Raw genomic sequence first — 72,089 nt, forward strand, 5'->3', positions numbered from 1 at the left:
AGAATTTTGGCTGTCGCCACTACAGATACCGCTGTGCTTGATTACTCTGATAATGAAAGTTGCTGATCCCACTTGCATAACTGCTCGTACCTGCTCAGGAAGTGTCTAAGTATGTTTTAGACAAAATTTGCCAAAGGGGGAGATTGTTAGTGCTTAGCTCTACTGAGCTTTAAAAGATTGGCTAAAATTTTGTTAAAACATAAGCACTTAGACATTGAAGGAAAGCTGGAGTTGCTGCACATGATGTCTAACATTATGTCAAGGAATCAGATCGGGCTGCACAATGCACAAGGCAAGATAAAATGTCAAATGAAGAATTGAAGCTGCAGGATCCACGATGTCGGATACAATGTCCAGGACATCCTGCCCGAAAATACTGGACACATAAATCTGTTATATCTTTAACAGATTGTGCAGGATCCACGATGTCGGATACAATGTCCAGGACATCCTGCCCGAAAATACTGGACACATAAATCTGTTATATCTTTAACAGATTATTGTGCAGTTAGCAACAGATTAGACGATCTATCTTTAGGAACGAATTAAAAGATAATTAAAGTTCGAATTACAAACTTGAATAGTTCGTTCAGGGATTAGAGATAAAAACTAAAAGATCAAATATTATCTTAGTGCAGATTTTTCAGAAGAATGATAGATCTTATCCAGCGCAAGTTGTTGCAGCCCAGATACGTACACTGCTATATAAACATGAAGGCTGCACGAGTTTTGTACCAAGTCCGGGATTGAAGAGTTATTTTGTGAGTTTTGGGACTTGAGTGTTTTGTGAGCCACCTTGATGTCACCCTAACATCAAGTGTTGGACCTGAGTGTGTAGAGTTGATCTCTATTGTTCAGAGAGCAATCTATGGTGTGTATTTGATTTAATTGTAAACACGGGAGAGTGTTTGAGAGGGAGTGAGAGGGGTTCTCATATCTAAGAGTGGCTCTTAGGTAGAGGTTGCACGGGTAGTGGTTAGGTGAGAAGGGTGTAAACAGTGGCTGTTTGATCTTCGAACTAACACTATTTTAGTGGATTTCCTCCCTGGCTTGGTAGCCCCCAGATGTAGGTGACGTTGCACCGAACTGGGTTAACAATTCTCGTGTGTTATTTACTTGTTTAATCTATTCATACTGTCAAATATAATCTGCATGTTCTGAAGCATGATGTCGTGACATCTGGTACGACATCTGTCATCGATATCAGAATTTCAGGTTTCTTTCCAATGATCCATTCCTGGATTGCTTAAATATCTGCCTAATACCCCAACTATGTATGCTATATCCGAACGCATACATACTTGGGCATACATCAAACTCCCTACAACTAATGCATAAGGAATCTTCTGCATTTCCTAAATTTCCAATTTTCCTTTTGGGCACTGTTTGAGACTGAACTTGTCTCCCTTAGAAACTAGAGTATCCCTGGATTTACATTCATGCATGTCAAACCTTTTAAGTACCTTTTCGATATAGCTCTTTTGTGATAATCCTAGAATACCTCGAGATCAATCTTGGTGTATCTGAATTCCTAATACAAAGGAGGCGTCACCAAGATCTTTCATTTAGAAGTTTCTTGATAGAAACTCTTGGTTTTGTGCAACAAACCTATATCATTAGTGGCAAGCAGTATGTCGTCAACATATAAAACCAGAAAAATGTACTTGCTCCCACTGAATTTGTGATACACACAATCATCAACAAGATTCATCTCAAAACCAAATGAGAGGATTACTTGATGAAATTTGTGGTACCATTGATGAGATGCCTATTTTAGCCCGTAAATGGATTTTTCCAGTTTGCAAACCATATTCTTTGGGTCTCCTGATACAAAGTTTTCTGGTTGCACCATATAAATTGTCTCATCAATGTTGCCATTGAGAAATGTCGTCTTGACATCCATTTGATGAAACTCCAAATCATAATGTGCAACAAGGGCCATGAAGCTCCAAATCATAATGTCCTAAAAGAGTCTTTCGATGAAACTGGAGAGAAAGTCTCTTTAAAGTCAATCTCTTCCTTTTGGGTATAGCCCTTCGCCACAAGACGAGCCTTATACCTCTCCACATTACCTTTGGAATCTTGTTTGGTCTTAAATATCCATTTGCAACCAATGGGTTTCACACCTTCTGGTAATGGGACAAGTTCCCAAACCCTGTTGTCTTGCATGGACTTATACTCCTCATTCATTGCTTCAATCCACTTTTCTGAGTTGGAATCTTGCATGGCTTAATGAAAGTTGACTGGGTCATCTTCCATCATACCATTATTTTCCTCATGTTCCTAGAGAAATACCACATAATCATCTGGAATAGCACTTCTCCTTTCTCTTGTAGATCTCTGCAAAGGTACCGACTCATGAAGCATAAGTTCTTAAGGATCTTGAGTTTGTTCTTCATGAACAACCAAATTATCTTGAGTGGGAGATTCAATAACAATATCTTGTAGAGATTCTGAATTTGCTTTACTGTATGAATCGATTCTGGAATTGTTATTGATTCTTCCTCTAAGACAAAGTCTCTGACCTTATTCTTCCCCCCCAAACTCAATATCCTCAAAGAATGTGGCAATTCCCGTCTCAAAAATTGTCTTTAATTTGGGATCATAAAATTTATAGCCCTTAGATCTTTCAGAATAACCAATAAAGTAGTTGCTCACTGTTTGGGAGTCCAATTTCCTTTCATTTGGCTTATAAGGCCTTGCCTTAGTTGGACATCCCCATGCATGAAAATGTTTCAGACTAGGCTTGGGCCCAACCCAGAGCTCATAAGGTGTTTTGGTAGCTGCCTTGGTTGGCACTCTATTTAGAATGTAAGCTGCAGTCTTTAGTGCCTCTCCCCAGAGTGACTCTGGTAAGTTAGAATGACAAATCATGTTTCTTACCATATCCTTAAGAGTTATGTTTCATCTTTCAACCACACCATTCATGCTAGGTGACCTCGACATCGTGTACTGTGGGACGATTCCACATTCCTCTAGGTACCTGGCAAAAGGCCCAGGACGTTGTTCACTTGAACCGTCATATCTGCCATAGTATTCACCACCACGGTCAGATCTGACTCTCTTGATTCTTTTGTTGAGTTGATTTTCAACTACAACTTTAAATGTTTTGAACACATCCAGGGATTGTGACTTTTCATGTATAAGATACAGGTGTGCATATCTGGAGTAATCATCTATGAATGATATAAAATATTGTTAACCATTCCATGAAGGTATATGAAATGACCCACAAATGTCTGTATGTATCAATTCCAAGACGTCTGTAGCTCTATATGCACATAATTTCTTACTTTTGGTCTGTTTACCTTTAATGCATTCAACACAAACATCAAAGCTTGTGAAATCAATGGAATCCAAGATTCCATTTGACACAAGTTGTTCAATTCTGTTTTTAGAAATGTGACTTAAGCGCTTATGCCATAATGCTCCTGAGTTTTTATTATCAATTTTACCCTTAGTACCACACAATTCCGCATTAAAGGATTCACCATAGGAAACTACAGTATCAAGTAAATATAGATTATCATAAACCCAGAGTGAACCAGTACCAACAATATCTGAATTAAAAGACAACCTAAACACATTGTTTCCAAATGAACACAAATAACCCAATTTGTCCAAATAAGAAATTGAAACGAAATTTTGTCTAAATGATGGTACAACAAAAGTGTCTTTCAAATCCAAATAAAAACTAATACATAATAATAATCTAAAATGCGCTATAGCTGATGCAAGCTCCATTGGAGCTTGTAGGCCTAGGATCTTCTTCATCAATGGATTCCTTTGCTTCTTGGAAGATGAATGGCAGCGGAATGGAGAAAGGGAGAGAGAGAGGAGACGCCACTTCAAGGAGAAGATGAGTCTAGAAGAAGCTCACCACCATAGGAGGCCATGGATAAGAGCTTGGAGGAAGAATGAGATGAATGAAGGGAGAGGGAGAGAAGAGCACGAAATTTTGTGCTCTAAATGAGCTTTGAAATCTGAAGTTTAATATTCAAATCATCAAAGTTCAAAAAAATGCACACACATGACCTCTATTTATAGCCTAAGTGTCACACAAAATTGGAGGGAAATTCAAATTTCACTTGAATTTGAAATTGAATTTGTGGAGCCAAACTTTGGAGCCAAAATTTCACTAATTATGATTAGTGAATTTTAGTTATGGTTCAGCCCACTAATCCAAGATCAATTCCAAGATTCTCCACTAAGTGTGCTTAGGTGTCATGAGGCATGAAAAGCATGAAGGACATGCACAAAGTGTGACTATATGATGTGGCAATGGGGTGTAGTAAGCAAATGCTCACCTCCCCCTCTAAAATTTAATTGGATTGGGCTTCTACCAATTCAATTAAATTTATTTCCAACCACACACATCAAATATCCACTTAGTGCATGTGAAATTACAAAACTACCCCTAATACAAAAACTAGTCTAGGTGCCCTAAAATACAAGGGCTGAAAAATCCTATATTTCTAGGGTACCCTACCTACATTATGGAGCCCTAAATACAAGGCCCAAAAATAATGAAACCTTAATCTAATATTTACAAAGATAAGCGGGCTCGTACTTAGCCCATGGGCCCGAAATCTACCCTAAGGCTCATAAGAACCCTAGGGCCTTCTCTTGCATCTCTGGCCCAATCTACTTGGAGTTTTTCTATCCAATGCCCTTGCGGAGTAGGATTGCATCACCTTTCTTGCTTCAGCCTTTCCTCTTCTTGCACACGATATGAAATGAGCTCATAAAGAGACTATTTCTCCTTCTGACAGTTATAAGAGATCTTAAACTGACTAAACTGTGAAGGTAGAGAAATTAGCACTAAATGAATAAGCAATTCTTTTGATAGCTCAAGTTTTAGTGCCCTTAATTTTGAAGCAATATTTGACATTCCCATAATGTATTCCCTAACATTTCCTTTGTCTTGATACTTCATGGAAATCAAGTTTTGAATAAGAGTACTTGTTTTCGCCTTATCGCTTTTTGCGAAGCGCATTTTAATTTCAACAAGGAATTCTTTGGCACTAGTATCATCTGAAACAATGCCCCTAAAGACATCAGGAATGCCGCACTTAATGATCATAAGACTCATGCGATTTGAGTGATCCCACTTCTCATGAAGTTTCCTCTGTTCAGAGGTACTGAAATCCGTAGGAGAAGAGGGTTTTTCAATCCTTAAAGCAAGGTCTAGATCCATGCAGCCAAGAACAATTTGTATGTTCTCTTTCCGGTCCTTAAAATTTGTATCATTAAGAACGGAACCAAATTTAGATTAGCAGATATAGAATCAACAGCTGAAAAGATCAAATTAAATAATACAATAAGCTCACATAACAGTCATCAATACATCTAAATAATGGTATATCCCATCTCAATATATCTAGTGTACCATTAATATCAAGTATTCTCTGGACAGTGGTATTAATTGCTGGTGATATCCTTGTTGTAATGTTCAAACATTGATAATAAAAACATACTAAATAACAAACTCATCTTTTGATGTGATTTATCATTCTCATGCAAAACCTCATAACTATCACACGCTTAACATCACAGGTGTGTATGTAAATTAGTTAAATGGTAACTTTCCTTTGGGTCAATCACCATTATTCATATAAATAGTCACACGTTAATATTTCTCATGAACAATCTACACAAGAGAGGTCACCTTGGTGATATTTTGATTCAATTAGCTCGTTTAAATGCTAAAAATTAAAATGATATACCATAGCTAAATTTTAAGCATTGATGCACCAAATCCAAAATTAAAACATTTCTAGAGTAAATTATTTTAACTTTATTTATTTATTTATTTCAAATTTTAGAAGCCCGTGATTGTTATTTTAATTTACTGCATGTGACCTCTAAAAGTAAGAACGAGCACAAAGTTATATATATATATATATATATATATATATTAATGTTGCACTGTAACCTTTAAATGAGTATGGCATTTGCATGTTGTAGGTAAGATCAAACAAAAATATGTAAAATATCTAAATTCATTTAAAATTTAGAATGTCTCAGCCGCCTGAATAAATAAAATTTCCAAAATCATAGATAAATCAAGTATGGGTGACTTTGATACCAAATTATAGGGATTCAATTTAATCAACAACAACAACAACAACAACGCCTTATCCCACTAGGTGGGGTCGGCTACATGGATCAACTTCCGCCATAATGTTCTATCAAGTACCATACTTCTATCCAAACCATTAATTTCGAGATCCTTTTTTATAACCTCTCTTATAGTCTTTTTGGGTCTTCCTCTGCCTCGAATTGTTTGTCTTCTCTCCATCTGGTCTACTCTCCTCACTACAGAGTCTACCGGTCTTCTCTCTACATGCCCAAACCACCTAAGTCTATTTTCCACCATCTTCTCTACAATAGGCGCTACTCCAACCCTCTCTCTAATAGCTTCGTTTCTAATTTTATCCTGTCGAGTCTTACCACACATCCACCGCAACATCCTCATCTCCGCTACACCGACTCTATTCTCATGTTGGCTCTTGACCGCCCAACATTCTGTTCCGTACAAAATCGCCGGTCTTACCGCAGTCCGATAAAACTTTCCCTTTAGCTTGATCGGTACCTTTGCATCACATAACACCCCCGATGCTTTTCTCCATTTCATCCATCCTGCTTGAATGCGATGATTCACATCCCCTTCAATTTCCCCATCATCCTGTATTACAGACCCAAGATATTTAAACCGTGTGACTTGAGGGGTAATATGGTCTCCTATTTTCACCTCTGAGTTAGAAACCCTCATTCTTTTGTTGAACTTACATTCCATATACTCCGATTTGCTTCTGCTTAGGCGAAAGCCATGTGTTTCTAGAGCTCGTCTCCAAGTTTCCAACCTCTCATTCAATTCCTCCCTCGACTCTCCAAGGAGGACTATGTCATCTGCAAAAAGCATGCATCTCGGCGCTATCTCTTGGATTTGTTCTGTGAGGACATCCAGAATTAAGGTAATTTTATTCTAACAGACAATCATCAATCCTAATCACATGCTTTCTATCCATGTAGAGAGAAATCAATGCATAAAGATGAATAAAACTCCATTGTGTTCCCATACTCAAACTCATGATGAATACTAAATGCGGAAGCTTAACCATAATGAAATGATGAAAGGTTGATGAGGATCAAGATTGGTTTTATGATCATTCAAATGTAGAGAGCCCTTTTTCTTATCTGAATTTTTTCTCCATGATGGGATAAAGAGAAATGAAAAAGCAAAATTGTACGTCTATCGATCCTCTCTACAAATGGAAACCATAACCTCTTATATTAGCCACTGACATCTGATTACCCCAAATTTGATAATTATACTTTGGCCCTCATCAAATTATAATATCACTAATGATATCTACACAGTTAGCTTTTCATGACATATATGCTCTTAGTCATAATTTTATATTGATTAGAGCACTTTAATATTTTGGCTAATAAAATAATGGTCCCAACTCATTCAATTATGTGATATATATGTACATGTATGACCCAAAATTGCTAACAGGCATCAAAAACAAAAATACTTCGGTCAGAAAATCTTGTTACCAGGAGTATAAACACTGCACGTGACCAAAATAAGGCAAAACCCATTAGCAACTCAACTAATCAAATCAGAAGTTAATAATCACATAAGTGTAGGAACTAACTCTATTTCATGTTCATTGAGTCTCATGGAGTGTCTAGGAATACTATGATTTTCACATTCATCTTCAGAAATGTTCCATAACAGTGTTGTTGTCTCATTCCTTGTGGTTCTCTCTTCTCTAGCGTTATTTTGATCATCTTCGTTGTTTTTTACATGAATATTTTTCACACTTACTACTCTTTCTTGAAAAAAAAATGTTCAGCAGGCATACCATAGATTGAGTCAACTACACATAGTGAACACTCCTAGGTGGAGGAATTAGGGTTGGCTCAATGACAAGTGAGTGAGATCTAAAGTAAATTTTAAGAAAATTTTTTGAATTTTAAATGAGAGAACTATATATTGGATTTTTTTGCTAATTTTTTTTAAGAAAAATAGATTTTTTATTCTTAATAAAAATTGAAGACAAATATTTTTTTTATTGGTGGCCTAAAACTTGAACTTCAATTGTTTTATGCTTAGATCGACCCTTCAAGGAATTAAGCATAAGATTTCTGGAAGTAAACCCTGGTCAAAACATGTAACACATCTAAACTCGGAGATCCAAATGGCTCATAATAGCAAAATTGCTACTATTAAAGCTCCTGGGATGTGGGGTAGAGACATCAGGTGGTGATATTGTGTATTAAATGGTAAAGAAGTCAGCAAGCCGTGTATCATGCAGAGAAAAGGAAAATGTAAATAATGGATCATCAGTTGACGTTTTAAGAGAAGAGAAAAAAATAGGTGAAATGTCAAATGCAAAGAGCTTAACCGGTGGAAGAGGAAAAACGAAGTGCTGGCAGTTTGAAAGGTCACCACTCAAAAAAAAATAAAAAAATAACAGACAGTCAGAATAGTGTTTTGCACTCTCTTTTATTCTATGCACACTTACTTGCAGTTTGATTTGAAAGGCTTTGTTTGTTTTTGCGAACAGAACCGACATCGAGTGCATGTTTGATTAAAGTTGATGAACTTGTGTTTGTAAAAAAAGTATGTTAGAAACTTAAGTTTAATAAAAAAAATGAGTTTAAACAACATGATTTATGTTTGAATTTTTCTTTGCTCAAAAGTATGTTTGGTGAAATTAAATTTTTTTTGGATAATACTAATTAAAAGTTATTCCAGGATAAATAAGGTGAGGATGTGTAAAACACAACTTAGCACATCTCGACCGACTTAATGATAATAGACGGGCAATAAATTCAAAGACAAACTCATGATAATTTTATGAGGGTCCTTAGAGTGGGAATAGAAAAAAAAAAAACAGCCGGATAAAATGAAAGATAAATTGATCCCATGTTTGGCGGTAATAAAAAAAATGAGTTAATGGAGTAAAACTTATGTTTGATGGTTTGGATATATTTAGATGGAATGGAATGAAATTCGTATTTATTATCTATTTAATATATAAAGTGGAATAATTTATTTTTTTCATTGGTACGTTTAGGTGTGAAAATAGATTAGGTCGTCTCACACAATTTGTGCCTAGTTTACATCAGCTAGTCTATTTAAATTAATATAAATATTAATATTTTTCTAGTATTATTATTGTATTTTAAAATATATAAAATTATATATTTATTTTCCTTTAATTTAAATATGTTTTTAATCGTATAAAATTAGAGATTTTTTATTTTACTCCTTATAAATATTTCTTTGGTTTCCATCCTGGATAAGTTAAAATTGTTTTTTTAATTATGTGACAATTGTCAACATCCACCAGCGCCTATGGTACAATGACAACGTTTAATACCTTAAAAAATCTAGATTTCTAAAATAAAGAGTATTTGTATACCTTAAAATGAATGAACTGTAAGGACCGGTAGGGACCAACAAAAATAGTGATTCTAGATTTTGGAAGACTAATTTACACATCAAAATTAAAATTTACTCATTTAACAAAAGACTATAATAATAAAGTTTAAATATATTTTTTATCCTTGTAATTTAATGTTTTATTCATTTATATTCTTATAATTTTTTTTATTCTAATTCTTATAAAATATGTTTGTTTTGTCTTCTATCATTAAAGTGTTTTAGATAACACTTTGAACAGTAATAAAATTGTTTTGAACAATGAAAAATATAATATCTAAATTATTTTAAGGATAAAAAATAAAATAGGCACATTTCCTAAGAACTAAAACAAAAAATAAAAATTGAGAGGGACGAGAATGAAAAAGTACTAAATTACGGAGATCAAAATTATATTTAAGTCAAATAATAATTTTAAAATTTAGAGTATGAAAAATAAAAAAGAAAATCGTATAGATCTTAATGTCCTTCTTGTAGAGAGTAAAAATAAAGTTAAGCTTTTTATCTTTTAAATCATTAAACATGTTAGCACCCATAAAAAGTTTATAAGCTTATTAGATTTTAATCCCATGTGATACACGGGTTTGATTAAATTATATAATTTTATATTTGTATTTAGTAATTATAATATATATATATATATATATATTAATATTAATAGCAGTCTATTTAATATAAATTATATTAAAATTAAAAAATATAATTAATTATACTTTCAGTGTTATATGTATTATTTATCTCTAAGAAATATTATTGATATGTTACTATTTTCTAATATCGTTACATTTTACTTTTCATATATTACTATTTTTTATTGAATTAAAAAAATATATTATTATATAATAAAAAATATTATTTTTTATGAAATATATCTTAGAATAGAAAAAAAAACATGATACATCAAAAGTGTAAGAGAATTTTATAATTTCTTACTATCACAAACTATCATGTTTAATTAATTTGTCGACTTTTATGAAAAATACTTTAAAAGTCATGACAAGGTCTATTTTGCTGTCACTTCATCATAATTAAACTCTTTAGAGCAACTCATGTATAAAATGTACATAACTAATAATATAATATTTAACGTTATCACTTAATATATCAAAATTATCCAAATTAACATTTAATTATCAAAATTATATAATAAATAACATGTTATTATTTAATATCAAAATTATCAAATTATTTTTTAATTATCAATTTTTTTATTAAATAGAATTAATGTAAGCAACTTAATTCTTCATTAAATATAATTGTTAAAAAAATAAATATGATCAACAACTATTATAAAGTTGAGGTTTCAATCAATGACAAACGTTTATTGAAGTCTTATTTCCTATAAATCTTTGTTACACTTATTTGGTTAGCAATTCGCACGCTGGTTCGGGTCGGTATCAGTATTCAAAGACCAACTCAACTAATTTAGATTGGTTTGGTTTGGTTTGATTTTTACAGTTTTTTTAACTCAAACTAACACAACTCATTCATGAACGGTTTGGTTTGTGTTGAGACCAATGGGTTATTCATTTAAATTTGATCTTTTTTTCTTCTTAGAACTATTATTTTATATTATGATTCATCCAAATAATTAATACAATTAACCCAATATTATCAAATGTCTAAAAATAGTAAAATTGGTTCATTTAGTACCATCAACATAATATTCTAAAATAAACTACTACAAACTAAAACAAAATGTTTTTTAACGCGATTTACTATAATAATCTAAATCACAAATATTTCCTACTTACTAATTTCTTGCAATAATTTTTGCTGCAACCAGATTTGCTACAAACAATCAAATTTGGTGGAACAAATTAACAAAATATAATCCATTAATATTATAAGCATGACAAAAAAAAATATGAAAAAAGATGAAATAAATAACAATGTATCTAAAAGTGATACCTTAAGAAGTTTCAACATAGTCTCAACACTTAATTTAATTTGTAACACTTAACCTTCCAATATTAACAGTATTTAAAGTTAAATCAAACAATTCTACAAATTTTGATATGTTCGGTGCGGTTATAATCGGCTCTGTAAATCTACACTCGTGATCCAACTTTTACATGAACGATTTTAATCGATTCGATTCAACTTTAATCCGAATACATAAATTGATCAAACTCAAACAATTCAAATTAGTTTGGGTCAAGTTGGGCTTGTGAGAGACCCTTACACGTGAATGCAGGCTATGTGTAATTATATTTTGTTGCTGATAATTAGGTTAGCTAAACTTGATTAGATTAGATGAATGATTATTGTGAAATTTTATTTATTAACTACTCATGTTATTAATTATTATTGTTCACACGTATATTTTAATAACTAAATCTAATATAAATTGTATTGATATAAAAAATTATTGTAATTTACTTATTATTTAATACCCTTAATTATAACATATTATGGATTATTTTAGATTTGAATACGTATTTTAAAAATTATTACTTTAAATTATTATTTTTGATGAAATATATCTTAAAGTGACTAATTTAAAAATGTGCATAGGTGGCAATATGATTTTAATTTTACTGTGTAACATCAAAATTATTAAAATTAATATTTAATTACTAAAATTATATAAGAAATAACATGTATCAAAATTAATTTTTATTTATCAAAATTATTTATTTAATAGAATTAATGTTTGAATACAATTGTCACAACCCAAAGAATAATAATCTAATAGCCATCATGAAATTGAATCTTTGATTAATGGCCAATATTTGTTCGAGTGAAATTTACTTTAAAAAAATTAAATAATTTAACCGTTGTTATAAAATTGAATATTGGATTATTGGTTACTCTTTGTTCAAGTGAACTTTACTTTCATACTAAATTTATAAACCTGCACGAGTTTGATTAAGTTATTATTTTTTTATATTTGTATTTAGTATTATTTAAAAAATTATAAATAAATAAACTTATCATTTTTAAAATATTTAGTATTATATTAAATATAATTACATTAAAATTTTGTAAAGTGATTAATTAATTTTTAATTGAATATATGTTATCTTTAAAAATATTAAGTCTATTGGAATTTATCCTGATTTTTTTTCTCAAATTAACTAGAGTGATAATATATAAATTTAAAATAAAAATAGTAAATATAAATTTATAATTATTTACTTTAAAATTTAACAAACATTTGTTTTACACGAGTTTATTTAACTATAAGCAGATAATTTGACTACATGAATATTTTTTTTAAAAAATTATCATTCTAAATGAAGTTTTTCAATACTGTGTGATTTTTTAAAAATTAAACATATTGATTGTAAATTTTTTTTTTGAGATTATCATTATAAAATAAAATATATCAAATATTATAGTTTATTAAAGTAACTTATCAATTATTTCCTTATAAACTATATATTCCATATTTATTAAAATTTAAATAAAGAAAAAAAATATAAAAATACAAAACAATTAGCTTAACCCTAAGATCCTTAAAGATATGAGTCTAACTTTATATCACATAATCACAATAATAATAGTGTGAGTAATTTCACACTTATATAATTTCTCACTCTCATAATTAATATGAAGTAAGGGAGAGAAAAGTATGATAAAAAAAATATTTTTAATTTTCAAGTCTATTTTTTCTATATGAAAATAGGAATTAAAAAAGAATCTAAAAATAATAAATATTAATATTTAATACAATAACAATTAAATTTTTCTATTTTTTATTTATTGTTGATATAATGTTAATATGTATAAATTTTTTAATGCATTTATTATCAAAATAAAAATTTATTAAAATAGTATATTTTTATTAAATAGACATAGTTGTTAATTATTTTAAAATAATAATTTTAAAGACATTAATTTTAATTATGTGATATTGCTAAAGATTTGAATTGACTAGTCTCGTTACATAACAGTCTCATTTAGTACAATTAAAATTGTATAACATTATTATCATCATAGTTGTTATTCATATAAGTGATTAGCAACAAAGTAATACCAATGAATAAGTGAGAACCAATACTACTATTTTGTAGTTGTTACATTATCTTTTATTTTATTAATTTTCTCTATTTCTATTTAATAAATATATGTCTTTTACTAAATCAATTATCCAAATTATTTTTTGCAATACACCTACTTATATCTTATATAGAAAAGACACTTAATACATTTATGTTTATAACGATCTTGTTTTTTCTCATTTTAAAAAATAATTAATGATATATTATTATTAAATTGGATATAGATAATAATAATAATAATAATAATAGATATTATAAATATGTGCATAAATTATATAAATAGATTTTTCTAAAAATAAATAGATATTTTAGCATGTTATATTTATTAGTTGTATAAAAAAATGTGTGTAAATTGTATAATAAATATCATTAATATTAGCTATTTAATCCTGCAATAATGTTATATGGAATTGTTAAATCAACTGTTATTATAGAGTTTAAGTTTTAATCATAAGGTCAAGTTTTAAGTGGAATTTACTTTATATATATATATATATATATATATATATATATATATATATATATATATATATATATATATATATAGATTCAAGGATAAAATTAGGTCTTAATTTGAGAAGTTATTGCAAAATAGATATTTGAATAAGTTATTTCAACTTACCTATTGGGGTTATAGTTTTCATTATAGAAATAGTTGCATTTTTTCTTTTCAAAACAAAATATTTGAGGGTTACTTATTTTATTTTTAAATATTTTTCGTATTTATAATATATTTTAAATATTATAAATTATTATAGGTTAAATTACTCATTTGGTCTTTATAGTTTCATGGTTCTTACCTTTTTAGTTCTTTTAGTTTGAAAATGATATTTTTAGTCTCTATAGTTTATATTTTAATTCTCTTTTAGTCCTTGTAATTTGAAAGCTATAAGGACTAAAAAAGTAAGAATCATGAAACTATAGGGACTAAAAAATTCACTTTCAAAACTACATGGGCTAAAAGAGAATTAAAATATAAACTATAGGGACTAAAAAGACAACTTTTAAACTATTGGGACTAAAAAAGTAAGAATTATGAAACTATAGGGATCAAATGAATAATTTAACCATTATTATATTTGTAATCAAATAACTTTATTATCCTTTCTTTTATATTAATTTAATATTAATTGATTTGAGGAATTAGATGGTACTACTAGTTATTATTAATCTTTGTCTATTATGAGTTTAAACACCATTGTATAGACTTTGAAAAAGAAAATTAAATATTAAGTTGTACTTGACATTTTTGGAAATTTACTTTAATAAGGTTTTGAAACACAATTAATTGGATTTTTTATAAATAAAAAAATAATCTATGTAGATATTTTAGTATAAATTTATCTAAGTTATTTGATCCCCCTAACTTTTTATTATGGGTTCGCCCTTGAATAGTGTAATTGTATTTTTCATTTTAGTAGTTGTTTTAGATAGAGATTTTTTTCATTAACCTCTTAGACTCTTAGTTAATTAGCCTGGGCTTAAATTAGTTTTAGTCCCTCAAATTTGAAACACTTTTGATTTTGGTCCACCAACTAAAAATATTATTTTTTTAGTCCCAAACATCCATGGAATGATGGGGGACCAAAATAAAAGTACTCTATCAACTCTCACAGCGGTGTGACAAAAGTCTCATGGCACTTGAATCTAATTTGTGACTTTCAGCAAATCTCATGGCACGTGATGTCATATCTCACAACATTATAAACAAATCTCGAAGCAATCACATGACTCCCAGAACGCGTCACAACAATGAGACATGTAACATTTTGGGCATTGACAAGGGCAGAGATTGGTCGTCGATGCAAAAAAGATGAAGCATAGACAAGGAGCAACTTTTGGCAAGCTTCCACTGGGAGAGATACATGAATGAATCATATACACATTGAAATGAGAATGCTTTAGAGGTTGTGTAGGTATGAGACTTCACAATTAAGGATGAATTAAATGAACAAATTAGTATTACCTATACCCACAAGATGTATTTGTTTTTGGTAGTATATCATTTAAGAACTCCGCATTTAAGTGTTCTTCGAGCAATTTTGGATGAGTGATCTATTGGAAAAGTATTGTGTTGGTTTATGGGGACAACCAATGATCTTGAAAGTTGTCAGGCGTTACAAATGATATCAGAGTTGGTTGTCAATATTTCCGAAAATACTACCTATGAAGGGTTTTGACTTATGGAAGGTTCTAACTAACAAGATAAATGAGTGAAGTGTCACCTAGTGAAATGTTGTAGAGTTTGAGTCGCCAAGATGTTGGTTCAAAGGAGTTACAATCTCCAAATCCTTAGGGTAGAGTAGGAGCAATCCACTTTTTAAGGGAAACGAGAACCTCAACTAGAAAAGGTAGGGGCAATAAGAAAAAGTATGCAAAACACTTGGAGAAAAAAGTTTCTAATTTTAGCATCCTTGGAAAAGAAGGGTTTTGGAGGTTTTAGAACTCTCTTTTAATAAGGGATAACAACGGGACAAGACGGGTAGACATAGTTGTCACTCGCTACCCACCCCGTTACCCGCGTGAGTATTTGTTAAGCGGATACTCACATACTGATAAATATATGCATATATCTGTGGATACTTTTTAAAAATAAAAATATTTAAAAAATACTTTTATTATAATTTTATTTATTTTAATATTTTCTTAATATTTTCAACAAAAATTATTCAAATATTCTACACAATAAAAAACATCCATGGATAATTTTTTTAAAAAGAATAAATAAGAAATTTATTTTGTGATCTCCAAACAAAATTATCTAATAATTACTCTATAAGATATAAACTCAAATTAAATTACACTAAAATATATGTCCAAATAATATTATATTCTACAACATAAGTAAAATAATAAAATATATAAAAAATATCTAACTATTTTAATATTAAGTGAGATAAAACACACTTGTAACTAGGGGTGGGTAAACGGGCCCAGGTCCATGGACTGGCCCGCGGGGCCCGTGGTCCGTGCGGGTTATGGATCAACTTTTTTTAAACGGTCCATGGTTATGTCATATTTTTGGATCCGCCCCGCTTAACCTGTGGACTTTGCGGGTTTGGCCTGCGGGGTCTGCGGGTTACCCGCAGCCCGCATTATATTTGATTTATGTGACCCTGACCTAATTATATTAGGTTTGATTTTCTCTTTTTCACTTTAAACTTTTCTTTTAAAATAACAGATAAAGAAATATATTATATAAGATAAAGATTTAAAGATAAAAATAAAAGATTTAAATTAAAAGATGATAAAGATAAAAAAGGATAAGATAAGAAAAATAAAAAATAACAAAAATAAAAGATTAAGATAAAAAAAGAAAAGTGATAACATGCTAAAAATCTTCCTTTTTGATATTTTCTCGATCTTTTTTTTCTTTTAATCTATCATTTTCATATCTGTAAGTCATAAATAATAAAAATATTAATTCTTATCATTTAAGCTAAAAATAATTATTAAATAAATATTTTTAAAGATATTTCAATATATTTTTATTATAAAAAATAGCTCACATCATATTTAGCATTTATCATTGTAGCAGGCTAAGAATATTTTTTCTCCTCACGATTTTCCTCCACCACGTAATCACGCATGCGCACAAGTCATACGACTTTTTCCCTTACAAGGAAAATAAAACGCGACTCACATGGAGAAGGCTCAAGCTACTTCAAATATGGAATCATTTGTTGTTGGAGATGTTTAAATTTCATATTTTAGATTTATTACTTGGATTTTCTTTTGTTAAAACATTATTTATTTTATTGATGTAATTGACTAATTATTGATATTTTATTTACATCTGTATTGAACTTAATTTGATTATATTGTATCTTTATTAAAATTAAAATTCTTTTAAAACTAGGCCCGCGGACCGGCCCGTTTGACCAGCGGGGTCCGCGGGGCGGGGCAGACCAATTTATTTGGTCCGTGTAAGAAGCGGGGCGGACTGGCCCGGTCCACTGCCAATGCGGGCTTATGCGGGACGGGCCAGCCCGCTTACCCACCCCTACTTGTAACACTTCAAATACTTTTTCTGAAATATTGCTTTAAAATTGTTTAAATGATATATTTTGTGGAATACACATTATTAAATTAAGTTTCTATTTTTAAATTGATAAAATATCTCAAGCTTTTTTTTTTCTTTGTGAAAAGAAGGAACACATATACATATATATTGCACTTGATTAAGACATGTACATATAATTAAAATGCACATGAATAAATGGTATTATCAAAATATGTTTTCTATTAAAAAATCATTTTAAAAGTTGTTGTCATTTTTCTTCCACCCTCACACAACCCTATAATAAAGTACAACTTATAAAGAATTTACTTGCACAAAATTAAATGATGATAAACTAAAAGAAATACGTAATCATACATACTAAGCCTCATTGACCCTTAAGATATAAACATAGATGTACTAAAATAATTACAACTGTTTGAAAGAAAGAAAAAATATTCACCACCCCTCAAAATATTACATAGTATCACCAAAAGGATTAATACAAAAGAATATTATGACATTGAGTATAGAAATCTTCCCACCCCACATATACATAAAAAAGGAAAAACAGTCCTACACTTAGAGCAGTCACTACCCAAGACCCACAAAATACCTCGAGCGAAGTCATATTCTTAGAATGGTTACTCTCGTCTCCCGAGGAATCCTATTCCTTATCGGATGAAACCATCTGTCCCCAGGGTATCTCTTCATTGCAAACACCCCGGTAGAAAGCAATCTTGAATGGTGTGAAATCCTCTTCATCGATAAAATCTCTCATATCCTCGAAGACTTCAACAACCGTATCCTAATAGAAGGTAGATCTAGTGGCTCTACCATTAGCATCATGCCCAAAGAAGTGTCGTACAAATCGTAGTGGGTTGTTTGGCTACTCAAATCCGAAGTAGGTGTTGTAGGTGATAACATGGTTAATGTCACGCCGAGGAGTATGCTCGAAAGGAACGTGATATGTATTGTGTGCCTTTACAGTGATCAGTGGTATTTGGGGCTCATCTAACAACAAAAAGTGGCATCAGATGTAACCAAAGTGCGCGTGGAGGTGCGCCTCTTCCTCCATCTTATAATTGTAATGGTATGTATTGATCCACGTGAACATCCTTCACGGATGCTCCATGGCTTGCTCCTGAAAGTTGTTGGTTATTGGGGTGAGTCCTTCACTCCTCAAATGCCACAAACAACAAACAAAACCATAGTATACAATCTACTTAACCATTACATGTGGTTGTTTAAGCAAACAACACTTTTGCGTCCTAAGCACATAACTATCCCACTTATTTCACAATAAGGCCCAACCACTACCACTAAGCCTCTCAGGTCATGATGGTCTTATATTTTTATATGGATGACAATCAGGAGTGATTACCACATATAGATATATTGTACATTGATCCCTAACTCCTAACACAAAGTATAGTCTCAGAGCCAACCAGGAATAACAAAGTGAGGCATGTGAACTTCCTTGCGCCAAATAAGTGCACTAAATGCCAGGTAATCACCATTTGCTAATTCCCTTAGGTCCCGTGAACCTCTCTGCCCACTACACCCAGTGTATCTCTGTTTATCATTCATTTTCTCAATGCAACCTCACCATTCACAAATGGCATAGACCTTCAATTCCTTACTCTTCCTTTTGTCCTCTCGTTCTTGTCGCTACGAATTGTGCGTAGCCCTCATGTTGCGTACGACAAACATAATCAAACATTCACACAACAAGAAATTGAGGCAAGGATCAAACATACATACTACTCTCAGGAAATCAATTTCAATCTTTCAAGTAATAAAAAGAACATGTTTGTTCACGCACAACATAACGGCAAAAATAGAATCATCCATAAATTATAGCAAAAAAATTTCTGAGGTTCAGACACCACAATACCCAACCCAAAGCGTGTACAAAAAGATAATAAATAATATAGATTTCACACACCGTAGATATAATTTTCCGGAATTCACGCTCTCACGGTCTTACTCATATCCAGTTGCTATCGTAGGGTTCCAGACCAGAATAAAATTCACATGCCACAGATAAATAGTGTTGGAGTTCACACTCCCACGGTCTTATTCATTCAAAACAATAGTAATTTAGGAATAAATGTTCAGCATGCTCAATCATGTTATTTAGAAATACAAATACAACACACTCAATTCTAGCGATTTTATCGGTCTAAATCTATTGTCCTGTAATTTTGCCAGAAATCAATTTCAACACTTCTTACTACTTCCCCAAGGTTTTTCCATGTTCTAAATTCATTTTTAAGCTTAAAATAACTGAATTACATCATCTAATACTCAAAATTCCCCTGCTGTCCAGGTTCACCAAATTTCATTACTAAACTTTAGTTAGATTTTCTAGGTGCTCTGGAAGTCAGTTTTTCCTAAACCTTATGTGTTACCGTATATTTTCATTCCTAAAAAACTCATTTTTGAGGTTAAAAACTCAAGAAAAACAGCCCACACAACAACACTAACCCGTTCAATTTCATGCTAAAATTATGGCTTCCTAAAAATCTCCTTGACTTGTTTTGCTCATAACTTTCTCTAGAAAATTCCATTTTAGACGCACCTTAAGTCTAACCCTAGATTTTAACAACTAAAGAAATCATTTTTGGCATAAAAACTCAAGGAAAACAGCTCATCACAGAGATTCAGAACATGGAAGCAAGCACGAAATTTCAAGACAACATGTTTAAAGAAGTTTAACAACAAAAATAGGGGTCAAGAGTTGGAGAGACCCCCCTTACCTTGATGATGCTCTACCAAATTTAGAAGGAAGGATGAGGGAGTTTAGATTCTAGTTTCCAACCTTCAAGAGTGCAAAAATAAGATTTTGAAACTACAAGTGAGAATAGAGCAAAACATGAAGAAAAAAAAAATCAAGCTTATAATTGAAAATGGAGGTCAGTTATCTAAGCTTGATGGAAGAAGAGCTCAAGAACACTTGGTAAAACTTGGAAGAAGAAGAAAAATATGGTCTCCTCTCTCTCTAATAGCTTCGAGCAAAATGGGAGAAATGACCTAGACTTTGGCTTTTAAAAACAACACTTATTGTAGGTGAAATGCTTGGACCAATGGAATTGCAAGACCTAATCCTTATCCTCTTAATCTAAGCACTTTGAATGGCAATTAATATAACTAATTGGCAGCTTGGACAACCCTTGATGTGCTCTCCACAAGCTCAGACACGCCTTATATGACTTCTTTCACTTTTCCAAAACTAAGTATAAAAGGCTAAAGTAGAGTTTTGCCCAAAATGGATATTCTCGCTTTATACCAAAACTAGTAAATTCTATCATAAACACCATCATTAATGTTGTAATATCCCATTTTTGGTAAACTAATTTAAAAAGGATTGTTATTTGTAAATAAATAGAGTTTTAGAAAATGATGAGATTTTTATAATTAAATAAATAAGAAAAAATAAATGTATTAAAATGATGGTTTGAGAGAAAATAAAAAGGATATTTTATTCATTCTTTTGATAGGAAAGAAAATAGAGTTTCTTTTTATAAAATAATAAAAATAAATAAATAGAGTAAATAATAGGCTTTGAGTACCGCTAGCTATAAATAGAGCCATCTTTGGTCAGTTTTTAGACTGATGATACTCTCTACGCCTCCTTTTTCTCTCAATTTCGTTTTCCCCTTTTCTCCTCCCAAAACTCTCTCTTTTTCCCGCATACCACCAAACCTATCTCAGAAAAATGACGATTTCGGACTCATCCACCGTTGGATCATCATGGAATTTGAGCACCAGGTTTGGAACTCATTTTTTAACATTCTCACCGTTCGGAATTACGAAAAATGTCGGAGCTGAGAGAAATACCCTTTGCATCATAGCTTTTTCCTTTCCCGTAGAAACCAAAAACTGTCTCAGTAAAACTATGATCTTGGACTTGTTAACCGTTGGATTGTCGTGAAATTTCGATATGTGGTTCACGATTCATTTCCGGACATCTTAACCATTGGGCTTTGTAAAATAATGTCTGTGGAGGGAGAAATACTCATCACACATAAACAGTGGAATGAAGGCTTAAATCCTATTAGAGCAATCAGAGAAAAAAACTTGAGGAATCTCAGGAAACCGCGAGAGATTCTGCTATTGCTGTCACAATACACATGCGAGCCCGCTTAGAGGTAAGAGATGAGTTATTCACAATTGGAGATTACTGAGAACATGTGTAAGGATCCTTAGAGTATCAATTTGAATGAGTTTTGGGGTGTTTCGGCAAATTTTGATTCTATCCTTACAATTATAACTGTAAATTATATATGTTTGACGAACCAATTGATGTCCCAATGAGAAATTACTATGAAATTGATGTGTTCTTGTGTTGAGTGTGAACCCTTAAAAAGATTGAGTTCTTTTTATTCACGTGAATTATACTCTAAATAATATTTTTAATGACTTATTTTATACAAATTATTATCTTGTTCTAATTTTCCCATGATTATGATCAACATGTTATGTGTATATGAGTTATGAGGCGTGATAAATTATTATAATGAGATTATAATATTGTTATGGAGATTGAGTAGTACAAAGTGGAATGTGTCAATTTGCGAGATACATGTAAACATGAGATGATTGATTGTGACATAATGAGATGTGAAATTGTGAACATGAGTTTTAGTTTTGAGTAAGTGTGTGGTTAACACCTGATGTGACATTACTTGTATTGTGAACTGTGAATTATACAATAACCCAACCAGTGTTTATCTTGAGAAAAGTGTTGATGCACGGTGTTAAAGGGAAAGTGTAGGTTTCCTATTTAGGAACCAGTGTTAAATTGTAGTGCAATGTGTTAAACGTGTTTGAAACACGAGTGTGAGGTCGTAGGTATTGTATAATTCATGAGCAGTGTCTATAAATAGAATATGCGATGAATTGTGGAATAACATGTTGATTTGAGATTATAATATTGTTATTGAGATTAAGTATAAGTGCAAAGTTGAACATGCGTTAATTTGTGAGATACCTGTAAACATGTGATGATGGATTGCGACATTATAAGATGTGAAATTGTGAACATGAGTTTTAGTTGTGATAAGGGTGAGGTTAACACTTGATGTGACATTACTTGTATTGTGAGCTGTGAATTATACAATAACCCGACTAGTGTTTATCTTGAGAAAAGTGTTGATGCGCAGTGTTAAAGGAAAAATGTAGGTTTCCTATTTAGGAACCAATGTTAAATTGTAACGCAGTGTGTTAAAAGTGTTTAAAACACGAGTGTGAGGTCATGGGTATTGTATAATTCATGAGCAGTGTCTGTATGCAAAAATTGTTTTAGGGGTTGTACCTGAATCAAGAGGGAAAGACCCTGACAGACTCTTCGGAGTGTAGGCCTTGGCGATGGCGGAAAACGCTGTCGAAAATCGCTGGGAGCTTTACGGATCACTTGATCCGTAAAATATTCAACATACTTTACGGATCACCTGATCCGTAAAACTCACAGTTTGATTTTAATTCAAAAATTGCCAAATATTATTTGATACCTCTGAATGTATGCTAAATATTTGATAAATAGTGTCATGAATATCTACTGTTTCATACAAATTGCCATGAATGTATGCTAATGATTGATATCCCTATAAGCTAACTTCCATGTGCTTCCATATAAGCCAACTTCCATGTACTTCCTTTAACTAAGTTATGACCAATATGATTGATGCAAATACTTGTGAGTAACAATCTGCAGCTTCTTGTACCTAAATTCATACCTTAGATAACAATCTGCAGCTTCTTGTACCTAAATTAGAGGAGAACAACAATGAATAACAATGTGCAGCTTCTTGTACCTAAATCCAAATTAGAGGAGAACAATAATGAATAACAATGTGCAGCTTCTTGTACCTAAATCCAAATTAGAGGAGAACAACAATGAATAAAAATCTGCAGCTTCTTGTACCTAAATTCATACCTTAGATAGATGCAAATACTTGCAATTAATGGATTAAACTAGGAAATAGGAATTTGACATGATAGAACTGGGAATTTGGCATGATGGTAGTTTTCTTAGAACCTCTGAGCCTGTATGTGAAGAAATGCATTTGGAATCATGAACCAACTATCCCAAAACCTTAAGTTATTTAGAACTCTAAGCCACATGGTCGACTATAATATAATATCACAAATGATGAACCAACTATTCCATACAAATGGTTTTATATCAAACTTTAGAGCAATAAGCATTTTGGTTATCAATTAAGCAGCCATTCTATCACCTAATGCTAATACTAATTCAATTCCCAAAACCCTATCATAATCATCAATTAAATTTCAAAAACTGAAAACATAAAAGGTAGAGAAACAAAACACAAATTCTCAATTAATAAAAGGGACTTTAAATTTAATCTCAACCTCGAGATCCTTGAATTGACTTTGGGCTACATTAAACATTCTTAGCAACAAATGAAAACTTGTTTTAATTTCTCATGACTTTTTTGGTAACATAAGGAATTCCTTGTTCAACAGTGAGCTTGCCGAGAGCTTCAATTATATGGTCATGAAGTGATCTGTCAGGGGACTCAATCTGAGAGAATATGGATACCATTTCAGCTTCATAACCTGAACCATTCCTGCTTCCCATGTGTGAATTCATTCAACACCTATGGAATAAATCATTCTACATGTCAATTCTCTCTTCCTGATTGGCTCAACATTGGCCAATCAAAGTCTTGATACACAAATATAATTAATCTTATAGACGAAAAGGAAAATTTAATGAAGAGATAAACAATCCATTTAATCCTCATAATCTCAAGTTATTTTAGAACTAATTGCTGCTACTTTTTTTTTTGGCTTCTTGTGACATTTATAAAACCATGCATGGAGACATTTATAAAACAATCCATTTAATCCTCATAAGGAAAATTTTACCCTTAATTCTCGCAACAAAGTCCTAAATTATTTGATCCATTGAATTCTGTGCCTTCTCTGGCCTGAATTAAATTGTCCATACTCTACTGATGTTAGTATCAATGAGACAAACACAACCAAAACCATGCATGGAGTTAAGGTATACTATACTGATGTTAACAGGAATGATCTGTTTCTCAGATTCCTGAATCAAGGTTAATACCACTAAGCATTTGAGATATTGTTGACTATTGTTTCTCAGATTCATAAAGCTGAGCAAGTTTCTCTCTAATAACTAAAACATATGATAAAACAACAAGTTGGCATTTAGAGTAATTGAATTGAGTCAACCAACTGCTTGAACAACCATTGGGTGATGGTGCTTTGCTGTCCCAAATCAATGTCCTATATGCGTTAGATGCATGAAATTTGAGAAAATGAAATGAGTGATGAATTTTGCGGTACTCATTTGCAGATCATGGTTAGGACCAGAGGATTAGGTCGTGCCTTAGGTCAGGTCACTCGCAGAGGTGTGGGCAGAGAAAAACATGATGATTCCGATGATGCTCCACAGCGTCGACGACCTACTGCATCCGCACGGAGGCAGCGAGTCGCTGTGACTGCGGATCACGTCGATGAGCTAGTCATCCCTGACCCAGATGTTCAGGATGACCCGATGGAGGCACCAGCTGCTGTGGAGGACATTCCTGCGGACGCAGGCGCAGAGGCGGCTGAGGATCAGCCTCAGGGATTTCCGGGTGGTCCGAGCGACCCATCTGTGCTGACAGCGTATGCGGATCACTTTGCTTGCAGCGTATGGACGGGAGAGGTATTTATACTATTTATTTTTAGTTACTTGTAAATTATACTATTAGTTTTTCTTTAAATGATAATTTTAACAAATTTTGCGTTCCTTTTATACTTCAATTCAGGAGCGTCCTGAATTGAAGTTATCCTCTCATGGGAGGAAGGTCCACAGTTTAGGCAGCCCTGCCCTTGCCATTGAGGGACTTATTGCTGGTACAGGACTAAGTCCTCTGATCGCGTGTTCGGTAGACACTGACGATCGGGGACTTTTGTCTGCGTTTATGTAGCGGTGACACCGGGAGATGTCTAGTTTGTAGAAGATCTTTGGTGTTTTGATGATGATCAAAAAGCGTAGAAATCAAGTGATAAAAGTTAGAAATCAAGTGATCATCAATTCCAAAACATAGGGGGAGTAAACGCAAATTTTATATATATACATTGCTTGCTTGAATCTTGATTTCAAGACTTATATTGTCATCATCAAAAAGGGGGAGATTGTAGAAGCAAATGACTTTGATGTTTTGATGATGATCATGATGATTTGATGCAAATGATGCAAATGCGCTTTTCAAGATTAAATTCAAGACAATGATTCAAGAATACAAGACACAAACATTAAGATGATCACTAGTACATTAGGAAGGAAATTCCTAATTGATATAGCAAAAGGTTTGGCCAAGTAATGCAAGTTAAAAAGTGTTTTTCAAGAGATTTATTCTCTGGTAATCGATTACCAGAGGATGTAATCGATTACCAGTGGCCAAAAATGGTTTACAACAGCTACTAAATATTTGAATTCAAATTTTAGACTGTGTAATCGATTACACCATATTGGTAATCGATTACCAGCAGTTAATAAACGTTTTAATTCAAATATTAAAGCCTGTAATCGATTACACAATTATTGTAATCGATTACCAGAGGAGATTTTCAGAAAATAACTTTCAAGAGTCACATCTATTCAAATGGTTTATGAATGGCCATCAAAGGTCTATTGATATGTGACTTGGAAACACGAATAGAGAGAGAGTTTTTGATTGCCCAAAAAGTTTTATCCTCTCAAAAGATTAAGAGAGTTTTTCTAAATTGAAATGTCTTATCCTCTCAAAGATTCCTTGGTCAAACACTTGCATATTCAAATAAGGAATTGTGATTGATCTTCATTGTACAATCTGTCTCTTTCAAGAGAGATTTCTTCTTCTTTTCTTTTTACTTCTGAAAAAGGGTTAAGAGACCGAGGGTCTCTTGTTGTAAAGGATTCCTGAACACAAGGGAAGGGTTGTCCCTGTGTGATTCAGACTTTGTAAAAGGATTTTACAAAGAGAGTGAAAAATCTCAAGTGGGTTGCTTGAGGACTGGACGTAGGCACAGGAAGTGACCGAACCAGTATAAATCAAGTTTGCATTTCTCTCTTCCCTTAAACTTCTTTTATTTATTGCTATTTATCTTTTGCCTTTAAAGAAGTTTATTCTGAATTATCTTTTGAGTAATTCATGTTAATGGTGCATTGTTAATCTAAAAGGAGAGAGCGAAATTTTAAATTAGGGAATAGTTCTTGTTATCTTAATTCAACCCCCCCTTCTTAAGATAACTGAGGCCATTTGTCTAACATAGTTTCCATCTCCCAGTGGGTGAGCTCACCATCACATTGGACGACGTCTCCTCTCTTCTCCATCTTCCCGTTATAGGCGACTTTCACGCATTTGAGCCCTTGCACGTGGATGATGCGGTTCAGATGCTGGTGGACTTGTTGATGGTGTCTCTAGAGTCTGCTAGGGCTGAGACAGTCCAGTGTCGTGAACCGTACATACGCCTACAATGGGTACGTGATATATATCAGCACCGATGCCAGGCAGGTCATTGGACAGCTACGACTCATGCATATCTTCTTCACCTACTGGGTTGCACTCTATTTGCTAACAAGAGTGCAACCAATGTCCATGTTGTCTACTTGGAGGCCCTTCGTGACCTCAGTATGACAGAGAGGTACGCTTGGGGAGTGGCTGCTTTGGTTCATATGTACGACTAGCTGAATGATGCATCCATGAGCCACAGTCAACAGCTTGGCGGTTACATCACACTGCTGCAGGTAACAAATATGTTTTTCATTCATTCAGTCTAAACAATGTTCAACTTTAAATTTTGTTACACTTTCATTATTAATGTTTATAATTTGAATGTTACATCTGTAGTGCTGGATTTACGAGCACTTTCCCTCGGTTGCGGAGTCCACCGCTGATTAGGACTATGACGAGGCTTCTCCGCGTGCGTGCAGGTGGATTGCGACAAAGAAGACCGTGAAGAGCATTCACACGCCATCATACAGGGAGCGCCTGGACCGACTCCGAATTCCGGATGTCTGTTGGATCCCGTATGGGGAGCATCGGGAGGTCCGGGACTTCCACGTCAGATCATGCTACTCCGGTCTCTTGCGTTGAGGGCCTGTTGCTGTTTATTACCGACCGGAGAGGGTCGTGCGGCAGTTTGGTTACACGCAGACCATTCCTGCTCCTCTTGTTGATTCATGGGTCTCGTATGATGATATACACGACAGGTGGATGCACTACGAGGATCATATCGTACCTACAGGTGAGGTGTGCGTTGTGCCAGGGGCGTGTTCCAGTGACTACATCGACTGGTTCTTCCGCATCTCTCATCCTTTCATGACACCAGGCCACGCAGTAGATCCTCTGCCTCATGGTCACGCCCCGCAGCCCCGAGTCGTCCCTCAGGCCCCGCAGACGGATATCCCTCGCGTGCCGGAGCCAAGAGCATCGTCGACATCTGCGGAGGAGCCCAGACATGTTCTGGTAAGTAATACTAATAATTTACGTCATTTACCTCAATATTTGCATAATAATTTGTGTAATTAGTTTGTTTTGTATGTAACAGGAAGTTTGTGATGACATTGCTGAGAGGTTGGAGCGCCATCTGAGTTTAGGGGTGGTCACGCCTGGCTCATCGACACATGAGGTGATCGAAGAATGCCTCAGATTAGTCAGGAGTGTGACACAGGACCATCTAGTATACGTTAGGTGTAGACGCAGGCGGCGCACTGATCAGGCGTAGTTTATGTACATATTTTACATTGATATTCCTTGTATATACAGATATTGTACATGAACTCATTTCATGAGTATTGTTGGTTTTATTTATTTTCATTACTAATGTTAGTTTTATTTTTTTTCATTGATTGTGTATTCTGTTGGACCTTGTGGCCTCAATAATCTTAAGAGGGATAGGCTTAGAATATAGAAGAAGCAACAACAATCAATTTAACAATGTTCTTTAAACATGCAAGACACAATTGATTGCAACAAAATAAATAAGATAAGGGAAGAGAGAATGCAAACACAGTTTTATACTGGTTCGGCCACAACCCGTGCCTACGTCCAGTACTCAAGCAACCCACTTGAGATTTCCACTATCTTTGTAAAATCCTTTACAAAGTCTGAACCACACAGGGACAACCCATCCCTTGTGTTCAGATGCTTTACAACAAGAGACTCACAGTCTCTTAACCAATCTCATTGAATAAGAAGAATAGAAGAAGAATTCTCTCTTCAAGAGAAGAATATTACAATGAAAATCATGTAAGAATCCTTATAGATTTTGCAAGTGTTTGGTCAAGGATTTCTTTTGAGAGAGCATTTGACAATGAAGTTCTTTTGGAATCTCTCTCATTGTCTTTTGAGAGGATAAGACATTTTGGACCAAAAATACTCTCTGTCTAAAATTCGTGCCCAAGTCACCTATTTATAGGCCTTTGATGACCATTCACAAATCTAATGAAAAGATGTGACTGTTGGCAGATTTTCTGAAAACTTTCCACTGGTAATCGATTACAATGTTTGTGTAATCGATTACACAGTTATAATTTGAAGGGTTATGACTTTTGAATTTGAATTTCCAAAGTTTCGTTGCTGGTAATCGATTACAGACATATGGTAATCGATTATATGTTGAAAATTCAAATTCAAAACCTTTTTCAACAGCTATTTCTCAACCCTGTCTTCTGGTAATCGATTACACTTCCTGGTAATCGATTACCAGAGCCTTGCATGTCTTGAAAGCACATTGTTTTAAGGCAAGGCTTGGTCTTTAGTGAATCTTGAAACAAGGCTTTGTTTGTTGAAGCAATCTTGAATTATTCTTGAAGCAAATGCTTATCATTTGAAGCAGCCTTGTTAGATTCTTCTTTGACATCATCAAAATCATGTATACATACATTCACATATTCCATTTGTGTCGATGACAAACATGTGATTTCTTCTCGACACCATCAAAGCTTGCATGATTTACATCTCCCTCTTTCTCAAGCAAATTCTTCTAATTGAAATAAAGAAGTTGAAAAGGGTGTAAAAAAAAATAATTAACCAAAAAATGGACATCATTCGTTATCTAAGATCTTATATAACGTACTAATATTTTTAAATTCTCTTATAATTACAATTTTCCCACTTATACTAATGATCATGTAAAAAAATGTATTATAAAGTAGTTAGTATTTTAATTTTTTATATAATACTAATTATTTTTTTTATATTCTTTATAATATTAATAATGATATGATTAATTCTTTATAACATTATCTTTTATGTATTTATTGATTTTTATTAATATGTATAAAATAACCTTAAACGATAATTATAATGGGATTGAGTAAGTATTTTAATATCATCTTCTATACAAATTTATTCTAAAAAAATATATTAAAAAATTAATTATTTATAATAAATCAATATTTATAAATATATTATAATTAATAAAATAAAAAATAGATTTAATTATATTATAAACAAATATGCTTTATTTTAAAGTATATTATAATTATTTTTCCTCTTACGGATCAAATTGATCCGTTAGAGACTTACGGATCAACTTACGGATCAAGTTGATCCGTAGGAGGAAAACTAAGTAAGGGCAATTTTGCCATTTTTTAAGAATGCTGGGTGCACTAACTATAATGCTGGGTGCACCTAGCAACACTCCTAACAATTTACCCCAATACCTCTGAGTTCCACTCAAGGCCCAAAACATAAGTCCAAACACACAAACAACAGCATAACATGAAACATTTACATTAATTATATTTTTTATAAACATAAAATCAAGTTAACTTCCCTTGCAATTTAATTAAAAACAATTAATCACGAGTTAGGAAAAACATCGGTGTTACAGTAATAGTTCAAATTAAACTTTGTCTCTTTTCAAATAAACAAAATGAAAAATAAAAGAACAAAACTAAAAGCAAATAAGAAAAAATGTTTTTGGCTTGATGGGTTATACTTGCTACCTATTTGTTGGTGTAATAGATAAATCAAAGTCACGTATTTGTTTCTCATAAATAAATGCGTTTTTGGTGAATTTTATGTTTCTTTTTTGTAATTTTAGTCTGTTAATTTTTTTTATAATTAATTTTTTTTTAAATATATGTTTTGTTATTTAATATTAAAACAATCTAATCTCTTTATAATTTATTTTTATTTTGGCTTAAATATGTTTTTGGTCTATGTAATATATATTTTTTGGTTCTTATAAACTTTTTTTTGCAAAATGGTCCTTGTAATATTTTTTTGTTTAGGTCCTTCTTATTTTATTTTAGTTTCTGTCCTTTTAATACTATGTCATTTGCTTTTAGTTTCTGTGAATTATTTTTGGAAGGGGCCATTTTGAAAATAAATAATTTTATAAGGATCAAAACAAAATATATATATATATATATATATTACAGGGACAAAAAATAAATTTAAGATTTTTTTTATTTTTTTTATTTTGTATATTTTAATTATTTAAAAATTTCTAATAAATTGTTTATTCTATTAAATTAATAAAAAATAGTTCAATAATAATAACTATAGCAGGGTTTTGATAAAGTAGTCGCTACACCCGATCAGATAATAAACCTTGAAAAGTACACATATGAACTTGTAACTCTTTCTTTAAAATAAAAATTTCGATACAAGGTCAAATATTTTGTGATTCTATTGGATGCCTCAAATATATAGAGACCAACAACCTAACATGGGATAATAAATGTTAGAAAAGCTTCACTTTAATGTGAGACTTTTTTTTTTTTGTTACTTCTAATTAATGTGAGATTTGAAGGCAATTTTTTTTTTCTTTTCTCTTTCTTGTTGTTAGGAATTATAAAACTTAATAGATTTCACAATGGAAGAAAACTATCTATTTTTAGCTTTTCTTTTGACTTGGAAATTCTTAAGAATTAGAAAAAAGTACTATTTTTTAAAAAATATTTTGATTTATTTGTAATATATATATATATATTATATCAAATTTGTTGTTCATTGTGAAATACACACGAACTCAAAGTTACATGACGAGTGAGAAATATGTTAGTTGGACCCAACACTGACCAAGCTGCAGGTTGTGTTGTAAACTTGTAATGTTGTCAAACATTTGTGTTTTTGGCAAAATATGACATAATTTCATTTTAATGAGACAAATTGTTGATATGAGCGTGAGCCCAACTACAATTCCTTAATACTATCACCATGCTTAGATCTATGATAAACAACCTTGACATGCATCATCAAAAGTAACTATTAATTATTCTTACGTCAAAAGTGATGTGAATTTTATAGAAGCACAGATCATGGCAACAGTTCCATACATGCTACCCACATCATGTATAGGTGTCTGTGTTGTAGAAGAAGAAACGTCTTATTTTTCACAAAACCAATTTGAGAAGAGCATGATAGGTTATAAATATAATATATAATATATAACACATAATATATATAATTAATATACCAAGCTTAGTTAACATTTTGATAAATTTTGCATTTTTTTATTAGTTCATGATAAGCTTTACTACACACACATTGAGTGCAAGTAAAATAGAGTCATTCATGCTGCTATTGATAATTGATATATATATATATATATATATATATATATATATATATATATATATAAATATATAAAGGGCCAAAATATTTATAATATAATATTTAGCTTGAATTCCGAAACTTAATGCTTGTATGTAGACACCATAATTATCTCTTAATCACACAATTTATTTATCTTGCTTGCAGTTTATTACAATGAGAGAGAATAAACCTTAATGCAAAATGAGCTCTACCCCACTCATTGTATTTGTTCCAAAAGACCCCACCCTGCCTCACTTGCATTCTTTTTCTCTGTTTAGATAGATCATCAAATTCCCCTTTCCCAAGATTGTTTCTCATCGTCAAAAAGTTTTCAACCTTGCTTAATTGCTTCTTGTAGCCCATTGATATACATTTGTAAACACACCTTCAAACAACCCCATCCTTGATAACCGATTATCACCTCCACCATTGGTCATGGCTACCTGAGCTAATTACGGCCCCTCTCTTATTCATATTCGTAGCCCCTACCATAGTTCACAAACAAAACCCCATTTATCATTTTTTATACTCACCAAGGGTAATGGTTGTCTAACTCATTTGCATTTGTTCTCTAATTCACATATGTAGAAATGAGGTTCTAACCATTAGCCAATTTCCTAAAATCATCATCCCTATAGAATATGATAGCAAATAGGTTCCATTTGTCTTAACTATGGGAGGCTTGAAGGGCTCTAAGATAACACTAGTGAGAAAGGAAGATTGCATTCCATTTAGTATATATTTCAAAGGGTTGAAGGGTTCTAAATTAGCACTGGTGAGACAAAAAGTTCTTTTTTTTAATATTTATGAATTTCTTTTATTCATAAAAGTGCATGATTTGTTCATTGTTTTTGTATTCTTTTTTGCGAAAATATTTTATTTCAAAACAGGGCATAACTTTAACACATATCACTATCAATTGAACGCAATATGCATGCCTAACGTGGTCCACAGTCACAAATTTTAAACATGAAGAGGAGTTACAATTTGCATTTTAAACCCTGTGAAGAAGAAGACAATCACTTGGAGGATCTACGGCACATTTGTGGCTATACAACCGATTGCATAGTTATAATTTTCTTCTTAAGCGGTAATTAACAATCTCTTCATTAAAACTTTTTATTCTTTTAGTTTGTACACATATGTTATGAATGTGATGAAATTCAACAAACTCCCTTTAGCAATTATGCTCATGGATAATACATCACTTTTATTAATAGTAATCCCAAATTGGCAAACGAGATAGTTAGATTAAAGGAGTGCATGAGATGTTTTCTATCAAATGAGGGATTCAAGTTATATCTATTCAAGATATGCTCTGCCTGTATCGATTTAATTTTAATTCAACTAGATATAAACCTATGTATTATGTAGGTATCTTAATTTTTTTAATGAATTACATTAATAACAATAAAATACATTAAAAAAATAAAAGCTGCATGGAAATAATTATCTTTTTACTTAGAACATAAAAAAATTGGTTTAATGGTATTTAGAAAAATAATATATGAAATTTGTGTGATAACCTTATTGCAGTAAAAAAAATGGTTGATTATACTTGCGTTCAATACTTCTAAATCTTTTTTTTTCTTTTTTTTCCACTATATCTATATTTATTATCACCAATGTTTAAGTATCCTAACTATTAATAATTTGTATACATCAAATAAAGTAAAGAAAAGATTGTGACTTCTAGTCCTCATATATGTTGGTCACTCAAGAGCTATGAAAGAGATAAATCAAAGAGAATGATTTATATGAAGACAGCTCATGAAAGAAAACTGGTAAATGAGATTAAAGTATAAACTAACTTGACAACTAAGATATCAATTTCAAAGCTTGCGCTTTTATAAATTATATATTAGATATTTCATCTCCTGGTTTTTATACAAATTTCATGTTGCTATTTAGTTTTGATGTTCAACATACTCAATTGCAGCTGAAGATCGATCAACAATGCCACACTCATATACTTATCCAATGTCAAGAAGTCTGGGTTTAGAAGGAAACAATTGCTTTATTTGAAGATAAATTAATCCTTCACTGCAAACATAGGTAAGTAAAAGCTTTATTTTTTTATAACATTGCACCACACTATCTTAATATATATGATGTAATAACACATAATATATTGTTAGTTATTGTGTCATATATGTTTTAAATATTTAGTTGCTAGTTTTAAACACATTTATATTTCCATTCTCCTAATCTCATGTATTCACATGTTTATCTTTCGTGTCAAAGTGGGGATGATTGTAGATCAAATTCTTTCATGATGTTCTCTTTGACTGTTTCTAGTTTTCATTGGTGTTGGTTGATCAACATTCAACTACTAAACATTGGGAAGAAAGGTGGTGAACTTTTGTAAGCAAATTTCGTTGAGAGGAACTAGTCGTTCTCAGGAATGTTGCCCCTTTTGATGTTATTTTCTAGCATAAGGTACTGTTTATTTTCTTGCATAATTGCACTGTTTAATGACTTTGGTGAAACTTGGATGAAGTTTTCCTTGGTTTACAAGTTGTGATAGATATTGAATTCATAATGATTGAAGGGATCATATTATCTTATGCTTTCAGGAATGCTTTCTCAAGTGATGAATTAGGCTTGGAAATACTGAATATTTCGCTCCCTACTACGCTGGCTTTGGCAGCAGATCCTATTGCTTCTCTAATTGATACTGCATTCATTGGCCACATAGGTTTGTTTTCATTTTTCTAGAAAACTGGTAGATTGATACACTAACCTTGTGAATTGTGAAGTAAAGCTATCTGTTTGGGGATTGTCGTATTTCATATGCACAAGTTGTGTCTAAGGTCCAATTTTAAGCTTACAATAAGATATTGGTTGGGAACTTGAGCTTCTGAAGTGTCATATTTGAAAAAACATTTTGGTAGGAACATTATGAATGCTGCAACTATGTGAAGGTCGTACCGCAAACACTTTCACCAGACATAATTTGAAGTGAAATCTAGAAAGTAGGACATGTCCTGGAGATTGAGGGGCATATATATAGAAGCGAAACGTTGAATGATTTATATTTATCATTCTGGTAATCTGGTATACATGGTTATACATGTAACAACGTACTTAACTATGTTTCTTATCTTAATATCTTTCTCTCTCTCTCTATCGTTTAAAGTTTTATAAATAATTAAAGGGATGTAACAACAATAACAACCAAAGCCTTATCCCATTAGGGATGAAACAATGCTAAATATTTCCCATGAACTGCTAGATCTATTGTGTATGCTGTAAGACGCCCTCTTTCATAATGTTTTTGCGACTTACCGGTCATTAGCTTGTGATTGAACTGCATTTAGTTATATTATAAAATATTATTTTGTAGGTCCTGTGGAGCTTGCTGCTGTGGGAGTCTCAATTGCTATTTTCAATCAAATCTCAAAAATTACAATAATTCCACTAGTCAGTGTCACAACCTCTTTGGTTGCTGAGGAAGATGCTGTTGATGAACAAAATCAACAGTCAGAAAGAGAAATGTTGATGAAGGTCTCTAATGAGGATGTAAAGTTGGATGTACATGACCATGCAGAGAAAGCTGGTATATATTTTTTTTTCCAAGGATAGAAACAAAAAAACTTTAAAATCTCTCAATTTGTATTGTACACTTCATTCCTTTGAGTGGAATACTTTTAGCTCAGATAACCTTCGACACAATTCTCTTTCAATGCGAAAGCTTTTCTGGTTTACTCTATAAGCATTAATTTTAATTTTGATTTACATTTTGAAGGCAACTCTTCATCAGCAAATGTTGGCAGAGTAGCTAAACTTGACCATGACAAAAGCTATATTCCATCAGCATCATCAGGAATAGTTATTGGTGGTTTGCTTGGGGTCTTACAAGCTCTCTTTCTCATTTTTACAGCTAAACCAATGTTGAGTTACATGGGCGTTGATTCAGTGAGTACTTTCTTGAAAAACCATGAAATGGATGTTAACTTCAATAGGAGATTAAATCCATCTTTCACATCACATGGGCTGATTTAATAATGTGTTAATGGTGTTTTTAGCCCCTGAAAAATGAGTCATTTTGGTTTTAGTCCACGACTTTCAAAACCATAAGTTTTCATCCCCTACAGTGTTAGTTTTATGGAATAAAGTTTGGGTATTTCAAAAATATTGGGATGAAAAATTATGGTTTTAAAAGTCAGGAACTAAAACCAAGGATGACTCATTTTCCAGAATCTGAAAATACCATTAACCCTTTAATAATTGTTTGAAGGTAACTTTATCTAATTCTCCTCTCTAAATTACTTTGGTAATTCATCTCATACTTTTAGAAAGAACAATAGTTATTTTGAATTTTGGATTTTTACCTATTTGACATTTGAAGTCTTTTTCCTTTTAGCTACCTTGCTATTCTCTGTAAAATGACTGCCAATATTATTTTTCGTGCAGAATTCTCCTATGTTTAAACCAGCACAACAATACTTGACATTGAGGTCATTTGGTGCACCAGCAGTTATTATTTCTATGGCAATTCAAGGAGTTTTTCGTGGAATCAAAGATACAAAAACTCCTTTATATGCTACAGGTACACCATGCCAGTCTTTATATTGTATCAGTATCTCTATCCAGTTTATTATGATGATACTAGATCAGTGTTAATTGGTAGTTAATAATTTGATTTCCATTTAGAGAAACTCATTTACTTCAGGGTACTGATTTTAACATAATCTCCTAAACTAAAAACAATATGTTCTGCTTATGGATAAAAGATCACATGTACCGCAACATAAGAGAATGTCAAGGGGAAGCTTAAGATTATTATCAGATAATCACTTGTCGAGTTTATATTTATGGACGGATATCCAATTGGTTGTCCACATCCCAATCAACAACAATGATGCAATGAAAAAAAATGTTTACATGAAAAGTTGGTTTTATGTTGTTTAAGTAAAACTTAAATATAATTTTGATCCCTAATAAATAATTGATTTTTATGGCTACTCTAATAAACTTTTTGTTTTGCAGTTGAGTCTCTACTAAAAGAATAATTTTATTTTTATCTTCAACATTTTTTTTAATCCCTAATAAATTAATATATTTTGTTTTTACTTCCTTATAAAAAAATTTTCATTTGTTATTGGTAGGGACTAAAACAAAATTCGCTAATTTATCAGGGAACAAACACAAAATTCACTTATTTATAGAAGACTAAAACAAAATATCAAGAACCAAAAATAAAATTATTATTTTATTAGAGATTCAATGCAATGTCAAATTTTATTAGGGAACAAACGTACAAATTTAATATTTATCAAGGATCAAATATATATTTAATATGAAAGGATCTAATTGGCATTTGGTATATTCTGGATGTTGTTTAATGTGTATCAATTCAAATTTCTTGAATCAAATCTAGATACAGTTTAGTGGATATATGAAGTAGACCCTATTCCCATTCAGTAACTTGTGCAAGTTTAATTGCAGTAATGGGAGATGTAACAAATATTATTTTAGATCCATTACTTATGTTTGTACTGCGGTTGGGAGTCAATGGGGCAGCTATTTCCCACATTATCTCCCAGTAAGTTCACCTTTGGTATTCATTTATGATTCTGGATATCATCACATACATTATATTCCAGCTGAAGTTGCGTTTAACTCTTGTTTCTCATTTCACCTGCGATATGATTTAACAGGTACTTGATAGCCATAATGCTATTGTGGAGTTTAATGAAACAAGTTGTTCTTCTTCCTCCAAGTATCCAAGACTTTCGATTTGGGAAGATTCTGAAAAATGGTTATAATTTCTATCTATGCCTTTTGTACTTTTAGAATATCATGCTTCCTAATTTCTTATAATTAAAAATCTGAACCTACCATGCTTTTTTTTTTTGTCTAGAGAGGCTTTAAAAATTTGACCTACAACTGAACTTGCTTCCTAATTTCTTATAATTAAACTTGTTGCACATACCCTTGTCTATCAGATAACAATTTTCTTGAAGATTTTTTTATTTTAGTCTTCATTTCAGTTGCATACTTCAGAAACTTATTTGACGGTTTTTGTTGAAAAAATAATTCTTTTCTAGAATGATCCTTTTCTTGAAAAAATAATCAAAAAGCTAATAGAGGTATTAATTAGCAAAGTAGAGAGGATCGTGCATCACCTCCTATCACCATTAAATATAAATAGTCAAGATAAATGCAAGAGTCATAAATCTTTGGGATGTGTGATCTGAACCTGAACAATTTCCTTTCCTTTTGTCATAACTTTCAGGACAAGAGGATTGTGTTCTGGGGTTCTATAACTTTCTTTTTCCCACTGCATGAAGTTGATCAATATCTTGTAGTCTTATCTAATTATGTTTGATACATTCTTAAGGACAAATTTCTAACTTTGTTTTCTTCCTTTTGTTGTAGGGTTTCTGTTATTGATTAAAGTTGCATCTGCGACTTTCTGTGTGACCTTGTCAACATCCCTAGCAGCAAGGAAAGGATCAACAACAATGGCTGCATTTCAAATCTGCTTACAGATTTGGATGGCGACCTCTTTGCTTGCTGATGGATTGGCTGTTGCGGCACAAGTAAGAAATTGATTCTTGATCAAAATATAACTTTTTCAACCTACATGGTTGGAATGAAGAATTTCTATTTGTTGTCAAGTGAAAATATTTTTTAATATATGGATGACCTAATGCATGAAACTTCTACCTGGTTAAATCTGGGGAGGGTAGATGTGTGCAGCTGTAATCCTGCAAGCAACTAGCAAAATAAATACAATCAGTGCATCTATGGAGTATGGCATAATGTCATCTATGAACCTTGGAAAGGAAACAAAATAGACTTAGCAACTAAGTCACGTTCTGGATTTATTAGTTTGTTTTCATTCCAACACCATTTTTTTGCCAATGGCTTGTTTGAATAAATCCATAAATATATTTTAATAGTTTGAAACAAATACAGAGGGAAAACATCCACAAAAGAAAAGAAGTTAAGGAAACCAATAAATTTTCCAAAATAAATACCCTGCTATAGTTAATTATATAAAAAGAGAAGTACAATATTATCAGGGGGATCAAGGATGTTGGGTCTAACATCTAAGGTGTACTACGTTAATGGACTTATCAGTTATTGCAAACTATTATCAAGTATAATCAGAAATTTTTTTTGCCTAGTTACGACATGTTTCAAATCCTAACTTGGCATGGATAGAAAGACACTATGACACTGCCTATTGGATCTTCTGTACCATAATTGTCTGTCTGTTTAACGCATATACAAAATTCTTAAGTGATTGCATTTATTAAGTTTCTACATGCTCCTGTGTTGCATTTGCCTCAAAATCATCATTAGTTGCTCGCATTCCCATGTTCTGCTTGTGATAACTATGATCTTTCATGTATCAATCTTCACTTGACATGATTCTATTTACTCAAAATATGATCCTTTTATACTTTCAAGCCAATATAGACCATTGTGAAAGACTCTTTTCAGGCTATTATTGCAAGTGCATTTGCAAGAGATGATTACAAAAAGGTTATTGCATCTGCCTCACGTGTGCTGCAGGTATTTCAACTTGTTACTCTAATATTCTTTATTTAGCTATTCATGCTTTTAATTCACCTGTCTTGAACAATTTCATTGTGCAGCTTGGATTGATTCTTGGGCTGGTGCTCTCAGTCCTTCTTTTAAGTCTACTACCATTTGCTTCTAGGTTATTTACTAATGACATTAATGTTCTGCAACTTATCAGTATTGGCATTCCAGTAAGTAATATCCTTATGATTTAAAATAATAATACTCTCTCTTTGCAATATATTAGTTTCCAAAATTAGAAAAGCTGATATGTTTTCCTCTCGTTTACTTGTTGAACACTTGGCTAGTATGTTGCTGCCACTCAACCCATCAACGCCCTGGCATTTGTTTTTGATGGAGTCAACTATGGAGCTTCAGATTTCACATATTCTGCTTACTCAATGGTAAGTTAAGAAAATTGTTCTTCTGTATACTCAAAGCAAGTATCTGAGATTGTGTTCATAATTCATGAAAGATGGTCAACCTTTGGCTTTGCCATTGAGAACAAAGGGGAAAAAAACCCCAACCCTCCTTAACCCTCTATGAATCAGTTTATTTCTCCCTCATGGCATATGCACTTGCTGTTACTCCCAGATTATGGTAGCATTGGTGAGCATATTGAGTTTATATATGCTGTCCTCAAGCCTTGGCTTTACCGGTATCTGGATTGCGTTGTTGATTTACATGACTCTAAGGATATTTGCAGGCTTTTGGAGGTAACTTCTTTTACTACACTGTCTAAACATAAAAGATTACCTGCTAAGCAATACTTTAGGAGATATATTTCCTTCAATTCTTATGTGACCACAGTTCCTTTCAAATAAAACGTATATTCAATAAATATAACCATAACAAATTATGGAACCATGTGTATGACAGATGAATGATGATCAAAAGATGTAACAGTTTTTATGAACTTCGGTTTGCAGGATTGGTACTGGATCAGGGCCTTGGAGCTTCCTTAAGGAAAACAGTGTTGAGCTTCAGTAGTAACAGCCTTTACTAAACCAATGAGAGTTTTGGTATTCTGATTCTCATGTGCGCAACACAAGCCACATTGAAGAGAATACTCCCATCATGGAGTACTAGTACTACCACCAGTGCTTGCTCCCTTTGTGGGTAAGGGTTGCTCTATTAAAATGATTGTTTTTTATTTGAAGTGATTCTTATACTCACATATACATGTATATATGTAAGAGCAAAAAAAAAAAAAAAAGACGAAGTTTGTACAGAGATGAAATTTTATGTAAGCAAAAATATTCTGCATTTTTTTGTTGAATATAAATGTTTTTGTTTTCAACTGGAGGACCTTGAACATCTCTCTAAGTGGTTGATGGATCAGAATGCAAATTAAGTTGTGTTGATCTCATGCTTTGGACTAAATAAGAGATCAAGGGACCCAAGGATCGATAGTTTGTAATGAAATAATTATTTCATTGAACAAAATGATTTTGTTATAAATATTCCAAGAATTCTGCATCTCGAGTTTCTTGAAAGTGAAGGAAATATTGAACTTAGGTGTCTGACCTTTCTAAATAATGACATGAAGTAGATTTACAAAAGGTTTTGTTCCTCCTAAATATTGATGACATTCTTAATTAGCACATCAATGTCATTATACTGTCTATAATCTAATGCTATTACTCATTCATTTCAAATTGGAGTCATAAACATTAAATATCAAATCCAGTTGCGGGCCTAATTGACATGATTCTATTTGTTTAAAAAAAAAGTATAAAAAAAAGCTTCAGAATAAGATAATAAATAGTTATTTGAAGCAATAATACTGCACGATTAATCTTTAAGAGCCAATTAACCTTAGCATACAGTTTTTTTTAAGAACGTAACAAGGTACATAGTTTTGATAAAAAGCAGCAAGGGGAGAGTTCATTTATTTGACTTTTTAGTGTGTTCATTTTAAAGGTGAATAAGGATGGCGAGACACACAGACTTTGTTAAATTAAAGCACGAGTAGTTTACAAAATATATAAGATGAAACAAAATAATGCACGAGTAGTTTACAAATAAGACTAATGTTAGAAGATGATATGCGTAAAGGATATGAGATTGAAACAAAAATAACTATCAGATTGTGCTAAAAATAGAACATACGATGCATCAAACTGAGCAGACCAAGTGACAGATTGTGCAACAGACTGAATAGATGAAGCAAGAAATAATGTTGAAGGACTATTCAAACGAAGGGGAAGAATAAAAGTTGCAAATTATTGTAAACCCGAAACCTCACTTTCGTGGGAGCAAAACTGACTTGATATATTGTAGTATTGCAACAAAAATAAAGCGTTGCAAACTTACAATGAGAGCTTAAATAGACAAACTATGAAACCCTTCATTGGGCGAAGCAAAAAAGCACTCATGACAAAGCTAAGAAAGTAAGCACCATTAGCCTGCAATTACACTTTACTTTTTCTAAGAATAAGTAGCCTTTAAACCAACTTTACAACCAAACAATGAGAGGTGGGGTGACAATGGTCATGGGGGACGATCACAATGATAATGATGATGATAATTTTGACATAAATTAAATTTTTTTTTATAAAGGACATGAATTAAATATTTAAGATATTAGATTTTCTGATTAGTAAATCTTTAGAGATTTTATGGTTAAATAAAATTTTAATTTGAATTTAAAATGTTTTAATCTTAAACTTTCATTTTAACTTAGCGGGTGATATTAATCATTCTCATTTTTCACATAAGATGACTATTTCTCATATGATGTCTATTATCTCTCTCTATATATATTGGTTTCATATGGGTATCCTATTTTTGAGGTAATATTGTTTTAAGCATAATTGACCTCTAAATGTAGATACTTCTTCGCTACTAGAAATTCAAACTTTGATTTATCATGTTGTAAGGGACTAACTTCTTTTATTAGACTTAACCGTGACCATAATTAACATAGCATAAATATGTCATATAACACTTTTTTTTACAAGAAATTAGCTTATTTTTTTAGTTAATGTTTAATTCATTGATCATATGGCTGGTGATGTTGCATGTTTCAACATTAAGGCTAACATTATAATTAGGCAATCAGAAACAGGAAACTTGGTAAATGACAAGCCAGAGTGGAAGGTGAGCATCAGTAACATATGTGTGTATACTCAGTCACAAGTGAAGTTTAACTGCAATAGATTTCAAACAACTAAAGATGTGAACCCATCAATTTTGAGCATTTCTGACGATGTATGTCTTCTAAAAAACGACAAAGGCATTTCTCGCTCTTAACATGTAGAATTTTGTATACATGGAATTCTCAGTTTCCATTTCAATCCTTATCTTTCAAAAAAATATGTAATTTTTTTGTCCTATCTGATAGACCATGGTGTATTCTATCCCATTGGGATAGAGACTAATAAAGTGGGACTTTACACCACTACTCTTTATGAGGATTAACATTTTTTCCATTTACTCGTATGCTAATAAAAGTTTAATTAACGAAAACTACAATTTAAATAGTTTTATATTATTTCCGTTTCTTTAATTATTTCACTTTTTCATACTTCACCCACCCACGTACGTGTTTGTTTCTTATTGTGGAAGCAATGACTTCCAAGATTATTTTGATGATGCCAAAGAATCAAGAGTTAAGCAAGTTCCAAAGAATCAGGAGTCAAAAAGCTTCAAGAATCAAGTTTCAAAGAATCAAGATTCAAGAATAATCAAGTTTCAGGATTCAATCAAGATTCAAGAATAATCAAGATCAAGATTCAAGACTCAAGATTCAAGAATCAAGAGAAGACTCAATCAAGATAAGTACTACAAAAGTTTTTCAAAACATTGAGTAGCACAAGAATTTTTCACAAAATCTTTTACCAAAGAGTTTTACTTTCTGGTAATCGATTACCAGAAGGTAGTAATCGATTACCAGTAGCCAGCATTGTTTTCAAAACTGATTTACAAAGCTGTAATCGATTACCATGAACATGTAATCGATTACCAATGTTTTAAAACGTTAGATTTCAAATTTCAAGAGTCACAACTTGTGATAAAACATTTTCAAATCATTTCAAACTTGCATAATTGATTACACAATACTTGTAATCGATTACCAGAGTCTCTAAACGTTTTGATTTTCAAATTTAAACATGAAGAGTCACATCTGTTGATGTGTAATCGATTACACCTCGATGGTAATCGATTACCAGTGATTGATTTCGAAAAATAAATTTTCAAAAGTCACAATTCTTAAAGTGACTTGTTTCTGAAGATTTTTTCAAAAGTCACAACTTTTTAAGTGACTAGTTTTCAAAAGAGTCACAATTTTTAAAAGGTGACTAGTTTTAAAGAAATTGCCAAGAGTCACAAACTTTAACTTAAGTCATCAAATGATTATAAATATGTGACCATGGCATGAATTTTAATAACATTTTTTTTACAGAACTTTATGATTCATTTCTCTTCATCTTTCTAAGAGTTTTTGTTCAATACTTTCTCTTTCAAGAAAAGTTCATTGACCAAAAACTTGTGCTACTCTTCTTCTTCATTCACTTCTCCCTCTTGCCAAAAGAATCAAAGGACTAACCGTCTGAGTTCTTTTGTGTCTCCCTTCTCCCTCTTCCAAGAGAATTCAAAGGAGTAACTGCCTGAGAATTCTTTTAATTCTTCCCTTCCCCTTAAACAAAAGATTTCAAAGGACTAACTGCCTGAGATATCTTTTGTTTCCCTTTACAAAGATTCAAAGGACTAACCACTTGAGAATTCTTTGTCCTAAAATATTAGAGGGTACTTCCTTTGTGGCACAAGTAGAGGGTACATCTACTTGGGTTGTTATATTGAGAACAAGAGAGGGTACATCTCTTGTGGATCAGCTCAAGTGGAGGGTACATCCACTTGGTTGTTCAAAGAGAACAAGGGAGGGTACATCCCTTGTGGATCTTTGGCTTGTAAAGAATTTTACAAGGTTGAAAGAAATCTCAAGAACCGTTGGTTGCTTGGGGACTGGATGTAGGCACGGATTGTGGTCGAACCAGTATAAATCTTGTGTTTGTCTTCTTCTTCCCTATACTCTTTAATTTCCGTTGTGTACTTTTAATTGTCTCTTTTACTTTTGGTTAAGTTATTGTTTTTGTTCTTTACTTTCTTAACTTAGTAGTAAAAGCCTAGTTGAATCTAGTAACATTAAGAAGGATAAATTTTTAATTGTCAAAACACATTCATAATTAATTCAACCCCCCCTTCTTAATTATTTCGAGGCCATTTGATCCAACAAGTGGTATCAGAGCAGGTATCTTGAGAAAAGTTTCACAACTTCAAGATTTATGGCCTCCTCAAATTCTCTGTTTCCTGAAGGAAACTCCATCCATAGGCCACCTATCTTTAATGGTGAGGGTTACCACTATTGGAAAACCCGAATGCAAATCTTTATTGAAGCCATAGATTTAAACATTTGGGAAGCAATAGAAATAGGACCTTATGTACCCACCATAGTAGATGCAAGCACTAGCACAACAACAGAAAAACCTAGAGATAAGTGGACTGAAGAAGATAGAAGAAGAATCTAATATAATCTTAAAGCCAAAAACATTATTACTTCTGCCCTAGGAATAGATGAATATTTTAGAGTGTCAAACTGTTCAAATGAAAAGGAGATGTGGGATACTCTCCAACTTACACATGAAGGCACCACTGATGTGAAAAGATCTAGAGTCAACATCCTTATACATGAATATGAATTATTTAGGATGAATACTAATTAGAACATCCAAAGCATGCAGAAAAGATTCACACACATAGTCAACCACTTTTCCTCCTTAGGAAAAACCTTTCCAAATGAAGATTTAATCAATAAAGTTTTGAGATGCTTAAGTAGGGAATGGCAGCCCAAGGTAATTGCCATTTCTGAAAGTAAAGATCTTTCCTCTATGTCTCTTGCCACTCTTTTTGGCAAATTGCAGGAACATGAAATAGAACTTCAACGTCTCAACCAAAATGAAGAGACCGACAAAAGGAAAAGAAGCATAGCACTCAAAGCCTCCTCTTCAATGCAAGAAGAAGAAGAAGAAGAAGAAGAAGAAGAAGAAGAAGAAGAAGAATTTGATGATGAAGAGGACTTCTCACTTTTTGTGAAGAAGTTTCATAAATTCGTCAAAAATAGAAGAATGGAGAGAAGCCATAACTTCAACAATGGGAAGAGATCTCAAGAAGGTTCCCCAACACTTAAATGCTATAAGTGTAATCAACTCGGTCACATAAAGGAAAACTACCCCTCAAATGAGTCATGGCCCGAGAAGAATGAGAAGAAAAGCTATAAAGAAAGAAGATCCAATAAGGCGTATATTGCTTGGGATGACAATGACTCATCCGATGGTTCAGAGAAGGAGATCAACCTTCTATCCAAGGACTATGAAAGTGATGAGAACATCTCTCAAGAAGTTTAAGTAAGAAAAACAAAATTCTGACTTCCATCTTTAAAGATCTAAGCACTTGAATCATGAAAAAGGTAACATCAAAACCATTCTCTTTTAAATTTAGTTGGTTGAAACTTTCTTTTCAATTAACTTATTTATATGATGACTAACAAAATTTTATTTGTTTGTCTTGGTTGATTGCTATTGTGAATTTTATGCTTAAATTTTTGATTGAGTTAATTTTTTCTTTCTCAAAGCATGAAGTTTATTATTAAAATAAATACTTGATAGTGCCTATGATTCTTGCATGATTTTTAGTATGATATGTGAATTACTTGCTTAAAAGTCATTCATAAAGTTTTTTCAAAAATGTATTATGTTATATATATTTAATTTCATATAAGAGTTTTTAGATATAAAGTATTTTGACCCCTTTTCAAATCCTTTCACTCTAAGAATTCATTCAGCACTTAGTTCTCCTAAAAAGCTCTCTGGTAATCGATTACCACAATATGTAATCGATTACAACGAGTCAGGCTAAGTGTAATCGATTACCAAAAAGATGTAATAGATTACAAAGCGTCCCTGGTGCTTATATATTCAAATTTCAGAATTCACGAACCAACACCTTCATCTCTCTCGCGAAACCCTCGTTCCTAATTTTTCTTTCTGCCATAACTCACTCATTTCTTATCCAAATCACGTCCCACAAAGCCCAAAATTCATCCTTTTTCATTCTCTTTCATTTCAACCGATTTCAAATAAGTCTCTCAAATGGAGGAATCATCAAAGAAGTGCAAAGGTTCTTCGAGTAGAAGCCAATGACACTCCAAGGCTCAGGATACTCCAATTCCTTCCTCCATTTCCTCATCCTCATTGTTCTCATTAGAAGAACAACGTATACGGTACACAAACCTCTTCTCCTCTTGTTCTATCATTGACCCTAAGATCATAGATATGGATTTCTTTTCTGATGAGAGTTTCGAATGCATTCAAGCATTTCAGAACTCAAATCTCATTCCCTTTATGTCTTTAAAACTGCCTGTGTATTTTGAATTGGTAAAAGTTTTTTATTCTAACCTTGAAATTCAAGAAAGCACCTTGATTTCTGAAGTCTATGGGATAAAGATGGTCATTGACCAATCCCTCTTCTGTGATTTGACCCAATTATCTAGCGAAGGTGTACCATTTGAAGGTACACTGGATGATGATTGGAAATTTGATTTTTCTGTGCATGATGCCCGCCGGATGGTTTGCACCAACCAAGCGGATATGACCGGAAGGCTGCTTGCCGGTTCATTGGTTCTTGAAAGCCGCATTCTTCATTATCTAATAGTTCATATCCTACTCCCTAAATCTTCAAACCTTGCACAAGTTTCTCAAGAAGATCTAATAGTCATGTGGGCCTTTCATACTGGCCGACAAATTGATTGGGCACATCTAGTCCGGTATCGCATGCATAAGGCATTGCGATTAAATGCTCCTTTACCCTATCCACACTTAGTTACTTTGTTCCTTCAACATTTTAACATCCCTCTTGATTCTGAACCATATGTTCCAATCAAGATATCTTTCTTGATCGGTGCTGCTATGGTTGTGTCCTTTGGTTACCGCAAAGAGCGTGATGGCTCTTGGGTAAAAAAGGGTGCTCAACCAAATGATGATGAAGGACACTTACCGGTTGAAGGGGACTCTTCTCTCCTTCAGAGTATTTTGGACAGGTTTAATGGACTTCAAACCTATGTTGGTGAGAGGTTTGACTCCTTGGAACATCAAGTGGACACACGATTCGAGGAGATGAACTCAAGGATTCCAAAGGTTGAAAAAGATGTCACCATCATTCACGATTGCCTTGATTTACCTCCACCACCACCATCAGTTTAGACATTACTATTATTATTAGTATTTTGATTTCTAGCCGTGTATTTGGCTTTATTAGTATGACATTTGAACACTTAATATTTATTTTAATATTTGCTTAGTATGACTGAACATGATGTTTATGGTTTGTGTTATATGACTAAGTGGTTTGCATTTCAATTTGGTTTTATTCAAATTATGCTTTATGTATGTTTTAGAATCATTTATGTTTATTTTACAAATTATGCTTTGTGTATGTTTTTAAATTATTCATGTTTTACGCACTTTGGCCTTTTTGATGTTGCCAAAGGGGGAGAGAAAAATGGGTATTTTAGAAATCAAGATATTATATTAAAATTAAGCATAAATTCAAAGGAAAGGGGAAGAAAGAGATGAGTGAACGGTAGAACAAAACTTGTATGTATCCTCTTGATTTAAGGATTGTCATCATCAAAAAGGGGGAGATTGTGGAAGCAATGACTTCCAAGATTATTTTGATGATGTCAAAGAATCAAGAGTTAAGCAAGTTCCAAAGAATCAAGAATCAAAAAGCTTCAAGAATCAAGATTCAAGAATAATCAAGTTTCAAGATTCAACCAAGTTTCAAGAATCAAGATTTAAGAATAATCAAGATCAAAATTCAAGACTCAATATTCAAGAATCAAGAGAAGACTCAATCAAGATAAGTACTAAAATTTTTTTTCAAAATATTGAGTAGCACAAGAATTTTTCACAAAATCTTTTACCAAAGAGTTTTACTTTCTGGTAATCGATTACCAGAAGGTAGTAATCGATTACCAGTAACCAACATTGTTTTCAAAATTGATTTACAAAGTTGTAATCGATTGCCATGAGCATGTAATCGATTGTCAATGTTTTAAAACATTAGATTTCAAATTTCAAGAGTCACAACTGGTGATCAAATATTTTCAAATCATTTCAAACTTGTGTAATCGATTACACAATACTTGTAATCGATTACTAGAGTTTCTAAACGTTTTGATATTCAAATTTAAACATGAAGAGTCACATCTGTTGATGTGTAATCGATTACACCTTGATGGTAATCGATTACCAGTGACTGATTTTGAAAAATAAATTTCCAAAAGTCACAATTCTTAAAGTGACTTGTTTCTGAAGATTTTTTCAAAAGCCACAACTTTTTAAGTGACTAGTTTTCAATAGAGTCACAATTTTTAAAAGGTGACTAGTTTTAAAGAAATTGCCAAGAGTCACAAACTTTAACTTAAGTCATCAAATGATTATAAATATGTGACCATGGCATGAATTTTAATAATATTTTTTTTACAGAATTTTCTGATTCATTTCTCTTCATCTTTCTAAGAGTTTTTGTTCAATACTTTCTCTTTCAAGAAAAGTTCATTGGCCAAAAACTTGTGCTACTCTTCTTCTTCATTCACTTCTCCCTCTTGCCAAAAGAATCGAAGGACTAACCGCCTGAGTTCTTTTGTGTCTCCCTTCTCCCTCTTCCAAGAGAATTCAAAGGAGTAACCGCCTGAGAATTCTTTTGATTCTTCCCTTCCCCTTAAACAAAAGATTTCAAAGGACTAACCGCCTGAGATATCTTTTGTTTCCCCTTACAAAGGTTCAAATGACTAACCGCCTGAGAATTCTTTGTCCTAAAACATTGGAGGGTACATCATTTGTGGCACAAGTAGAGGGTACATCTACTTGGGTTGTTATACTGATAACAAGAGAGGGTACATCTCTTGTGGATCAGTTTAAGTGGAGGGTGCATCTACTTGGTTGTTCAAAGAGAACAAGGGAGGGTACATCCCTTGTGGATCTTTGGCTTGTAAATAATTTTACAAGGTTAAAAGAAATCTCAAGAACCGTTGATTGCTTGGGGACTGGATGTAGGCACGGATTCTGGCCGAACCAGTATAAATCTTGTGTTTGTCTTCTTCTTCCCAGCCCTCTTTAATTTCTGTTGTGTACTTTTAATTGCCGCTTTCACTTTTGGTTAAGTTATTATTTTTGTTCTTGACTTTCTTAACTTAGTAGTAAAAACCTAGTTGAATCTAATAACATTAAGAATGATAAATTTTTAATTGTCAAAACACGTTCATAATTAATTCAACTCCCCTTCTTAATTATTCCTAGACCACTTGATCCAACACTTACTTGAAAGTAAATCTTGCTAGCAATATTGTTGAATAAGAAATATTTTTAATGCAAAATTTATTATTTTAAAATATTATAATTTTAAAAAAATAAATATTAAATGTTTTTTTAAGTTTTTCTATATAATAAATGCATCATTTTATTTTTAGTTATTTGAATTTTGACCATCTTTTTACTTTAATCTTTATGTTGTTTACTTATTTGACTTTTAATTTTGTTATATATTATTATAAGATTAATTTTATTTTGATGAAAATTAATTTTATGTATTCCAATTATTAAGTTATACCTCCGAGAGGAATTATACCTTAAAATGAATGAAATTGTTTAAAATAAAGAAGTTATAAGAACCAATATATAAATGTTGCAAAAAAAAAAGTATAGATCAATTAATTATTTCAAAATTCATAAAAAAATAATTATTTCAAAATTCATAAAAAATTAATTATTTCGAAAACATAAGCCAGCAATTGGCATGCCAAAATAACGTAAAAAAATAACATTAAGAATTGTTGATGTAATAAAGCTCGGTAACTCCGGTACCATATTTTTTAAGAATATAGAATCAATTATTTATTAATTATGATTTAGTTTTTGAATAAATTATTAATTATGAATTTTTTATTAGTATATTTGTACAGACTTAGGGGTATATTGGATTAAGATTCTAAAAGGTGTTAAATAATCCCGTGGACTTTAAAAGATTTTATAATAATGTAATGACTTTTAAGATTTTTTAAAAAGATTTTTATGATTACAATTTTACCGTTCATATCTTAATAGATTTATAAAATATGAATTCATAAGATTTAAAACAACATTATGAGTTTTTAAGATTTTAAAGGACTATGTGAATTTTTAAAAAATATTTAAAATTATTAATAAAGATCTATGAATTTTTTTCATCTAACACATTAAATAAAACCCACCATCCTATATAAAGACCCCTAAACTTGTTACATAACTAATAAATTTTTCCTAACATATTTACAAACACAATAGACTATTTCCCTTCAATCATAAATCATGTTAATTGTATAAGAAATATATACCGCAATGTTTGTCGGTAACATAGATGCTTATAGTCATTTTCATAATAATGATCATACCAAACAAAAAATATGTCCAACAATTGATTCAAACTTCATTTATATATTTATACCCTTATACATAGGTCAACTTCTCACACCCATTAAAACTATATATTTCTCATGTTCATATATATCCGCGTTTATTTATATATATAAGCACATAATCAAGATGTTCCAATTGTAAATTCAAAGAATTGGAAAGATTTCTTACATCACATGTTGTAGAACATATTGTCCATTGGTCGAAAAAGTAAAAAAAATTATGAATGTTTATTGTTTTCAACAATAGATACAAGAGATTATTTATAATGAAAAAAGAAAAGCATGTCAACTAACAAGGAAAAGAAAGAAAGAGCGAAAGAAAATACCATAAAATTTGAATGGTTTTACTGAAATTATTTGATGTGTATTTTCTACTAAAAAATGTCATGAAATCCATTAAAATTCATCCTAAGAAATAATCCATTAAAATTTGTATATTTTTTAATGTCAATATAGGTTTTTTTTTTAAGTTGTAAAGAATCTTAATTGACTATCTTCCTTAAAGATTTCTAATGGTCTTTATTATTTAAAATTTTTGATTGAATACCTCAAATTTTTTTTTACATAAAAAATATTTTAAAATCATTTGAAGTATTCTGATTAGAAGTATTCTGAATATAAAATAAGCTAATCAAAACACTCAAAGAAAAAAAAAACCAAATCAAAACACAATTGCGTAGAGCCTGTCTCAAATTAAGATAAAAATAAAAAGGAAATAATTAAAATTAACTATTTAGATTTTTAGACTGTGTATTTAATTATAAATCACACCTGATTTTTTAATTAAATATACACGATAATATAATTAAAGATCTTGATTTACCATACATTTGTATTAAGATCTTTAATTATATTATGATGTATTATTTAAAGTTATTATTTTAAATTATCATCATGTATATTATCGAGGATAAAATGATTTAAATTTAAATATTTTAAATTCTATTGAATTTTAAATAACTTTTATAATTCGGAAATAAAAAATAAAATATTGTTCTCCTTGGATATTTATTTGTATAAGAAGAGTGATATAAAAGAAAAATTTGTATATAAAAAGTTTTGAAATATAAAATGTATTATAAATTGAATAGTAAACAACTTTTCAAATTAAATTTGACATATAGATCATAAAATATAGTAAACAAAATTCCATCTTGAAACTTTTTCCATGTACTATATAACATAATATGATCATAATATTCACAATTTAGTATTAAGGACATAAAAATTTAAATATTTTAAATTATATAGAACTTAAAGTGCCTTTCCTAATTTCCAAACAAAAATAAATTATTAGTTTCCATGGACATTTAATTGTATAAGAAGAGTTTAAAGAAAAAATGTACACAAAAAGTTGTGAAAAAGAAATTGTATTATAAATTGAATAGTCAAAAGCTTTTCAAATTTGACATCATCATAATATGTAGTAAAAAATAACTTTCCAAAATATTTTTTTTATCATAATAGTCATAATTCAGTAAAAAAAACATAATAGTCATAATTTAAATATTGATAATATAATACTTTAAATTTGAATATTTTAAATTATATACAACTTAAAAAATATTTCTTAATTTCCAAATAAACATAATTTATTATTGTATATGCACATTTTTTTTTTACCAATCTATGCACATTTATTTGTATAAGAAATATTATAAAATAAAAATTTGTCTAAAATGTACTATATGTCGAATAATAAAAAACTTTCCAAAGTTAGCATCAACATAATATTTAGTAAAAAACTTTCCAATTGTGCATTAATTTTCTAACACTCCATGTGATTTAGATTCTATGGTACACATAAATTAATTAAATCCAAGCAAATCACTCCTTCCTTCAATGTGTTGTGGACCTCCTATATATATATATATATATATATATATATATATATATATATATATTTTGAGTGTCAATGAAAACTTTCCTCTACAGAAACAAGGTTCAAGCATAATATTACATCTCAAATTAATGAATTCCATTTTCAAGGTTTTCTCCCTCATTTTCTTACTTGATATTATACATATACATATAGATCAAGATCAAGATTAAAAATAACAAATGGTTGAGATATAAATATTTAAATTTTAAAATTTAAATATAATATATCATTAAATCTCTAAAAGATTAATCAAATAATAAACAAATCTACAAATATCTCAATTATCATTCCCTAAAATATCTCAATTCAACTAATCTATTATCATCATTATTGTTACTACCACTACCATGAAACCATTACAGTAACCACCATAATCGTGTCGTCGTCAGCACTGTCATTAATCGTCATCATCTTTGTCTTCATGACCTTTGTTGTTGTAAATGTCACCACCATAACTATCATTGCAGTCACTATCATATAATCATTATCATCAACTGCCACCATCATCATCGTTAACTAATGATGATGGTGGCGGTGGTGAAAGTGACGACGATGTTCATGACGATAATGAGTTAACAATAATTGAAATATTTTATGACGTGATTGGTTTGATGAGTGTTTTAAAGATTTGATGGTTATACTATATTTTAATTTAATTTTTTTAAAATATGTTAATGTTAACCATTTATTATTTTTAATCATGTATTAATGGCTAGAAAGTATTCTCACGAGTCGTATTGTGTGTGTAGCATTTATCAATTAAAAACAAAGAAACAAGGCATGCTTGAGTGGAAAGTGATTATCACATGAGTCGTATTTCTGGTGTTGTGTCTTTTCAGTTACGGCAACGTCGTTAATCCCTCCGAGTCTGTCGAGTTTCTATATGCATGGAATCTTCAATTTCCATTTTTCCGTACAATGCAATTCTTAAGTACAAGGATTAACATTTTTTGTAGTTCTTTTGCTCGTAAAAGTTTAATGAAAATTGTTGCAAATTAATAAATAATGTTCTTATTTTTTTTATTTCTTGAAAGTAACAAAGTTCTTATTTCCATTTCTTCAATCTTTTTTTTTTCATACTTCACGTGCCTTCTTGTTTATTTCTTATTTGACAAGGGCATTTTGACAATAATATTATTCTGCGAATATTTGATAACAAGATTTTTAATGCAAAACATATTATTTTTAAAATATTTTAATTATTTAAAAAGTAACTGCTAATTGATTTTGATGTTTTTTATATAATGAATACATCATTATCTTTTAAGTTATTGGATTTTTTTACCTTTAACCTTAATATACTAATATTTATATTGTTTAATTATTTGAATTTGAATTTTTATTTATCAAAAGATTAGTTTTATTTATTGATGAAAAAATAATTCTTATAAAATTTAATTATTAAATTATACGTCCGAGAGAAATTGTAAAACATAAAATGAATGAAACTATTTAAAAAATAAAATTATAAGAACTGAAATTTAAATCTTGCAAAACTCTATCTAATATTAATAATCTATTTCCTGCTGAAAAGAAATATGTTGAACTTTTAAGCACTTTTATTGGCCATTGAAAGGTGACATTACAACCACGACGAATGCACGTTATCAGTTATGGCGGCAATTACTCTTATTAAGTAATTTTTTTTATTTGAATATTTTAAATAATTATTTTTTCTCCTATAAAAAATAGGTATTGCTCTCATAAAATATTTTTTAAATTTATAGAAGCTTGTTTTTTTTATTGTGAAATTGTGTATTTTGAAAAGGCTTGTAATATTTCTTTGTCCCACCAAAGAAATTTTTGGGATTCGTCATTCCTTCCAACCAGAGTTGTTTTAAAAGACAAGCTTGGAACAAAGATTTAAATTGTTTTGATTAAATTTCCACACAATGGTTATTATATGTATGGTTTAAATTTTTATTAAAGTATTATAACTTACTTGATGGTGATTGGAAAAAATTTAATTATGTTGGTGAAAAAGATTTTGACATCGGAATCAATGATTTAGATTTGGTTGAGGTTAATTATTTGACTAAATCATTAATTAAATGAAAAAGTTATTTTAATATTGTCTGCATATGCATGTTTTTTTGGTCTTATTTACATTTACATTTCTTGCTAATCTGTTTATCTTTTGAATATTAATAGTCATTTGTGATTTTTCTATATTGAAATATATGTACACAATTTCGGAAATTGAATAAAATAAGAATTTCTACTTTTTTGTTACATTATATTCTTATTCTATTTAAACAAATGACATCCATAAATAGAAGAAGAGCAAGGTTTGTTTTGGTTCTTTACATGATGATACCTAACAATGGTATTTTCACTTATTTTTTGTGTAAATTATTCATGACAAGAGGCAAAACTTGCAGAAGAGGTGATAAAGGACTTCAAAGAGGGAGAGAGATTCAAAGTTTCTGGTATCATACTTCTAGTGGAAATGTAACAGAGATAGGAAGCATAGTTCTGTTTTCTCAATTATACTTTCAACTTCTGATTTTTCCGTCAATTAAAAGCAAAGAGAGAGATTTGTTGTCCTCATCTTTGGCCACCAAGATGATGAGTTTTCCTTCTTCCTTCCTCCTTTCTTTTCTCTCAAATTTCTCATGCCTAATTGGTGTGATTTATTTTTTAGTTGTCAAATTGAATAACTGTCATGATTTCCTCTTTGAGAAACAACCACCAAAGGAGCACAAAAGGTAAATCAATATATGATATTTCAATGAATTCACATAGATTATATAAATGAGAAATGCATATGTTTACTTTTAAACTTATTTTCTGGTAATTTGGTTCAAACCTATTAGAAGAATTGATCATTTATGGTTAATTTTTAAATAGATAAGACCATTGTGCCTACATCTTTGATTGATGGTGATGAAGAATCTATGACAAAAGTTGTTATGTTCAAGGAAGGAGGACAAGATTCTTTCATGGTGATGGTGATGGTGATGAGATATGTATTTGTTTTTGTCATATTTCAAAGATGGTTGTGGAATGACAAAATAGAAGAGTAAATTATTTCTTTTGATTTCAATTTTTGACTATTATTATGTAACAACATAGACATTGGCTTGAAAATAATGCTCAAATGTACACACAAAATTATTTTATTTGTAATTCATTTTAATTTGTTTGGTTAATTCTTTTTCTTTTATTTCTTCATATAATTGAACACGTTAATAGAAAATAATCAATGAGTTTATATTACAGTTTACAGCCAATCAGTCATGAATAAAATATTAATTCCTTTTCTTTTATTTTTTCAATTTTTTAAAAATTATTAGGTCTATTACATAAGATTTGCCTTTAAAAAATTATTACGTTTTATTTGGTGTGTCAAAATTTGTAAACATTATATTTTATTCCGTGATCTTGTCAAATTTTGGAAACGCTTATACCTAATGTATTTATAAATATTTTTTAAAATTGGAATTTTTGAAGAGTAATCAACACATACAAGAAAATTTAATTAATCATGTCCTACTTGATTATCAATTATTCTTTTTTATAAAAATTTGAAAACCATCATTTTCTATATTTTTTTTCCTCTCTCATTAATTTATTTTTAATTCATTTTAGTTTGTTTGGTTATTTTTTCTTTTATTTCTTCATATAATTGAACATATTAATAGAAAATGATCAATGAGTCAAGAAAAATACATTAATTTATTTTCTTTTATTTCTTCATGCTTAAAAAAATTATTAGGTCTATTTGATGAAATTTGTCTTCAAAACAAATTGTTATGTTTTATGTGGTGTGTCAATGGATTTGTAAACATTATATTTTATTTAACAATATTGTATTCATTTTGTCTTACATCTTGTTATTATATTTTCATTGGATAAGGAAAAAGTTTTATTTCGATTTTCTTAATATTTTTCAAGGTGGGTAGCATAATCTTTAATAATTTTGCGGTATATATTTTGATTACAAATTTAAAATTTAATTTTAAAAAATAGAATAAGCATCCTTAACAATAACAATATTTGAACTATTGCTTATTTTTCATGATTTTGATAATGTTTAATATTGAAGATATTTGTACTTTTAATAAGGAAATATAACTAAATATAAAATAAAATCAAAACCTCAATCTACTGTAATGAAAAAATTTGAATAAAATAATTATTTGATAAAAAAATTCCAATTTTAAAAAACATTTATAAATACATTAGGTATTCCAAATTTTTAAAATTTAGCCTAATTTCATGTCAACTAATGCAAATAAATGTAGCATAATTTATAATATTTTGCATTTTTTCATTTGAAAAATTAATAGACACAAACTCAATACATAATTTAAAAAAAAATAATGAAAATTTCTATTTTTCTTAAAACAAATATATACTAATTAGAGTATTTGTCGGGCGCGCGGAAAGTGCTCTATTGTTGATGATGGTGAGAAAGATTATACACAGTGGAGGAAAGACTGGGTATAGAATCAGGAAGAATATGAATTAGTTAGAGATAAAAATATTTTATAATTAAATTAAAAATAAAATTAGTAGATTTGTGAAAAGATCCTTAAGCTTTAATTAAAAAAAATAAAAATTAAATTAAATTATTTGATAGCAATTATATATTATAAATAGATAAATAGAGAAATAGAGAAATTATATATTATAAATAGATAAATAGATTTATTACTGTATAAAAATTTGATAGATAAATATCCTAACTCCAATATGTGTGAAGAGTTCAGAACTCACAAAGTCAAAATTGGTTCCTATTCATTAGCCACACGTCAAAACCCGAGATAAGTTATGTTAATCCAACTTAACATGAAACTAGTAATAGCTTATCCTTGGGATCATCATTTTTATGCTTCTTCTGGTACTTGCTTGTGATGTAAGCATTGGCTTGTAGAGAACTCTCCATCACTAATGAAACTTTAAGAAGACTAAAAAATAACGATGAATTGGAGCATACAACTCCTTACAAGATGGATAGGAAAATTAAGGGAAAAGACAGTTACACTCTAACTAGAGGTACAAACCCTTCTCTGCTCAGACTAAAGACTCATGATTCCTCCACCTCATTGCTCCACTCTCTCCTTGAGACCTGTCAATTATGTAACTCACCCTTAACCTGATTTGTGCCTCTCCTCTCCTGGGTGCATTCCCCTATCTGTCAATCTAACTCTTCTTCAATAAACATTTACTATGGGCCTACCAATAGTTAAGATGTGTGTTCATATTAATAATTGTTCTCAAATTAAATCTCACTTTCTTGTAAATATTTGTGACAATTATTGCTTTATCTTTTTATGGTAATTTGCTAAAATTTTGAAAATTTTATTTGTCTATGTCTTTCCTATGTCATTTTCTTCATATTCCTCGCTCTCTCCCCATTTTCCAATCACATGTATGCACAAATACATTCATATGTTATGTTTTGCATGTCATGAAGTATTTACATTTTTTTGTGTCTGATCTAAGGATTCTTCGACAATTGTTGTCAGATTTTTGTGACTATTAATCACGAACACAAACAATGATATTATGTTTCTTCTTCAACTGGAGTTTCTTTATTTCTTAATGAGACCTTCATAACTCTTCAATTGAAAAGAAAAACTGTGTGACAGCTCGATTGAGGACCGTAATCTTTTTACCCGTGACAAATCCAAAAATTTTGAGTTCTGGGGGCAATACACATACAAAATTTTGTATCATTAAAAATATTACATGTTATTTTTAAAAGTATAAATATTCATCATAATTATTCTTTATGAGTTTTTATATTAAAAAAATAATTGATAATTTTCTCATTTTTCATATCCAAATTTTTGTGATATTCAAGATCTATTAGTTAATGAAAAAAGCATAATATAACATACTAACTACAACAATATACACATTCTGCATAATTAGTGTTCAAATTTGAGTGCAATTAACTTTTAGATAGACAAATATCTTTCCAATATGAGTCTTAAACAACAAGGGAAATTAGGATTAAAAAACAAAAAAACTAGTTACTTGAAGAGAAAGAAGTAAATGCATCTAAAAGCTTTAAAATGATTTTCTATTTCAGAAAGATGAAAGCAAGTATGATCTTTTGCACATTTACTAGATAATAAATAAATAAAAATGTTTTTTTGAAGGAAAATAAATAAAATATTAAATATGAAAAAGTGGGAATGAAAACAAAGAAGAGAATCCAAATATTTATTGTTTACACATTTTTAATTTATATTAAGATAGAAATAATAATTATAAAATCATAATATTATTGGGGCAACATACTACTATATATTTATTAAAATAAACTAAAAAGAAAGTGGGGCAGTTGCACCCCCATTCTCTACCAGCTGGATTCATCCCTACTTCTTATAACATGTTAACCTAGTAGGATTTTTATTATCTTCTAATGGACTAACACTGTCATATGATCATTTAAGTCCATATTATCTTATTTAGAAATCTAACGAGCTTACTTAATTTCACCACATAAAATAAACCCACTAATGATAAATAATTATACAATTGTCTTATAATATTATATCACATTAATTATTATAATTGAAAATTCCAATAATCTCCCACTTGGACTACATATTATAATATTAGGTGCGCGTTCGTGCGCAATTTATTTTTAGACTTCCACCATAACAACCTAGTCCATCTCATTTATCAATAATAGAATCATTGCGGGTTTTGTTCACTACAACAAATGTGACTAGACGCTAATGGCCGCCACATCAATACACTCCATGACAAGTGAATATGAATAAACAGCATGAAAATTACATGTAAAGTGATCTCAATCATGCTTATTTCCAATTGGTCCAACTTAAGTCTTAAGCGAGATCAATCTTAAATTCTTAAGTACAATTTAAATATTGCACTTAAATAAACAAGTTTCATAATAAACTTATAAACTGTAATTTTTATTTATGCAAAAAATCAAATACATGAAATTTGATTCCAAACATAAAACATAAAGACTCTCACTAAGCAAGGCAACAACACCATATGAGCAACATAAATGCTCACACTTTAAATGTCAACCATTAATTAGTGGGTCAACTATCATACTATTTTTTCCTATATGTTCTATAAACATCTTTATTTTCTAAACTCTTTCTTTTGGGGTGAGATTTTACTCCTAACTTTTTAATTTCACATATCTTATCCTCAACTTTTAAAAATCTTATAAATTTTACTCTTTGTCATTTATTCATTAATAAACACAAAAATTAAAGGTAAAATTTGTCAAAAATTAGAGTAATATTTTCAAAAATAAATATTTTAAAGGTAAAAAGTACAATTATATTAATAGTAAAATGATAAAGGATAAAATTGACAATATTTTTAAAAGTTAAATGTAAAATGTACGAAATTAAAAAGTTGAGAGTAAAATTCACTAAAAATTTAAAAAATTATAAATAAAAAATGCAATTAAACCTAATAATTATACATGTGCACATAAAACACCATACCATATAAGCCACAAACCATTCTATTATTACAACAAATATCATCGATATTTTGCTACACATAGTTCACCATTGACTAGACTTTCATTGCATTATTGTTTCTACTACAATTCCTTTAAATCATAGCCGAATCAACACTGATGGCAGTGTCAATGAAGGTATGTTGTTTCTTCTCAACTAGTAATCCTCTTGTCTATCGTCTTAAGATGGCGCATGAGATAAAAGATATCAACAAGAGGTTCGATAAAGTTGCAGATCAAAGAAACATTTGTTGGCCTGCATATCAACATTGACAATGATACACGTGTTGTGCATGTGAGGGAAATTACTCATTCACATGTAGCTCTTGAACGCCTCTCTGAAGAGGATTCCTTCTCTCTATCACTACCGCAAAAAGACCCTACAACGACGGTTCTAAACCAACATCGTTGAAAGTCAAGACTTTTGACGATGGTTCCATAAATAACCGTCTTAAAAAAAGGTATCATTCTAAGATGGTTTTTATCTAAAAACCATCTTAGAAAGGTATCCTTTTAAGATAGTTTTTCAAAGAACTGTCTTAGAATACTACTCTTCCAAGACAGTTCTTATTTAAGAACCGTCTTAAAATATACACTTTCTAAGACGGTTTTTTAAATAACCGTCTTACAATGTTTTATTTTTAAAAAAAATAGAAAAAATACTTTATAAAAATAGAAAGAAGGGCAAGCAAAATAATTAGTATCTTACCTACAAAATAATTTGTGTGTACATAAGATGATACAAAGTCCCAAATAATAATAATAACAATAATCAAACAAAATAACTTATATTTACATATGATGATACAAAGTATTTAAAGAAACATGGAGGACCTAAAGAAAAAAATCCATACCAGATAACTTCTTGGTTTCATCCTCTGTCAGTGTTGCACCAAATGCATTGAAGTTCTTTACTAGGGATTCTTTGGCTTCAAGGTAACTAAGTAAGCACAAATCAAAATCGAAATGGCTTAATCCAAAACAATTTAAAAAGAAAGAAAACAAAAATTGTTTCACATGGTGATGAGGACAAGGCAAGTAATAAGGGCAAGGAACCTTTAGAAGGACTTGGAGGACCTATGGCAAGGGCTAGAACAAAGAAGGCCAAGGAAGCTCTTCAACAAGTATTAACCATGCTATTTGAATTTAGGCCCAAGTTACAAGTGAAGAAGCTTCAGATTGTTAATTGCACCATGTTTCAAGAAGAGTAGAGGGTGCCAGATTTGTTGAGTGGTTTTATTAGCATTTTGTTAGTTGAAATAAAGGCCCAAACTTGTGTTTAAGTGGCTGTCAATTCTCTTGGGATTTGCACCACCTATGGGCTTGTTTTAATTTAAATAAATTAAGGTTTAATAAGGTGAAAACTCTAGGATTGTGACTGCCTCTTGGCTGACCAAGGAGTTGCACAATTTTCCATATGTTTATGTGTCTTAATTCTAGTTTTAATTAGGTATAATTACACCATCAATTGTTGTTATCAATTCTAGTTTTAATTAGGTTTAATGACACCATCAATTGTTGTTATTGGTGATCATTTCACTTGTGTAACCAACTTGATGTCATTCCTATTTATAGGCTGCACATTTTCTAATAAAAAAATAGACCTTGAATTTGAGTTTTAATCACCTTCTAAAGTATGAGAGTGAATCTCCTTAGTTACTTGAGTGATTCAAGAAATTGGTTTATCAAGGAACACCACCTTGTGTGTGACACCAATTCCAGAGGAGTGATTCTTTCAACCCCCTTCTTCATTCACCTTCTTCATCTTTCTAAACCTTCATTCTTTAATCCTACTTGAACACCATTGTTATTATCTTCATTTTCCATCCAAACACATTCAAACTTTGAACCAAATACCTTACATTCAACCCTCCATAAACTTGTCACTTTCTCTCTCGTTCAATAAATTTCATAAAAAAAAAACCTTTGAAGATCCATCTTCAACCCTTGTGCAAATGGGTTTACATCATTTTGGTATCAGAGCTCCGGTTCAAGGGTTTTTCAAGAGTGCTTGGGTTGAAATTTCTTGGTAACATCCTTCTAATTTCTTCCTTGCCATTTTATATTACCTTGTTCATGCTATTTTTTTTATTGAGGCTGAACCATTGCAAAAATTAGGCCTTTAATTTCTTATTAAAAAAAATAGAAACTTATTTTAAAAAAAAATTATTTGGGCTGAATGGTTCATGCTATAATAGCTTTCAAAAATTCTTGAAGGTAATATATTTGGTTGTTAGAAGGTTTGAATTACCAAATTATGAAGTTTAATTCCTTAAAAAAAAATCCCATTGTGTAGTTGTTGGAATTTTTCATCCTTGTTCTAAGCTTTTGTTAGCCTAACCCTAAGCCTTTTCCTTGTCACAAATTGGTGCTTGAACTTTGTGTAAACTTTATCTTGAATTGCTTTAGAACTCAAGGAGAATTCTAGAGTGGAAAAAGGCAAGAGTGTAATTTTTTTTATAAAAAAAAGTCATATTTGAGAGATACACTTGAGTGTGGTGAGGTTATATTTTCTTTATAACTATTATTATTTTTATTGTGAATATGGCAGGTGGTGGTGAACATCAATTGGATGTGGCACAAAGATTCTTGTTGGATGCTCTCAATGCTCAAATGCAAAGACTATTGAGGGAGAACAACGAGGAGTTGTATGAAAGAATTGAGAGATTAGAGAATCGTGAACGTCATGAGGAAGAAAGGAGAGGAGGAAATGGTGGTGGTCCAAGGCCAAAACGAATTGAAGGAGTCAAGCTCAACATTCCTCCCTTTAAAGGCAAAAGTGATCCGGAGGCATATTTGGAGTGGGAGCTCAAGATAAAGCATATCTTCTCATGTAACACCTATGAGGAGGCCCAAAAATTAAAGCTAGCAGTTGCGGAATTCTCAGATTATGCTCTTGTATGGTGGAACAAATTGCAAAGGGAGAGAGCTAGAAATGAGGAGCCTTTGGTGGAAACTTGGATTGAGATGAAACGGATCATGAGGAAGCAGTATGTGCCGCAAGCTATACTAGGGACTTAAAATTCAAACTTCAAAAGTTGTCCCAAGGTAGCAAAGGCGTTGAGGAATACTATAAAGAAATGGAGGTGCTCATGATTTAAGCCAAGATAGAAGAGGATGAAGAGGTAACTATGGCTAGATTTCTTAATGGTTTAAATAGTGATATTCATGATATTGTTGAGCTGCAGGAATTTGTTGAAATGGAGGATTTTCTTCACAAAACAATTCGAGTAGAACAACAATTGAAAAGAAAAGGTGTGGACAAAAGAAGTTCCGCTAATTATGGTTCTTCTAGTTGGAAGGACAAGGGTAAAGGGGTTGCCACCTCTAATGCAACACCTATACCATCAAAAACTCCTTCAAAATTCCAAGAACAATCCTAAAAAAAAAGTCGGGATGTGAAGTGCTTTCGGTGCCAAGGCTTGGGACATTATGCATATGAGTGCCCTAACAAGAAAGCAATGATTCTTAGAGACGGAGAGTACATTAGTGATTTCGAAGTTGAAAAGGGAGAAGAGAGTGAAGATGATGAGGAGGAAGTGGAGAAAACACCGGAGGGAGAATTGTTGATGATTAGGCGGTTACTTGGCCATCAATTGAAGTCTATGGAGGAAAGTCAAAGAGAAAACATTTTCCACACTAGATGTTTGATCAATGGCAAAGTTTGCATGATGATTATTGATGGAGGGAGTTGTACCAATGTGGCAAGTGCAAGACTTGTGTCTAAATTGAATTTAGTCACAAAACCACATCCTAGGCTGTATAAGCTTCAATGGCTTAGTGAGGATGGATAGGTGCAAGTAAGGAAGCAAGTGGAGTTGGATATTTCCATTGGAAAGTACAATGATAAGGTACTTTGTGATGTTGTTCCTGTGGAGGCCAGCCACTTACTCTTGGGGAGACCACGACAATTTGATAAGAGAGCTAATCATGATGGTTTCACCAACAAGATCTCTTTCACGTATCAAGGCAAAAAGATAGTGCTCAAACCATTGAGTCCACAAGAAGTGTGTGAGGATCAAAGAAAAATGAGAGAGAAAATTCTTCAAGAAAAGAGAGAAAAAGAAAAAGAGAGCCAAACACTTGAGAGTTCAAAAAGTGAGGACAAAAAGAGGGAAACACAAGAGAGGAAAAAGATGAGTGAAACACTTGAAGTGAGGGAGAATTTTCTAGCTACAAAAGGAGAGGTCAAAGGGTTGTTTCATTCAAAACAACCTCTATACTTGTTGATTTGCAAAAATTATGTTTTGACCACTAACACTTTTGACAACTTTGAATTGCCTTCTAGTGTGAAAACTCTTTTGCAGGAATTTGAGGAGGTGTTTCCATCAAGTGTTCCAAGTAGGTTGCCACCATTGAGGGGAATTGAGCATCAAATTGATCTCGTGCCGGGAGCTTCTTTGCCTAATAGGCCAGCTTATAGGAGTAACCCTCAAGAGATCAAGGAGATCCAAAGACAAGTGGAGGAACTCATTGGTAAGGGATAGGTAAGAGTTAGCATGAGTCCATGTGCTTTCCTGGTAATTTTAGTTCCAAAAAAAGATGGTTCTTGGAGGATGTGCTCCGATTGTAGAGCTTTAAACAATATTACCATTAAATATAGGTATCCAACACCTAGACTTAATGATTTGCTTGATGAATTGCATGGTGCTTGTTTCTTTTCCAAAATTGATTTGAAAAGTGGTTACAATCAAATAAGGATTAAAGAAGGAGATGAATGGAAAACTGCTTTCAAAACTAAATATGGATTATATGAATGGTTGGTTTTGCCTTTCGGTTTGACTAATGCACCAAGCACTTTCATGAGATTAATGAACCATGTTTTGAGAGAATTCATTGGTAAATTTGTGGTGGTGTACTTTGATGATATCCTTGTTTATAGCACAACCTTGATTTGCATGTTGCACACTTAGAATCGGTGTTGTGTGTGCTTAGGAAGGAACAATTGTATGCTAACCTTGAAAAATGTATTTTTTGCAAAGACCATTTTTTGTTTCTTGGTTTTGTAGTGAGTTCCAAAGGGGTTCAAGTTGATGAAGAAAAGGTCAAGTCTATCCAAGAGTGGCCTACACCTAAAAGTGTGACCGAGGTGAGAAGTTTTTATGGCCTAGCAAGTTTTTATAGACGATTTGTGAAGGATTTTAGTACCTTGGTAGCGCCTTTGAATGAGGTAATTAAGAAAAATGTTATTTTCAAATGGGGGGAGAAACAAGAAGAAGCTTTCAATGCTCTTAAGCAAAAGTTAACCAATGCCCCCATACTTGTTTTGCCAAATTTTTCAAAATCTTTTGAAATTGAATGTGATGCTTCAAATGTTGGGATTGGGGCTGTATTGTTACAAGAAGTTCATCCAATTGCTTATTTTAGTGAAAAATTAAGTGGTCCTACCCTTAACTATTCTACTTATGATAAGGAGTTGTATGCCTTAGTGAGAGCGTTGAAAACATGGCAACACTATCTTTATCCCAAGGAGTTTGTGATCCATAGTGACCATGAGTCCCTAAAATACTTAAAAGGACAAGGTAAGCTAAATAAAAGGCATGCCAAATGGGTGGAATTTCTTGAGCAATTTCCTTATGTTATTAAACATAAAAAGGGAAAAGGAAATATTGTTGCAGATGCCTTGTCAAGGAGACACCTTTTGCTTTCTATGCTTGAAACAAAAATGATTGGATTTGATTACTTGAAAGAAATGTATGAAGGAGATGACACCTTTGGTGAAATCTTCAAAAATTGTGAAAAGTTTTCTAAAGATGGTTTTTATAAATATGAGGGCTATCTTTTCAAAGAAAATAAATTATGTGTGCCCAAGTGTTCTACTAGAAACTTGCTTGTGTGTGAAGCTCATGAAGGAGGGTTGATGGGGCATTTTGGGGTCCAAAAGACTTTAGATACATTGAAAGAGCATTTTTATTGGCCTAACATGAAGAAAGATGTGCAGAAATTTTGTGAGCGTTGTATTGTTTGCAAAAAGGCCAAGTCAAAGGTAATGTCTCATGGTTTGTATACCCCTTTACCAATTCTGGATTCTCCATGGATTGATTTATCAATGGACTTTGTTTTAGGGATACCTAGAACAAGTAATGGTAAGGATTCCATATTTGTTGTTGTTGATAGGTTTTCTAAAATGGCTCATTTTATTCCTTGTAGGAAATTTGATGATGCTAATCATGTGGCGGATTTGTTCCTCAAAGAAGTAGTGAAACTCCATGGATTACCAAGAAGCATTGTTAGTGATAGGGACTCCAAGTTCCTAAGCCATTTTTGGAGGACCATATTGTGGAAGCAAAGCTTCATGATGAATCAACAATGATTCAAAGGTGTTTTGATTATAACAATGATGACAACAAAAGATGATGACAAAGGTGATGAACAAAAAACTCAAAAGATCAAAGAACAACTCAAGTGAATCAAAGAACATCTCAAGTGAATCAAGAACAAGTCAAGAGTTCAAGAATCAAGAAAAATTCAAGACTCAAGAAGAAAGCCTACAATCAAGAATCAAGATTCAAGATACAAGATCTCAAGATTCAAGACTCAAGATTCAAGAATAAAGAAAGGACTCAATCAAGATAAGTATTAAAAAGTTTTTCAAAACTTTGAATAGCACATGAGTTTTTGACAAAACCTTTACCAAAGAGTTTTTACTCTTTGGTAATCGATTACCATATTGTTGTAATCGATTACCAGTAGTAAAATGAGTTTGAAAAAGTTTTCAAACTGAATTTACAACGTTCCAAATATTTTCAAAAGGCTGTAATCGATTACAATGTTTTGGTAATCGATTACCAGTGTCCTTGAACGTTGAAATTCAAATTTAAAAGTGAAGAGTCACATGGTTTCACTCAAAAGCTTTGTGTAATCAATTACACATATTTGGTAATCGATTACCAGTGTTTGTTTCTGAAAAATCTAAAGATGTAGCTCTTCGAAAAGGTTTTGACTTTTTCAAATGGGTTTTAAGTTTTTCTAAAAGTTATAACTCTTCTGAATGGCCTTCTTGACCAGACATGAAGAGTCTATAAAAGCAAGGCTTTGTTCTGCATTTTTTAATCAATCATTCCAATCTCGAACACTTTTCCAATTCATTCAAACAATCCTTTACAAGCCTTGAATCTTTTTGAACTTCTTCTTCTTCTTCTTCTTTGTACCAAAAACTTTCTGAAGTTTTCTGGTTTTCCAAAACTTGAAAACTTGTTCTATTCATCTTTTCATTCTCTTCTCCCTTTGCCAAAAAGAATTCGCCAAGGACTAACCGCCTGAATTCTTTTTGTGTCTCTCTTCTCTCTTTTCCAAAAGAAGGAAGGACTAACCGCCTGAATTCTTTTGTGTCTCCCTTCTCCCTTGTCAAAGAATTCAAAACGACACAGTCTGAGAATTCTTTTGATTCTTCCCATTCCCTAATACAAAAGCGTTCAAAGGTTTAACCGCTTGAGAATTATTTTGTATCCCCATTCACAAAGTATCAAAGGTGTAACAGCCTAAGATCTTTGTCTTAACACATTGGAGGGTACATCTTTTGTGGCACAAGTAGAGGGTACATCTACTTGGGTTTGACTGAGAACAAGAGAGGGTACATCTCTTGTGGATAAGTTCTAGTGGAGGGTACATCCACTAGGTTCAAAGAGAACAAGGGAGGGTACATCCCTTGTGGATCTTTGCTTGTAAAAGGTTTTTTACAAGGTTGAAAGAAATCTCAAGGACCGTAGGTCGCTTGGGGACTGGAGGTAGGCACGGGTTGTTGCCGAACCAGTATAAAAACTCTTGTGTGTTTGTTTCCTTCTTCCCTACTCTTTTACTTTCCGTTGTGCATTTAATTTTCGCTTTTACTTTTTGTTAAGTTTATCTTCTACTCCTCATTCTCTTAACAATTTAGTAAAAACCTTAAAAGAGAAATTTTTTAATTGGTAAAGGTTTAGAAATAATTAATTCAACCCCCCATCTTAATTATTCTGAGGCCACTCGATCCAACAAGTGGTATCAGAGCAGGTTTCTTGTAGAAAGTCTAACAACTTCAAGATTAATGGCCTCTTTAGATTCTTTGTCTTTCAAAAGTATTTTCAGGAACAGGTTATTCCAAGATCATGATGAAGACCAAGTCAATTTGTGTGTCATGACAAAATCTGATGAGAATAACAAAGAAGATTTTATAAGGAAGAAATGGTACATAGTGGATGTTCTAAGCACATGACGAGTGATGTATCCAAATTCATAACTATTTCCCCCAAGAAAAGTGGACATGTTACATACGACGACAACAACAAGGGCAAAATTATTGGAGTAGGTAAAATAGGTACGTGTTCTTCTACTCCTATTGAAAATGTGTTGCTTGTAGAAGGTTTGAAACATAGTTTATTAAGTGTTAGTCAATTATGTGATAAAGGATATAAAGTATCTTTTGATTCTGAAAAATGTGTTATTAAGCATGAGCATGACAAAGATATTGAACATATAGGTTTTAGAGAAAATAATGTCTACATTTGATCTAAAACAAAAATCTATAAATAATAGATGCTTTTTAAGTAAAGACTGTGATCCATGGTTATGGCATAAAAGAATTGCTCATATTAACCTGGATCATCTAAATAGGTTAATTTCAAAAGATCTAGTTATTGGATTGCCTAGATTAAAATTTGAAAAAGATAAGTTATGTGATGCATGCCAAAAAGGTAAACAAACAAAAGTATCCTTTAAATCTAAAAATATTGTTTCTACCACTCAACCATTGCAATTATTACACATGGATTTGTTTGGACCATCTAGGGTCATGAGTTTTGGTGGAAGTTACTATGCATTAGTAATTGTTGATGATTATTCTAGATATACTTGGACTTTATTTCTTACTCATAAGAATGATGCATTTCATGCATTTAGAAGACTTGCCAAAGTTATTCAAAACAAAAAGAATCTCAAAATCATTTCCATCAGAAGTGATCATGGAGGTGAATTTGAAAACAATGATTTTGAAATGTTTTGTGATGAGTATGGTATAGAACACAATTTTTCCGCACCCAGGACACCCCAACAAAATGGAGTAGTAGAAAGGAAAAATAGAGCCATAGAAGAAATTGCTAGAACTCTTTTAAATGACATACCTCTTCCAAAATACTTTTGGGCAGAAACGGTTAACACCGCATGTTATATTATGAACAGAGCCTTAATTAGGCCTATTCTTAAGAAAACCCCATATGAACTTTTTAACAATAGAAAACCAAATATTGCACATTTGCATATTTTTGGATGTAAATATTTTGTTCTAAACAATGGAAAAGAAAGTCTAGGTAAGTTTGATGCCAAGGCAGATGAGGGTATCTTCCTTGGGTATTCCGTACATTGTAAAGCATTTAGAATATACAACAAAAGAACTATGACAATTGAGGAATCAATACATGTTACTTTTGATGAAACTAACATTACCTCCCTGAGAAAGGAGTTTGTTGATGATATTACAGATACTTTGGAAGATACTCAAAATGAAGAAAGAAATCTGAAAAGAAAGAGAGATGATGAAGACAAGGATGATCAAGATGATATAGCACAAGAAAATGATAATCTTCCTAAAGAATGGAAAACTTCGAGAAATCATCCTCTTGATAACATCATCGGTGATATCTCAAAAGGGGTAACAACTAGACATTCTCTTAAAGATTTATGCAATAATATGGCATTTGTTTCATTAATAGAACCTAAAAACTTTAAAGAAGCTATTATAGATGACCATTGGATAGTAGCTATGCAAGAAGAATTAAATCAATTTGAAAGAAATGATGTATGGGAATTAGTAGAAAAACCTTCAGATTATCCAATCATAGGAACTAAATGGGTATTTAGAAATAAATTGGATGAAAATGGTATAGTAATTAGGAATAAAGCTAGACTTGTAGCAAAAGGATATAATCAAGAAGAGGGTATAGACTACGAAGAAACATTTGCACCTGTAGCTAGATTAGAAGCAATTAGGATGTTATTAGCATATGCATCTATTATGAATTTTAAACTATATCAAATGGATGTCAAAAGTGCTTTCTTAAATGGTCTGATTCAGGAGGAGGTATATGTGGAACAACCTCCTGGGTTTGAAGATTCACAAAAACTAGACCATGTCTATAGATTAAAGAAGGCACTTTATGGCCTAAAACAAGCACCTAGGGCTTGGTATGAAAGATTAAGTAAATTCCAATTAGAAAAGAATTTTACTAGAGGAAAAGTAGATACTACCTTATTCATAAAAAAGAAGGATAATGATATCTTGTTAGTACAAATTTATGTTGATGATATAATTTTTGGATCTACTAATGAATCTTTGTGCAAGGAGTTTTCTATTGATATGCAAAGTGAGTTTGAGATGTCCATGATGGGTGAGTTAAATTACTTTCTTGGATTACAAATCAAACAAACAAATGATGGGATCTTAGTCAATCAAGCAAAGTATTGCAAAGAACTCATTAAGAGATTTGGAATGGAAAACTCAAAACACTTGGCTACTCCTATGAATACAAGTTGTTATCTTGATAAAGATGAATCTGGACAACCTGTTGATCCAAAGCAATACAGAGGTATGATTGGATCTCTACTTTACTTATCTGCAAGTAGGCCAGATATTATGTTTAGTGTATGCATGTGTGCCAGATTTCAATCAAATCCAAAGTTTTCACATTTATTGGCAGTAAAAAGAATCATAAGATATCTATTAGGAACAGTTAGTTTAGGATTATGGTATCCTAAGAATTCCTTATGTAACCTAGTAGGATACTTAGATTCAGACTTTGCTGAATCAAAAATAGATAGGAAGAGTACTAGTGGTACATGTCAATTCATAGGGTCTGCACTTGTTTCTTGGAATAGCAAGAAACAAAATAGTGTAGCTTTATCCACAGCGGAAGCAAAATATATTTCTGCTGGTAGTTGTTGTGCAAAAATTTTGTGGATGAAACAACAACTATCTGACTATGGAATAGTATTAGATCACATTCCCATAAAATGTGACAACACAAGTGCCATAAACATATCTAAGAATCCAGTTCTTCATTCTAGAACCAAGCATATAAAAATTAGGCATCATTTTATTAGAGATCATGTTTTAAAAGGTGATGTTGTTTTAGAATTTGTAGATACTAAAAATCAACTTGCAGACATCTTTACAAAACCACTAAGTAAAGATACCTTCTATAACATAAGAAGAGAATTAGGACTAGTAGATGTTAGTGACTTATCAAAATAAATGGCTATATTACTATGGTATTTGAACAATTTATTATTTCCTTATTTGCATGGTTTGATTGAACAAGTATGTTATTTGACTATGTGGATTTTATAAATTAATCTATTTATGATTGTTACTTCATGGTTCCTACTTCATGTTATGGGTAACATTTTTTATGAATGATGTATGATTGTTTAAGATATATTTGCATACTTTTAAGTTTGATACGCACTTTGGCTTTTTGTTGATGCCAAAGGGGGAGAGAAATATGGATAAATCAAGAACTCACATGAGTAAATAATTTAATTTTAAGATAAGCATAAATTCAAAAACAAAGGGGGAGCATTTATAAGAGTGATCGACTAGGAAAAAGTGTGTGTGTATTTCTTGATTTCAGAAGTTGTCATCATCAAAAAGGGGGAGATTGTGGAAG

At 31.4% G+C, this 72,089-nt stretch overlaps 1 protein-coding gene across 1 annotated transcript; it reads left to right on the forward strand.

Annotated features, from left to right (window-relative positions):
* Positions 1-34,453: 34,453 nt before the first annotated feature.
* LOC100810327 (protein DETOXIFICATION 42) lies at positions 34,454-40,978 on the forward strand. The gene is made up of 13 exons (XM_026123981.2): positions 34,454-34,488; positions 34,626-34,747; positions 35,396-35,608; positions 35,798-35,967; positions 36,466-36,601; positions 37,501-37,597; positions 37,713-37,813; positions 38,434-38,597; positions 39,508-39,579; positions 39,663-39,779; positions 39,897-39,992; positions 40,183-40,304; positions 40,518-40,978. Exons 1-13 carry the CDS (start codon positions 34,454-34,456, stop codon positions 40,576-40,578), a joined length of 1,506 nt encoding a protein of 501 aa, XP_025979766.2. The 3' UTR covers positions 40,579-40,978.
* Positions 40,979-72,089: the final 31,111 nt, after the last annotated feature.

The sequence above is a fragment of the Glycine max genome, chromosome 10 (assembly GCF_000004515.6).
Source record: "Glycine max cultivar Williams 82 chromosome 10, Glycine_max_v4.0, whole genome shotgun sequence".
Lineage (NCBI taxonomy): Eukaryota > Viridiplantae > Streptophyta > Magnoliopsida > Fabales > Fabaceae > Glycine > Glycine max.

Excerpts from the sequence above, each read along its gene's own strand:
- LOC100810327 (XM_026123981.2), top strand. The coding sequence starts at position 34,454 with ATGTTGCCCCTTTTGATGTTATTTTCTAGCATAAG. Across the intron at positions 37,814-38,433 it reads TGGGAAGATTCTGAAAAATG|GGTTTCTGTTATTGATTAAA; the intron begins GTTATAATTTCT and ends CTTTTGTTGTAG. Across the intron at positions 39,580-39,662 it reads CTGCCTCACGTGTGCTGCAG|CTTGGATTGATTCTTGGGCT; the intron begins GTATTTCAACTT and ends TTCATTGTGCAG.